Source organism: Lycium barbarum, chromosome 5 (genome assembly GCF_019175385.1).
Source record: "Lycium barbarum isolate Lr01 chromosome 5, ASM1917538v2, whole genome shotgun sequence".
Classification (NCBI taxonomy): domain Eukaryota; kingdom Viridiplantae; phylum Streptophyta; class Magnoliopsida; order Solanales; family Solanaceae; genus Lycium; species Lycium barbarum.
In genome coordinates, this window is record NC_083341.1 from 125,120,544 (window position 1) to 125,192,632 (window position 72,089).

General features: G+C 36.0%; 3 protein-coding genes across 11 annotated transcripts in view; 2 read left to right on the plus strand and 1 right to left on the minus strand.

The window, feature by feature from the left end:
* The first annotated feature begins 48,586 nt into the window (after positions 1–48,586).
* LOC132641404 (uncharacterized) lies at positions 48,587–52,506 on the plus strand. Its single transcript, XM_060358385.1, has 4 exons — positions 48,587–49,252; positions 51,137–51,335; positions 51,676–52,119; positions 52,212–52,506. Exons 1-4 carry the CDS (start codon positions 48,754–48,756, stop codon positions 52,279–52,281), a joined length of 1,212 nt encoding a protein of 403 aa, XP_060214368.1. The 5' UTR covers positions 48,587–48,753; the 3' UTR covers positions 52,282–52,506.
* Positions 52,507–56,473: 3,967 nt separating this feature from the next.
* Positions 56,474–57,288, minus strand: LOC132641405 (uncharacterized). The gene has a single exon (XM_060358387.1). The coding sequence runs from the start codon at positions 57,187–57,189 to the stop codon at positions 56,665–56,667; it is 525 nt and encodes a 174-aa protein (XP_060214370.1). The 5' UTR covers positions 57,190–57,288; the 3' UTR covers positions 56,474–56,664.
* Positions 57,289–64,705: 7,417 nt separating this feature from the next.
* The window catches only part of LOC132641406 (uncharacterized), an 8,749-nt gene continuing 1,365 nt past the window's right edge, over positions 64,706–72,089 (plus strand). Inside the window, exons 1-8 of one of the 9 annotated variants that reach the window (XM_060358392.1) lie at positions 64,719–64,854; positions 65,607–65,682; positions 66,013–66,400; positions 67,117–67,275; positions 69,543–69,623; positions 71,048–71,146; positions 71,378–71,473; positions 71,551–71,694. In XM_060358392.1, the coding sequence (XP_060214375.1) occupies positions 66,065–66,400; positions 67,117–67,275; positions 69,543–69,623; positions 71,048–71,146; positions 71,378–71,473; positions 71,551–71,694 (915 nt within the window). In that variant the 5' untranslated portion in view covers positions 64,719–64,854; positions 65,607–65,682; positions 66,013–66,064. Of the gene's footprint in view, positions 64,855–65,606; positions 65,683–66,012; positions 66,401–67,116; positions 67,276–69,542; positions 69,624–71,047; positions 71,147–71,377; positions 71,474–71,550; positions 71,695–72,089 lie in introns of all 9 variants that reach the window. The other 8 variants (XM_060358389.1, XM_060358391.1, XM_060358395.1 and 5 more) reach the window with 8 other exon arrangements.

The following is a 72,089-nucleotide window of genomic DNA, read 5'->3' on the forward strand; positions in this document are numbered from 1 at the left end:
AAACACTCCAGGGGGCTGCTGAGAAGGTGATTGATCTTGAGCAGATAGATGAAGAAGATGAGTTGCAGTCTGAAGCACCCATTATTGCTGATGAGAATCCTACTAACAAGAAGGTTGCTGATATTTCAGAGATGGTGACGGAAGTTGAAAACACAAGCAAGCAGGCTGTAAAAGGGGCTCTCCGCCCTTTGACACAGCTTTTCAAATCTAAACCTCCTTTTCCTCAGAGGTTGGTAAAGAAGAAGGAAGATGCTAAGTTCAAGAAGATTTATGATCAGCTGAAGCAGTTATCTCTGAATTTTCCCTTCTTGGAAGTTGTCGAGGAGATGCCCGGTTTTGTGAAATATTTGAAGGATCTGCTTACCAAAAAGAAAACGGTGCAGCATGAAACCATGAGTTTGACTCACACTGTGAGTTCCATCATTTCAACTACAACTGTGCAGAAAAGGGGAGATCCTAGGGCGTTCACCATTCCTTGTTCTATTGGGCACCATGATTTTTCTCGTGCTTTGTGTGATAATGGGGCGAGTATAAATTTGATTCCCCTTGCTATATATAAACAATCAGGTTTGGGGATGCCAAGGCCGACTATAATGAGATTGCAAATGGCTGATAGGTCTATCAAAAGACCTGTTGGGGTGGTTGATGATGTAATTGTGCGGATTGGTGATTTTATATTGCCCGCTGATTTTGTGATTCTTGACTGTGCTGTTGATCGGGACATTCCTATCGTTCTTGGGAGACCTTTCCTTGCTACAGGGAGGGCTCTATGGATTCGGAGAAAAATGAAATCAAGTTCCGAGTCAAAAATGAAGAAGTGACTTTTCAGGCTAGCAAAGGGATGAAGTTACCAAGTGCTTACGAGAGTATTTCGGTAATTGATTCATTCGATGTTGTTGATGAAGCAGTGGAGTTCAAGATGGAGAAGAGAGTTTGGGTGAGGCTTTAGCTGGTATTCTTATGAATTTCGATGCTGAAGACATGGAAGGATATGTGGAGACAGTTAATTCACTTGTTGGGTTGGGCTCATATACATACCACCCAAAGAAGCTGAATCTTGATCTGGAAAATAGAATAACTTCTCCAGCAAAGCCTTCGATCATTGAGCCACCTAAGTTGGAGCTTAAGCAGCTCCCATCACATCTGAAATATGAGTTACTTGGTCCGGACAATACATTACCGGTGATTGTTTCAGCCGTATTGACTGAGGAGCAGATTTTGCAGCTTTTGGAGGTGTTGAGGGAGTATAGGAGTGATATTGGTTGGACCATAGCAGACATTCGAGGTATTGCATCTGGGATTTGTGAGCACAAAATTCAGTTGGAGGAGGATAGCAAATCGAGTGTAGAGCGTCAGAGGCGACTGAACGAGAATATGCAAGAGGTCGTCAAGAAAGATATCATCAAATGGCTGGATGCGGGCGTGATTTACCCAATTGCTGATAGTAAATGGGTGAGCCCAGTCCAATGTGTTCCTAAGAAGGGCGGCATCACTGTTGTGCCGAATGCACAGAATGAGTTGATCCCGACCAGAATTGTCACTGAATGGAGAGTTTGCATGGATTATCGCAAGCTCAACACAGCCACTTGCAAGGACCACTTCCCTATGACCTTCATTGATCAGATGCTTGATAGGCTAGCGGGGCGTTCCTACTATTGCTTCCTTGATGGTTATTCGGGCTACAATCAGATCAACATTTCTCTAGAAGATCAGGAGAAGACCACTTTTACTTGTCCTTATGGGATGTTTGCATTCAGCCGGATGCCTTTTGGTTTGTGTAATGCACCAGCCACGTTTCAGAGGTGCATGATGTCAATCTTCTCTGACATGGTCGAGGATTTCTTGCAGGTGCTCATGGATGACTTTTCTGTGGTGGGTGATTCATTTGAAGATTGTCTTGGCAATTTGGGTCAAGTGCTAAAAAGGTGTAAGAAGACCAATCTGGTGCTAAATTGGGAGAAGTGCCATTTTATGGTGAAGGAAGGAATCGTCCTCGGTCACAAAATCTCTGAAAAGGGAATCGAGGTCGATCAAGCAAAAATTGATATGATTGCAAAACTTCCTCCACCTATCTCAGTCAAAGGTGTCCGAAGTTTCTTGGGACATGCTGGGTTCTACATGCGCTTCATCAAAGATTTCTCCGAGATTGCTAACCTAATGTGCAAGCTTCTTGAAAAAGAGGCTAAATTTGTGTTTGATGATAAGTGCCAGAAGGCATTTGAGGAGTTAAAAGAGCGTCTCACTATTGCTCCTATTATTGTTGCTCCTGACTGGTCCTTGCCATTTGAACTAATGTGTGATGCTAGTGGTTTTGCAATAGGTGTTGTGCTTGGGCAGAGGCACAATAAAATCATGCACCCGATCTATTATGCCAGCAGAACACTGAATGCTTCTCAGATGAATTACACAGTGACGAAGCAAGAGCTGCTTGCAATTGTGTTTGCTTTTGAGAAATTTCGGGCCTACTTGTTGGGGTCCAAAGTAGTGGTTTACACTGATCATGCAGCCTTGAGATACCTCATGGCAAAAAAGAAAGCAAAGCCGTGACTGATCAGATGGGTGCTATTGCTGCAAGAGTTTGATTTTGAGGTAAAGGACCGCAAGGGTACTGAAAACCAGGTTGCTGACCATCTCTCTCGGCTTGAAGAGGCTGGGAGACCTTCTGATGAGCTTGATATAGATGATGCTTTTCCAGATGAGAGGGTGTTGGCTGTGTCAAATGAGGTGGCCCCGTGGTATGCTGGCATTGCCAATTATTTGGTAACAGGCCTAGTTCCAGAAGATATCAAAGCCTACCAAAAGAAGAAATTCTTGCGGGATGCTCGGCAGTACTATTGGGACGAGCCTTATTTGTTTCGAACATGCGCTGATAACATCATTCGGCGTTGTGTTCCGAAAAGTGAAGTGATGGCGATTCTAAAGGCGTGCCATGACTCTCCTATTGGGGGTCATCATAGCAGAAACTGGACTGCGACTAAGGTACTTGAGTGCGGCTATTACTGGACGACTATTTTTCATGATGCTAATCTATTGGTGCGGTCCTATGATCAATGTCAGAGGCAAGGGAATATCGGCAGAAGGCAAGAGATGCCTATGAATTTTGTTATGGAGGTGGAAGTGTTCGATGTCTGGGGGATTGACTTTATGGGACCCTTTGTGAGTTCGGGTGGCATGAAATACATCTTGGTTGTTGTGGACTATATGTCAAAATGGGTAGAAGCGGTGGCTTTACCTAATAATGAGGCCAAGAGTGTTATGGGGTTCCACAAGAAGAACATATTTACTCGTTTTGGTACTCCGAGGGCTATAATCAGCGATGGTGGATCCCACTTTTGCAATAGAGCTTTCGCGGGACTGATGGAGAAATATGGTGTAAAACATAGGGTGGCAACGCCTTATCACCCTCAGACAAGTGGACAGGTTGAAGTGTCCAATAGGGAGATCAAGAGTATTCTAGCAAAAACAATGAATTCAAATAGAACTGATTGGGCCCGCAAGCTCAATGATGCTCTATGGGCATACCAGACTGCTTTCAAGACTCCGATTAGAACTTCACCCTTCAAGCTTGTATGCGAAAAATCTTATCACTTGCCAATTGAACTTGAGCACAAGGCTATGTGGGCGCTAAAGAAACTGAATATGGATTGGGGGGAAGCAACCAAGTTCAGGTTGTTTCAACTAAATGAGATGGATGAGTTTCGGTACCAGGCATATGAGAGTGCAGCACTTTATAAAGAAAGGATGAAGTAATACCATGACAAGAAGATCCTGAAGCGAGAGTTCTACAAGGGTGACCCTGTATTGATGTTTAACTCTTGGTTGAAGTTGCTGCCTGTAAGCTTAAATCAAGGTGGTTTGGTCCGTTTGAGGTGGTAGGTGTTTCACGCCATGGAGAAATCGAGTTAAAGTCTAGAGATGGAACTCGGACATTTAAAGTGAATGGGCAGAGATTGAAGCACTATCACGGAATGGTTTCGGAGGATAGGATTGTTGATCGCTACAGGTTGAAGCACCTCGGAACGAACAATGATCTGGTGTACCAAGATAAGGGGTGAATGGTCACCACCGTCGTGCCGCGACGTTAAATCAAGCGCTTCTTGGGAGGCAACCCAAGTGTAATGTTTATTTTTTAGTTTGTTTTTTATTACATATAGGGTAATGGTTGTTTTGGTGCAGGAATATATTGCAGAAAATATTGCTGAAAAGCAGGTAAGTTCAGTTGTAAGAAACGGTCTCGTAACATTGTAAAATACGCCTGCAGTTTACGGACCGTATTCCACAATACGGACCGTAAACCAGGGCGTATTTAACAATGTTACAAAACAGTAAGCACTGTAATGTAACATGCTATTTTACGACCATCATCGTAAACTATTATGAGACAATACAGTGTATTGCCCACATCAACATCTCTAAATACTGGTCGTAAATCATTTTACGGACCGTATTTAGAAATTAAAAAAAAAAAAGGCACGATCTAAATATAATAAAGGCCAGCGATTTAAATCAAAGGGTAGAGAAAACATCATCTTCCCTCCATTCCCACGATCCCCCCATCCAGTAACGTTCCATTCCCACAACTTCCCACCATAACCGATCATCTTCCTCCTCTCTAAACTCCATAAATACACAACTCACACCCAAAAATAAACCCCCATCAGCAAATTTTGTATCTCTTGGCCAAAATTCGTATCTCTCTGCCCTCGGTTTAAAGTTGGTTGTGATTGAAGTGTGTTCTCCAAGTCTTTGCTGATTGTAATCTGTTGGCTTATCATTGAAAGGAATGGGTCAGAAAAGGAATGCAAAGAAAGCGGGGGCCCAAAGCACGGGCAAAAGAAAGAAAGCGCGCTCGAATTCGAGGTTGATAGATGAACCTTCCAATTCGGAAGGGGAACAATCCGGATCCGAGTACGCCGAGGTTATACCACCACCAAAGGTCAGGGGGGGACCCCACGCAAGACACAGTGGCAACGCCATCACAGCCCCCACCTATGACCCCGTCCAAGTCTGCATCGGAAGCCTCCCAGTCTGAAAAGGGGGATTCTGACGCGGAAGCATTAACAGGGGGGCAGCCACCTAAACGGATCCAGAGAGTGACTCAGCAGGGCTTAGTGATGGTAATGATCCGGATGATGGTACGCCGCCTAAAGGTCGTAAACTGGCCGTAAGGACCAAACGGCTGGAGGAAGAAAAACTGCGGTTCTCGGTAAAAGGGTCAAAGAAATTGTATGACCAAAGGATGGCCGGGACAGAAACTGGGGGACAGCCGCCGCGGAAAAATATTTGAAGCACGGCGACTGATTTTCGATGGTATCTTGGCTCATCCACAGCTGGATGATACCATCAAAGGGTACAAGCTGGATGTGTTCACGCATGAGCCGGGAGAGTATGCTCTGCACATTGTGCGGGAGTTCTATGCATCATATGGGGCGGTATTGATATCGATGAAGAAGCCGAGTCGTGCTTGGCATGAGATACCCATGCTGGAGAATGTGACAGTCCGGAACTCACTGGTTGACATTTCCTCAAAAGCTATCAACAGAGTCCTGTTTGGTGATAATTTTGTGGCTCCTACTGATCTGAGCCTGTTCCTAGAAAAACGAGACAGGAAAGACAAGAAATCTGTGAGGGAATGGACTGCTACAATTATCACATCTGAGCCACATGAGCAAAAATGGACTAATGATGGGAAAATCAGGATTACTAAAAGCTATTTGTCCACAGAGGCTAAATTTTGGTGGACGTTACTTCGGTACAGAATCACTCCAACCCAGACAGATAATACCCTCTCCACCAGTCAGGCACTCACTATTGCCTCATTGATGTCCAGGTACCCAATGAATATTGGGGAGCTCATAGCTGAGAAGTTGCATGTGCGGGCACACAACCCCAACCAGAACATGGTATTTCCGTGTCTTATCACGGAATTGTGCAGACGGGCAAGGATATTTTAGCTTCCAGACTGGGACAGTACCATCACAGCTACTCATGTGGGGGATTGGAGAAAAAATAAGGTGAAAAGCAACAAGGACCAAGAGCCAGATCAGTCCGGTGATGACGACGACACTCACCTAGAGTTGAGTCTGAGCCATGCTTATGGGACTGATATCGTGGAGTCCGAGATTGGTGCTGCTACTACTAGGACTGATGCTCCCACGATAGGTGTCCCAGAGGTTGTCGATACATAGGCTGTTGCAGCCACATTGGGAGTTTCTGAGGCAAGACCCCCCCCCCCCCCCACCACCTCCGGCCACACAGGGCCCTCCTTCGGGGTCTGCCATTGCCGCTGCGACAGCCAAGCCTGCTGATCCAGAGCTGGAGCTGCTGCGCTTCAGCCATACTAACTACAACCACATTGCAGTCAAAGCGGTGAGGACTGAAAGGCAAGTAAAAAAAATCTTGCAACAATTTAGACCAAAGGTGGTGATAATAGTGCAGCAGTTGGTTACTGAGGCGACCACAGAAATCCGTGCGGAGTTTGAGAAAAAGCACAAAGTTTATCAGGCTAGACTAGACAGCTTTGAGGCGAAATTGTTGACTCGAGAGCAGACCACACCCGGTGGGGAGTCTAGTTCATTGAGGAGTGAGTTGGAGAAGCGGAAGAAGGAGCTTGAAGCACTCAAGGTGCAAGGGATGGTAGCCGCACAAGTGCCAGTACCACATGCCATTTTGCCTACTACGTTTAAGGTACTGGATCTGCTGGATTCGGAGGAGGAGACGGAGGATGCTGAACCTTTTGTTCGCGATTCGCGAAAGAGGGTCCGTGAGCCATCTGAGGACCCAGAGGAGTTGGCAGGCAATCCTTCAGTCGTTGGTTGAGCCGCAGCGCCAACCGGGAGAGTCCACGAGTCAGCCGCCGGATGCTGCGGACCAGTCATGAGTTTCGCACAGCACCAAGGGCACCAAGGTACCACTTCTTTTTCCTTCGTTATTATAAGTGAAGCACTGGGACAGTGCTTGATTCTTTAGTTGGGGGTGGGCCGATCTGAAAGTAGTGTAGTGTAAATATGTGTTTAGGAACCCCCTCGGCTTTTCTTTGCCAGAGTTCTTTTCCTGAGGGGGATTTATTTTGTTGAAACTGGCATGTTTAGGATGTTGCTTAGGTTGAGTAGAATAATTTTGACTTATTTGGTGATACTTTGTAACTGATGGTATATGTTGTGGTTTGTTGGAAATTTTGGACCCCTCGGAAATTTTGAAAAATGCATACTTAGAACAGTTATTGTTTGACATGATTGATTCTTTATATGACATTGTGATTATTGGGGTATTGTGTGTGATGAATGACTACTTAGGAGGTCACAAGTGTAAAAACGATTGTCCTTATGCCAATGTGTGTGCGAGTTGTTAGTTTAATTCTGTTAAGCATGTATAATCTAGAACTTGCCTGGTTGGTCTTGTTTGAAATCCAAAAGTTAGTTTGGTTGTGAAATGATCTTAGGCTTTCTTTGTGTAAATAGTCACTTTGCCTAAATGAGCCTTACCAAAAGCTGAAAATATCACTAGTTTCCCTTTTTGAGTTTTTTTTAATTCATCTTTTCTTCCAAAGTAAGCAATTATGAATTCTTCAATTTTTTATTTCTTGTTCTTTGTCATGAGTAGCTAAATTACCTAATGTAGTATTGGTAAGTACTTCCAGTATATTATTACAATGTGTACTTATTTCAGAAATCATACTAAGCGTTACTCAATCATCTAGTTTAGGATTCACTCGACAGATAGTTTATGTCGAGTGTCGATCACGTCTCACATCAGTTTAGGGGATGTCATTGTGATTCATATTGAATTTAGGATTTATTCGCTAGTACTAAAGTTGGAATCTTTTTTATCGTATTTTTACGATCATAAAGTGCAAGAATTGTGAATTGACGGTGTACGCAAATATAAATCCTATAAGGGTATGATTGAAGTACTTTTTGGAGAAAGTTAGTTGAATGAGATAGTTTGAATTGATGATTTGACTTGCTCAATTGATATTACAAGCGTGGAATATTCAGAATTAGTCAAGTTCGGATAATTACTTGAGATAGGTTGAGCCTTACTTTTTCCTAAGTTAAGAACTTAATTAACTAGAAAGTCCATGTTACATATCTGATAGATTGCCTAATATAAAATTGATCAAGCCTATACGTATGGACACTTGAGTAAGTATTTGAATTCAGCGATTCAATTACAAGTTTTTCACTTCAGAATGAATTACATAATGAACTCAGTCATGCATATACGCTTAACTATTATTTAATAATGTCAGAAAGTGATTAGATTGCATGATTTGATTTAATTACTTGTGATATACGCCATAGTATTTTTTGTTGTTGGTAAAACAAATATTATCATAAATTAACTAGCAATTACAGTAGCCGAAGAGTTTGTCAGAGGCATTCCCCCACTGTGTTCAAATCGATCAATAGGGTTGTTAATATTACACACATTAATTGTCTTATAAAAGTAGTTCCTTTCATGTCTGTCCAAAAACATCTATTTGCATACACCGAAGGAGCTAGGATTCGTTGTGCAGCACCAAAAATTCTTCTTCATGCTCCTTTCTTAGCTAGAGCATCCACCACTTGGTTCTGCCCCCTATAGACAAGCTTGATATGTGGGTTCCCCAGCTCCACCATCATAAATATTCATTAATGAATTAAATCATCATAAATCTCATGTCCATTAAAAATCAATTGAATTACCTCAGTTGAGTCATTTTCCACCATAACTGGTTTCAAGTTTTGTTGCACTACAAAGGTGCGTCCCTCCAATAGAGCAGCGATTTCAGTGAGGGTGTTTGTTGCAAGGGGTAAGCCTTTTGTGAAACCAATTATCGAATCCCCATAGCTATTCCTAGTCACTCCTCCTAAACCCCCAATATCCGGATTCTCAATGTAATCCCCATTAGTGTTGAGTTTATAGAAACCTTTGTCAAGTGGAATCCATGTCACATGGATGTTTGTGGTGGGTTTATGGTTTTATGGGTTGCCTATGAGGAGTCAGTATTCAATGTTTTTGGACAAAGTGTCTTTGTAATTGATGGGGTCCTTCTTATGATTGAACTAGTTGTTATTTCTAGACAACCAGATGTGCCAAAAACATAAGGGACTGATATCCTTCCAGAGAAGAGAGGTATCAAAGTTCTTATTTTTTATGTTGTCTAGAGTGTTGGCTCAATTCTGAGGGAAGATCTGAATCTTGTTGCCTTAATTGTCAGGCATCCTGAGGTTGCAGATGTTATGCCAAAAATCTAAGCCATTTAGTAATTAAAGAAAAGGTGATAAATGTCTTCATTTGTGGCATTGCAAACGTTGCACTGGTTTTGGACGTTAAGGCCTATGGAGAAATATACATATTTGTTGGGAGTCTCCCATGTTGGAAGATCCATATGAAAAGCTTGATCTTATTAGGATTTTTCAATTTCCAGATCCAACTAAAGTTTGCAGAATAGCTAGTGGGATTTCTTCTGTTATCCTTGTCAATGAGAATGTAAGCAGATTTAGTGGTGAGCTTCCCATTGATGTTAAGGCTCCAGGTGATGTTATCAAGTCTTCTTGAGTTGTGAGGGATGAAGTCACCTTTAATGGCATTGGAAATGGAAGGAGGCAAAACAAAGGGAAGTTGGTATGCAATAGTTAGTAGTGCTAAAACTCATCTCAGATTTAAATAATGTGATCACATATGACTTGGGTGAAGTAGTTAACCTCCCCAAGTGTGAGTGCTACAAAGGATAGGGGTAGCTACCCTGCACTTGCAGCTGTTAACGCGTCTTGTATTTCAACTTGATAAAAATGTCTAACCTCCCTAAGTCATGTGAACGCCGTTAGGGATGGGGGTAGGCAAGTCATCCGACACATATAGGCTTCATTGATTGTTAAAATTTTACAGGATTAAATATTTTTTAGTAAAATTTAGTTTTAGCGATATCTCATATTTTATGACTTAGTTTCAGCTTATATAAATTTCAGTGTTCGCTAAATGAATTGGTTAATTTACACTGCATTTCATTATAATTATTTAGCTAGGATATTCTTAGCTTGTTCTTCTGCTTAGGAAATTGTCCACGAGGCATACACGACTACGACGTGTGACAAGTGTTAAGGATGTAACTGACAAGGTTTGTTGTAAATCTTTGTCATTTATGCTAAAACTGTAAACCTACTCTTCTTGTCTAGAAGCTGCTTGTAGGTGTCTTAAAGTCTTAAGTTTGCTCCACAAGCTCTTGAGTGGTACACTAGGCTAGAGTTAGCTTAGTCGTATTAGTTGAATTCTCAAATGTGGCTTGTTGGAAGAGTGTCTTCACCAAAACTTTGAGTGGTACACTAGGCTAGAGTTAGTATAGGTGTGTTGACACCCAATTTTGTCCCGCCTCTCCTCCGAAATACCTATTTGCGCTTCTAATATTTTTTTTAGAAAATTAAAAATACATATATTTATTTTTGTACTAAATTATTAGCCTCTTATCAATACCGGCACTTCATTATTCTATTACAGTTACTATCATTATTATTATTATTACTATCATTATTATTATTATTATTATTATTATTATTACTATTATTATTATTATAGTTCACAACTTTTATCATTTCAGTATTTTACCAGCTTACGCACACGCATTTCATTTATCTTTGCATAATTGAATAAGAGTATTTATTTCACTGAGGATTTTCGGAATATTATTGCACGGCTATTACAACGCCATTTTTTTTATCTGAGCATTAATGATTGCATATTTCGTATTGAGCAATATTTTAATACAAGTTATTTAAACAGGTCCGTCGTTTAAATTTAGAAGCCAAACTATTTCGTGCACTCAATCCGTATTTTTTGACTTATCAGATCCCAAATCAAAGTCCAATCAATTCATAAATATTTTTAACCAGCCTAGATTTTTTACCTTAATTTTTAGACCAGTCCGTGTTTTAATTCGTTAGCCCATTCTTTTAATACCCGGTCTAAAAAATCAACCCAGTCCATAAATGGACTGGGTCCGACCCGTAGCAAACAAAATAAGGGAAACCCTTAGGTTTCCCCTCATTTTTTTTCCTCCACCGCCGCATCTCCTTCACTCTTTCCCCCTTTCCTCTTCCTCTCCGCCGTCTTCTCAACCTCCGCACCACCACCTCCACCTTCCACTCCGTCGCACCATCTTCCTCACCCCACTGCTTCATCGTCCACACCCATACCCCCACTTCACCACGTGATCCCCACTTCACCACCGACATCCCACTCGCCTCCGACACCTCTGTCACACCCATCACTCCACTACACCACGCGTCTGACGCCACTCCCACCACTCCTCTGACACCCTCCACTACACCACGACACCCACACCACTGTCATCCCCACTCAATTTTGTTCCCCACGCCGCTCTCTCTTTCCTTCAAGAAACCCTAGATCTCCCCTATAAATATTGATTTCTATGATCGTTGAGGGGAGAGTTTTGGATTTGAAAAACCCCTACAAGATAAACTCTTTCAATACCTGAAACCCCTTACTAAAACTCGGTCTTGGATCCCCAAAATCCCTTCAAGAAACAGGGGAAAATTCGAACCAAGGAGGAGAGGGGAAACCCCCAGAATCTTTTTTTTTTTGTGTTCAAGAAACCCCTTGCAAAATATTTTCTTTTGATTGTGACAGTATCACGAAACATCGAGTCAAAAAATATATTCAAATAATTTCTCGTCTGCTCTGCGTTCGTCGCGAATGCGAGTATCGCGACATCGAATTTGAAGTGTTCGAGCAGAGATTTGAAAACCCCATACCCACTTCGCTGCACCCGAACAAGGTCAGTAAACCTTCTTCCTTTAATTTATTTTAGTATTTTGCGTGTTTTGGTTTAATCTGTGTTTGTGTGTTAGTTCATATCTGTGTTAGTGTTTATTTAGTTTAGTTGAGCTTAGTCTTAGTTAACGTAGCATAGCATCAATTAATCTCGTAGTTAGTTTAAGAATCATACATGTTAGATTTGTTCATTTATTAACTTGTTCTATGTGTTAGTATAGCCTCAAATCTAGTCAGTAACTCCCTCTTTTTGTTTCTGGCATTGTGTTCTGTTTTAGCCGTCTGTGGTCGATTATATGTTAGCTTAGTTTATGCTATGGGTACGCATGTTTCATATATCACCTTAGTTAAACAAGTTGATTAGTGTAGTGTTTGCCGCAAGGTTAAAGTGTTGTGGGTTTTAAATTTTATTGTTAGTATGTGTTGGTCTATTTTTATGTGATTCACCCCTGTATCGTTTAGAGTTAGTCCTTAGTTTGTCTAAACAGAATAATGACACTAGATGTATGCCTAAATGTATCAGTATTAAATGTCCGAACCTGTGTGGAGTCATGTCATTTGCTTTGCCAAGTTATTCATGTTTTAAAAATGCATAATTTCTGCCTTATGGCACTACCTGCTTGATCTGAATCAATCTTATTAGAGTATGATAAAAACCAATTTCATACCCATTTTGTTTCTCTTATGTATTGTTCAAAAATGATGATATTTAATCCTGGCATCTTGATTAAAATTTCAATTCGTTTGACTCATTACTAGAGTGTGTCTAATCCATGTTTTGTTTAGTTTTGATCTGGGAACCTGATAAGCACGGTTAATGTAAATTAAGTTCCCTGTGGTGGGCTGTCTTGTTGGCTATTCATACTTAATCTTCATTAATATGTGGGGATTACAATCTGATTTAAACATGCTAGGCAGTATATAAATCCATATATTTGCTTAAACCTTTTCTTTGATTTAGATTAATGTGAATCGATATTGATACCTGAAGCACGCTTATACTTGTCTAAGTTAAGTTCAGGGTCATTCATGACCTACGTGGTGGATATACTAGAATTTTTTTTCTTCTGCAGTGTGTTGTTTGGATTTAACTTCAATATCTGCAAACCTGTACTGATGCCTTATTAAGTCCTATAATGTTGTTTAAAGTCCTTTGTTGATAAAATTGCTAGCTGTGTGCTATATAATCATTTCTATTCGAAATTTGAACCTAATTAGGCTCACTTAAGAAGACTGGGAATTAGAAGGGTATGCATTCTTGTATGATGTTGTTTAAACTTGTAAGAATGTTGAGATTGCCCTGTCCAGTTAACAGTTTTTTTTAAAGAAAGGGGAAATGCCAAAGAAGCTTGTTTGTATAGTTAAATCCTGTGATGCTGTCTGAATATTTATTTGAAGATCCAAGGGTGATATGAACCCCTTTTATGGATTGAATGTACTTCAGCTCTTTTTTTTTTTTTTGTTGAGAATCGGTTTTGGGAGGGGGTTGTCGGTCATCTCTTATGCATTCAAACACATGCAAAATCTCGAACCTGTTTGTAAAATAAAAGGGGGTTCCACGGTTTGATACTTTCTGTTTCAGGAGTTATCCAGATATGCATACATATATTTTTTAGATTTGTTTGTTTTGCTCAAGATGAAAATCTGGAAAACAGTCCTCATTTTATTCGTAAGTCAAAGAAATGGAACAACTTCTTATCCTATAAACAACACATGCTGAAATTGCTACTTATGAACTTGAGAGTGAGATCCAACAAAGTATCTCGTGCATATCAGCGTAGTTAGTTGAAAATATTTCATAACATGGGTTGATTCTGTGTTTTCTTATTGGCTGTTATACGATGATTATTTGGGAATATCCCCGACACATGTTCGTAAATGTTTTTCAATTCGGTCAGGGCAAGGAGGTATACTTAAAGTATACATAAAATATACACAATTCGTTGGTTTATTTGGGTTTATATTCTAAGTGTCCGATATAACGCATTGACCGTGTACTAATCCGTTCCTTTTTACTTTTTTTGCATGAGCCTCACATACGAGTCTGAGGGACTTGTTCATCTTCCACATTCGACGTCGGGTTAAAAGCCCAACGAAATCCGTTTGAATCATTCTCCATCAGCCCATCCACAGCAAATATAAAAAGGAGTTCTGGGCCGAGGCCCATAACAATAGACAGTAACAGCAGCAGCCTAACAAATGAATAAAAAACTGTCGGGCCGAAGCCCAACAACAGCCCAAATACGCAGCAAAATAAGGGCTGTTGGGCCGCAGCCCAACAGCAATACCCGCAGCAGCTCATTTTAAAATAGGGTTGAGCCCATTTGTTTTAATTATCTCCTCCTTTATTTATTTTTTTGTGAATTTAATTTGTTATGCCACTAACCCTTTTTTTTTTGTTTTGTTTCATTAGTTAGATAAATCCCAATTAATTCGTAGGTTTAATTTTGACAATGGGTAGTTAATTAAAAAAAATCTAATAACCGATCCCATAAGTCTTATTTTCTTTCTTTTACATTAAAGTTATTTATAATACCTATAATATTTACATTTAGAATAATTGATTTTTTTTTTCAATAGCTTAAATTCCTATTTTTGAGTTAAAGGAATCATGTTCTATTCTTGTCATCTTGAAAATTTTAAACGCCTCTAACACGCGAATAGGAATTAAAGAATATTTTTGTAAACACCTTTTTAGATCATCTAAATTATACATATTTCTAGCTGAATTAATAAAAACATAATTTTGTTTATACTTCTAAAAAACGCAAAGTCAATTAATACCTCATCGTTTAGTTTTATTTCAAATATTTATTAAAACATCGCACTAACTCGTATTTTCTTCCATTTATACGCAAACTATCATATTTCGTAAAAACTAATTTTGAATAGCATTATTCCACTTCCATTTAAACCATTAGCATTTTAGAATATCCTTTTATACAAATCGTTAGTCTCGTTTTAAGTAGCGTCATTATTTGAAGCCTTTTACAAGTCCTATTATAAATAGCATTTGAAACCCCTTTTTACGCAAAACATTATATTTCGTAAGTCTTATTTTCAGATAACATTACTATTCTCATGCAAAGTTTTAACAGTATTTATAAGTCTCATTTTTAAAGCATTTCCTTTATGCAAGTTATTATGTTTTCTTACCAGTCAGTTCAAATGGCACTACTATATTTTATAAATTATTTTCTTAAAATTCAAACACTATATTCAATCTGGATTAATTAACCTAAGTTTGGTCGGATAACCGTAAGTTAACGGATTCTAAAGGATGCCTAACCCCTTCCCTTTAGGATAATATAGAGCCCTCACCTAGAATCACACTGGTTAAGCAGACTATTAATTAAAGTTTAGTTTTAACTTTGCCTTAGTTAACATCCAGGTGTCCTAATTCACCGTTAAATTAATTAGGTGGCGACTCCTTAAATAAATCAAATAGGAATCACCAATACGTCATACTCCTAAATTCAACCCGGTTAAAATGGGGTGTGACAGCTTGGCGACTCCGCTGGGGATCTTTAGGCTCTAACCATAACAACTTAGGTTAATAAATAATTTGTTGGATGTTTTGTTTGTTTTGGTTTATTTTTCTTGTATTTTTTGCTTTATATGTTTTTAAATGTTTTATTATTGTTTTATTCTTTATATGCATTTTTCTATGTAATATGTATGTTATTGCTTTCCTTAAATTGGCATTCCGCTCATATTTTTTCCACTCCTGGAAAACTCACACATATTCACACACTTAAAGCGGCTTCGCAGTTTGCACCCGTGCACTACTAAATTACCCCTTTAGTTGGATTGGTCTTGTGGATTTAGTCGATCGGCGGTGCAGTCGACGGCCACGGACTTTCCACTTCCAAGTTGTCTGCTTGGGGGAGCCTTGTGTCATAGGAAAACCATTCTTAGTCTACCTAGGTAGAGCGAAAACCAAAACCTTGTAAGGACATGCATCATTTTTAAACCTAGGAGGCTTAATACCCTTGGAGTATTAAGTTCATTAGTCAACCTTACCAAATGTCCAAATGAGTCTATGACTCTAAGTGACACTATTCACTATTTATGTGCATTATTTGAAGGACAAATATGTGGATTATGTGGACCTAATACTCTATAGATAAATATTTCAAGGAAACTAACCTTTTGTTGCAGGTTGTTGTGGAGCATCCAAAATTAATGCCGGAGGTTTGAAGACAGCCAAAGGAAATTAGTGGAGTTGAAGTATTAGATATCTTAGATTAACTTTGAATTGTATTATTGACTGGCATGTAATAAATTTTTATTATTCTTGTAAATTAGTTTAGAAAGAGTTGTGGAATGATACATAAAAGACATGTTTGTCCTTCAAATATTCGTTAGGCCTACCTCTGGCATAAAGAGGTCCCTTGCATTATAGAACGCGATGTATTATGTGCAATAATGTGTTTATATGCAATAATATGTCCTTACCGTATACTGACTCATTTTATTTTTTTGTTTTATTTTTTTCTTTTAAACTTATTTTATAAATAAAAAAGGTTGACTTGTGCTAAAGGGGAACTGGCAGAGCATCCATATTTCACACGGTCTAGAGCCAAGAAATCAGACTCTGACTCATCACTAGTCACCTGGTTAACTAAAAAGACTCGTTCTAAAATGGAGCAAAGTTTGATCAATGCAACCACTTCATCTGAGCCATCACTTAGTTTACCAATCACGAGTGATCCCACATCTTCTAATCAACCAGAAACAAATTTGGAGATCATTGCTCGTTTGGAGCGACGAGTTGCTAAATTAAGTCACATGGTACTTCACAACCGGTCATTTTCTCAAAAGCCACCACATATGACTCCATCTCATGGGGTTCGTCAGACTTTGCCTATGCCACCTCCATTCCCAAATTTGGACGAATTTAACCAAGCAAATTATTTTACCACCTCTCAGCCGGTTCGTTCCAAACCCCTCACTCAAAATGCTCCCCTTTTATTTACAGCCACCTCTTCAAAAACTCAGTTCATACCGCCAGCACATGATGTTACCAATACACATCAAGTTCCGCTAGTATATACTTATACCACAGCTCCACCCATGACACAAATCCAGGGACAATGTCGCACAGATGTTAATCATTATGTCGAAGTTGAAAATGAGGCACGGTCAGTTAATGATGAAATGATAAATAGAAAGCTCAAACGTTTGGAGGATGCCATGAGAAGTTTGCGTGGACTTGGTAGTAACCAAAGCGTGAGATATGAAGAATTATGTGCATTTCCTGAGGTAGAATTGCCACCAGGTTACAAGATTCCAAAATTTGAGAAGTTTGATGGGTCGGGGAACCCTTTCTTCCATTTGACGGTCTATTGTGAAAAGTTGATTGGCGTAGGAAAGAATGAAGGGATAAGAGTCAAACTATTCAATCAAAGTTTGAGTGGGAAAGCCTTGGAGTGGTATTCCAAGCAAGATACAACCAAATGGCGTACTTGGGATGATTTGGCAAATGCTTTTGTGGATCACTACAAGTTTCATGTTGAGATCGCTCCTGACAGAATCTCAATTACAAAGTTGCAGAAAAAGTCGATCGAATCATTTCGAGAATATGCTATACGGTGGAGAGAAAAAGCATCTAGGGTACACCCACCCATGGAGGAGACAGAAATGGTTACTTTCTTCATTCAAGCACTAGAATCGGAATACTATGAACGTTTGGTAACAATGAGTGGAAAAACTTTTGCAGAAGTGATCAAAGCTGGGGACATGATCGAAGATGGCATTAAGACAGGGAGAATAACAAGTCTTGCGGCTTTGCAGTCTACTAGTAGGGCTATACAAACAGGTACTCTCGGAAACGGAAAGAAAAAAGAAAAGGAAGCAGCCTCGGTAATGGCTTTGGGAAACACCTCGTACCGCCATCAACAACCACCGCGATACGAGCCTAACGCTCACCACTCACAATATTTCCAATATTCTCCACATCCCTACGACCAAGCTTTGTCATCTTACCAACCTCAATCACCACAAATATCCTACCCTGTTTACAACACACAACCAGCATATCGAGCTCCACGACCACCAACATATCCAGCTCCACCATCACAAACTCATCATCCAAACAATGTATCCGCACCTCGCCCAAATAAACCGTTTCGCAATTTCACACCATTAGGAGAGCCACTGAGCGTTGTTTTTGAAAGGCTGCAAGCTTCAGGCTTAGTATATCCTGTGGAAGGTAGAATTCCAGATCCATTACCCAGAAGCTTTGATCCCACTAAAACATGTGCATATCATTCGGGGGTAAAAGGCCATTCCACTGATCGTTGTTACGCATTGAAGCATAAGGTTGAGGATCTTATTGAAGCAAAACAGATCACGGTCAAACCACCAACACCAAATGTGGTTAACAATCCACTCCCGACCCATGATGGGGCCACGATAAATATGATTGGAATAGATGGAAATGTTGACGACCCAGCCGAATTTATAGTGCCTGTGGATCGTGTGGAGGATCATGATTTTGTAGCCGTTGCTTCTACGGCTGTAGTGATAAGGGGTTGTGTGCCTGTCGAGATATTAGGAGCTTCATCAACGCCTGTGGAAGTAGTTCAAGCACCAAATCAGTTACCAGCGCTCAATACAAAAGTTGTACCATGGAATTATCAACAAACTGTGATGGAATGTCGAGGAAAGGACGCGATCACTGACAAGGTTAAGACATCAGGAATGACAAGGTCTGGAAGATGCTATTCTCCAGAAGAGCTAGTTAGATTGGGGCAAGTTAAGGAAACCAATGTACCTCCCAAAAGGGTCGTGACTGAATTCGAAGCAGAAGAATTTCTGAGGAAGATTAAGGCTAGTGAGTATTCAGTTGTGGATCAGTTGAAAAAGACCAATGCTCAAATTCCTATTCTCTCTTTGCTTTTGAGTTCGGATATGCACAGAAATGCACTGTTGAAGATCTTGAATGAAGCATATGTCCCAAGCGAAACAATTAGTGAGGCGTTAGCTAGGATGATTAAGCGCGTACTTGACAGCCATCGAATCAGCTTTGATAATGAAGAACTGCCGCCAGAAGGATGTATGCATAACAAAGCGCTCTATATAACTGTCAAGTGTCGTAACATGTTTGTGGCTAAAGTATTGATTGATGGGGGTTCTGGACTCAATATCTGTCCATTAGCAAGTCTGAAGAAGATCGGATATAATGTTAGTGAGCTCAAGACCAGTGATATGAATATTCGAGCATTTGATGGGGCTCAAAGGCGCCCTATTGGGGAAATAGAGTTGAAAGTGTTGATTGGCCCTGTTGAATTCATTATGGATTTTCAAGTACTCGATATTTCCACGACATACAACATGCTGTTAGGTAGACCGTGGATCCACCTGGCTGGGGCTGTACCATCCACTTTACACCAAACTGTCAAATTCGAATGGGATCAGCAACAAATATGTATACATGGAGAAGGGGACACGTCTTTCTATCTAGAGCAATCCACCCCGTTCATCGAGGCAGAAGGAGGGTTCGACGGAGCAGCTTACCACGCTTGGGAGGTTGTGAATGTCACTAAGGAGGGTGAAGTGTGTCAAACTCAAGAGTTCAAAAGATCATGCGCCGCAATTATGGTTGCAAAAGAAATGCTGAGAAATGGGTATCAACTTGGCTTTGGGCTAGGGAAAACACTAAATGGGCGGGTTGAGCCAGTCGTTCTCCCTACGCAACAGTTTACATTCGGTTTGGGATATTAGCCAACTGAGGAAGAAGTGAAGAAAGCACGAAAGAATAAAAGGAAAGAGATTGCATTGCCAAAACCCATTCCTACCATTGATCAAACTTTCTCAAAACCTTCAGATCTGATTGTTGAAGTTGCCTATGATGATATCGTGGAGGGAGTCAAGAACCTGTTCGTGGAAAATGAAGATGGTCATGCGGTGATAATCAAAGACTTTGCTGAAATATTGACTTTATAGGCTGTTGAGCCAGGACCGGAGTTGCAAAATTGGACTTCTATCTTAGCTCCGGTTCGCCGGGAGTTTCAGTATTTTAAGTTTAAATTTCCTTTTGTAGTAGGCCGGAGGCATCAACTAGAACATTTAGTTCCTTTTGTCATGTTGCCTCTATGTTTTGTTACGACCTTTTTAAATTAAGATTCTGCCATTTTGTTTGTAACGAACTACGTTTGGCCGGACTTCCTGTTGGATACGTAGGCAGCCCATATCGGGTTCGGCCACTCTTTTCAAATCATTTCAGTATCTTTGTTTGTGGTTGGAACTACGTTTGGCCTGACTTCCTGTTGGATACGTAGGCAGCCTACATCGGGTTCGGCCACTTTTTCAAAATATTTCAGTGTTTTTGTTGTATGAGTGGAACTACGTATGGCCTGATTTCCTTTTGGATACGTAGGCAACCCACATAGGGTTCGGCCCCTTTATTAAAAAACAAAACAAACTCAAAAATCTTTATGTTCATCACGAACTACGTCTGGCCTGATTCCTTTGGGGATACGTAGGCAACCCGAGGCGGGTTCGGCCCTTCTAGTTTTTAAAATTTTCAATGTTTTTGGTTTTGTCCAAACCATTTTAGTTCCTATAAGATACATAAGGACTTTTATATAAGATTTTGGTCTTCCACTGTTTAAATTCATATGTCTTAATATCTTGAAACTGGGACCAATTTTTTGAAATCGGTCAAATCACATTAAAAAAAAAAATTATTACAACTTTCTCACCTTTCGATTGTTTAGAACCAAGTGTCTCCAGGACTTGAAACTGGGACAAAATTTTGAAGTCGGTCAAATCACTTTAAAAAACTTTCATTATAAGTTCTTTCTTTTCAATTGTCCAGAATCAAGCATCTCTAAGACTGAAACTGGGACAAATTTTTAGAAGTAGCATAAAAGTGGTCTTAAACAAAAGTCCATCCATATTTCTAAAATGTGAATAAATTCAAAAATCGAGTCTTCTTAATCATGTTACATATTAGAGCCACTAAGTATTTCCTTTCAAAATCATCCAAATCTCATTACTTTTATTTTGTATAACTGAAACTCCCCGGCAAAGCAAAATGTGTGGTGAAGCATCGAAGAATGAAGGATGCGACCGAGACAAGATCAATTCAAGGGCCAAGTTCCTCGACACGCACAAGTCAACTAATTTTTCTTTTAAACTCACGATTTTTCTTTGATGAGGCAGGTCCAATTAACATGAACATGGTGCATATATTAAATTATGAGCGTGATCAAAGAGTTAACTTTCTTCAAAATGTAAATATTCTTCAACGTGGATGCAAAGGTAGCTTATGCCGAACGGCGGACGTCGTTCCACTCATCACGAAATTTCGATTGCAACAGTGGACACAAATTCATCTTCTCAACCAAGGGCTGTAAGTATAATTCTTTCATACCCAGCTATTTATTCTTATCACTAACAGTTGTTTTAGCTCGTGACATTCCTCGATGGATCGAATACATATAATCATGGACACTGACCTTGATCACCTGTTATTGGTTAGAATTCCTCAATTTCATCATCACTTCATACATGTTCAAATCATTATCAAATTCTTTTAGAATGAGGTATTTTAATAAGATAACCAGATCGAAATATGGCATCGTATATCAAATTGTGGGGTTAATTATAGATTTAACCCCCGTCACAATGGGACATGGAGTAAGATGTGGATATCTTTTTACAATATTATCTCTAAAGTGGACGTGGATTTACATTTATATTATGGATACGAGCATGGGAGTGGGAGTAGAATTATATTACAAAAATATACATATAATTGTAGAAAGTGGATACAGATTTATGTTTTCAAAAGTAAAAGTGAATTTATTTTTGCGCCGTATAATGCAGACGTGAAAGCAGATGTAAATTTACTGTTGTACCGTATAATACGGACGTCAAAGTCGACGTGGATTTATATTTTGTACCGTGAAATGCGGATGTAGATTTATATTTTGAACTGTGAAAGTGGACTTGGATTTATTTTTCTGCACCCTGAAAGTGGATGTAGATTTACATTTTTGCACCATGGGAAGTGGACATGATTAGGCACCCACCTTAAAATGCGGGTATTTCAAAATTCAAATTAGGCACCCACCTTAGAATGCGGGTATGTCAATTTTCAATTTAGGCACCCACCTTAGAATGCGGGTATTTCAAAATTTAATTTGGGCACCCACCTTAGAATGCGGGTATGTCAATTTTCAATTTTAGGCACCCACCTTAGAATGCGGGTATTTCAATGTTCAATTTAGGCACCCACCTTAGAATGCGGGTATGTCAATTTCAATTCAGGCACCCACCTTAGAATGCGGGTATTTCAATGTTCAATTCAGGCACCCACCTTAGAATGCGGGTATTTCAATGTTCAATTCAGGCACCCACCTTAGAATGCGGGTATTTCAATGTTCAAATTAGGCACCCACCTTAGAATGCGGGTATGTCAATTTTCAATTTAGGCACCCACCTTAGAATGCGGGTATTTCAATGTTCAGTTCAGGCACCCACCTCCGAATGCGGATATCTTATATTTCAAGTTCAGGCACCCACCTCCGAATGCGGGTATCTTATATTTCAGTTCAGGCACCCACCTCCGAATGCGGGTATCTTATATTTCAAGTTCAGGTACCCACCTCCGAATGCGGGTATCTTATATTTCAGTTCAGGCACCCACCTCCGAATGCGGGTATCTTATATTTCAAGTTCAGGCACCCACCTCCGAATGCGGGTATCTTATATTTCGGTTCAGGCGCCCACCTCCGAATGCGGGTATCTTATATTTCAGTTCAGGCACCCACCTCCGAATGCGGGTATCTTATATTTCAAGTTCAGGCACCCACCTCCGAATGCGGGTATCTTATATTTCAGTTCAGGCGCCACCTCCGAATGCGGGTATCTTATATTTCAAGTTCAGGCACCCACCTCCGAATGCGGGTATCTTATATTTCAAGTTCAGGCACCCACCTCCGAATGCGGGTATCTTATATTTCAGTTCAAGCATCCACCTCCGAATGCAGATATCTTACATTTCATTAAGGCACCCACCTCCGAATGTGGATTCAACTTTCGAAACAGGGGCTGCAAGTGTAACTTCTCCAACCCTGTCTTATTTACATATATTTCTTTATTGCTAACAATTGTTTTTATCTGGTGGCTTTTGACAACATCAAAGTTGGCATCACACATCAAATCGTGGAACTATTTCTTCGGCAGCGAACTGGGGCAATTTGTCGGGAAGGATAATCAGACTTCCCGACACGGGTCAAAGATCTACCTCGAACACTCATCTCTAATCACAAGTATTCTACCTGCATTCCAGCAATTCAATTTTCAGAATTCTCAAATTCTATCATAATACCCAATGTCATCATAATTCAACACTGGGACAATATTTTGCAAGATTCGCGCCAATCGTTAGTCATAAGGTGTCGTAATTGTCCCAGAACTACACTCGACCTGATTCTCGTACAGCCCGAGATATGTAGGCAACTCAGAGACCGGAGTTCGGTCATAATCCTCTCAAATTTCCTTTAGCCGGGACAAAATAGGCTACTTAGTCAACGTCTTTGCCCGACAACTCTTTCATCATTACCGGGCAAAGAGGGACAAGTTGTTGACACCCAATTTTGTCCCGCCTCTCCTCCGAAATACCTATTTGCGCTTCTAATATTTTTTTTAGAAAATTAAAAATACATATATTTATTTTTGTACTAAATTATTAGCCTCTTATCAATACCGGCACTTCATTATTCTATTACAGTTACTATCATTATTATTATTATTACTATCATTATTATTATTATTATTATTATTATTATTATTATTATTACTATTATTATTATTATAGTTCACAACTTTTATCATTTCAGTATTTTACCAGCTTACGCACATGCATTTCATTTATCTTTGCATAATTGAATAAGAGTATTTATTTCACTGAGGATTTTCGGAATATTATTGCACGGCTATTACAACGCCATTTTTTTTATCTGAGCATTAATGATTGCATATTTCGTATTGAGCAATATTTTAATACAAGTTATTTAAACAGGTCCGTCGTTTAAATTTAGAAGCCAAACTATTTCGTGCACTCAATCCGTATTTTTTGACTTATCAGATCCCAAATCAAAGTCCAATCAATTCATAAATATTTTTAACCAGCCTATATTTTTTACCTTAATTTTTAGACCAGTCCGTGTTTTAATTCGTTAGCCCATTCTTTTAATACCCGGTCTAAAAAATCAACCCAGTCCATAAATGGACTGGGTCCGACCCGTAGCAAACAAAATAAGGGAAACCCTTAGGTTTCCCCTCATTTTTTTTCCTTCACCGCCGCATCTCCTTCACTCTTTCCCCCTTTCCTCTTCCTCTCCGCCGTCTTCTCAACCTCCGCACCACCACCTCCACCTTCCACTCCGTCGCACCATCTTCCTCACCCCACTGCTTCATCGTCCACACCCATACCCCCACTTCACCACGTGATCCCCACTTCACCACCGACATCCCACTCGCCTCCGACACCTCTGTCACACCCATCACTCCACTACACCACGCGTCTGACGCCACTCCCACCACTCCTCTGACACCCTCCACTACACCACGACACCCACACCACTGTCATCCCCACTCAATTTTGTTCCCCACGCCGCTCTCTCTTTCCTTCAAGAAACCCTAGATCTCCCCTATAAATATTGATTTCTATGATCGTTGAGGGGAGAGTTTTGGATTTGAAAAACCCCTACAAGATAAACTTTTTCAATACCTGAAACCCCTTACTAAAACTCGATCTTGGATCCCCAAAATCCCTTCAAGAAACAGGGGAAAATTCGAACCAAGGAGGAGAGGGGAAACCCCCAGAATCTTTTTTTTTTTTGTGTTCAAGAAACCCCTTGCAAAATATTTTCTTTTGATTGTGACAGTATCACGAAACATCGAGTCAAAAAATATATTCAAATTATTTCTCGTCTGCTCTGCGTTCGTCGCGAATGCGAGTATCGCGACATCGAATTTGAAGTGTTCGAGCAGAGATTCGAAAACCCCGTACCCACTTCGCTGCACCCGAAGAAGGTCAGTAAACCTTCTTCCTTTAATTTATTTTAGTATTTTGCGTGTTTTGGTTTAATCTGTGTTTGTGTGTTAGTTCATATCTGTGTTAGTGTTTATTTAGTTTAGTTGAGCTTAGTCTTAGTAAACGTAGCATAGCATCAATTAATCTCGTAGTTAGTTTAAGAATCATACATGTTAGATTTGTTCATTTATTAACTTGTTCTATGTGTTAGTATAGCCTCAAATCTAGTCAGTAACTCCCTCTTTTTGTTTCTGGCATTGTGTTCTGTTTTAGCCGTCTGTGGTCGATTATATGTTAGCTTAGTTTATGCTATGGGTACGCATGTTTCATATATCACCTTAGTTAAACAAGTTGATTAGTGTAGTGTTTGCCGCAAGGTTAAAGTGTTGTGGGTTTTAAATTTTATTGTTAGTATGTGTTGGTCTATTTTTATGTGATTCACCCCTGTATCGTTTAGAGTTAGTCCTTAGTTTGTCTAAACAGAATAATGACACTAGATGTATGCCTAAATGTATCAGTATTAAATGTCCGAACCTGTGTGGAGTCATGTCATTTGCTTTGCCAAGTTATTCATGTTTTAAAAATGCATAATTTCTGCCTTATGGCACTACCTGCTTGATCTGAATCTATCTTATTAGAGTATGATAAAAACCAATTTCATACCCATTTTGTTTCTCTTATGTATTGTTCAAAAATGATGATATTTAATCCTGGCATCTTGATTAAAATTTCAATTCGTTTGACTCATTACTAGAGTGTGTCTAATCCATGTTTTGTTTAGTTTTGATCTGGGAACCTGATAAGCACGGTTAATGTAAATTAAGTTCCCTGTGGTGGGCTGTCTTGTTGGCTATTCATACTTAATCTTCATTAATATGTGTGGGGATTACAATCTGATTTAAACATGCTAGGCAGTACATAAATCCATATATTTGCTTAAACCTTTTCTTTGATTTAGATTAATGTGAATCGATATTGATACCTGAAGCACGCTTATACTTGTCTAAGTTAAGTTCAGGGTCATTCATGACCTACGTGGTGGATATACTAGAAATTTTTTTCTTCTGCAGTGTGTTGTTTGGATTTAACTTCAATATCTGCAAACATGTACTGATGCCTTATTAAGTCCTATAATGTTGTTTAAAGTCCTTTGTTGATAAAATTGCTAGCTGTGTGCTATATAATCATTTCTATTCGAAATTTGAACCTGATTAGGCTCACTTAAGAAGACTGGGAATTAGAAGGGTATGCATTCTTGTATGATGTTGTTTAAACTTGTAAGAATGTTGAGATTGCCCTGTCCAGTTAACAGTTTTTTTAAAGAAAGGGGAAATGCCAAAGAAGCTTGTTTGTATAGTTAAATCCTGTGATGCTGTCTGAATATTTATTTGAAGATCCAAGGGTGATATGAACCCCTTTTATGGATTGAATGTACTTCAGCTCTTTCTTTCTTTTTTTTTTGTTGAGAATCGGTTTTGGGAGGGGTTTGTCGGTCATCTCTTATGCATTCAAACACATGCAAAATCTCGAACCTGTTTGTAAAATAAAAGGGGGTTCCACGGTTTGATACTTTCTGTTTCAGGAGTTATCCAGATATGCATACATATATTTTTTAGATTTGTTTGTTTTGCTCAAGATGAAAATCTGGAAAACAGTCCTCATTTTATTCGTAAGTCAAAGAAATGGAACAACTTCTTATCCTATAAACAACACATGCTGAAATTGCTACTTATGAACTTGAGAGTGAGATCCAACAAAGTATCTCGTGCATATCAGCGTAGTTAGTTGAAAATATTTCATAACATGGGTTGATTCTGTGTTTTCTTATTGGCTGTTATACGATGATTATTTGGGAATATCCCCGACATATGTTCATAAATGTTTTTCAATTCGGTCAGGGCAAGGAGGTATACTTAAAGTATACATAAAATATACACAATTCGTTGGTTTATTTGGGTTTATATTCTAAGTGTCCGATATAACGCATTGACCGTGTACTAATCCGTTCCTTTTTACTTTTTTTGCATGAGCCTCACATACGAGTCTGAGGGACTTGTTCATCTTCCACATTCGACGTCGGGTTAAAAGCCCAACGAAATCCGTTTGAATCATTCTCCATCAGCCCATCCACAGCAAATATAAAAAAGAGTTCTGGGCCGAGGCCCATAACAATAGACAGTAACAGCAGCAGCCTAACAAATGAATAAAAAACTGTCGGGCGGAAGCCCAACAACAGCCCAAATACGCAGCAAAATAAGGGTTGTTGGGCCGCAGCCCAACAGCAATACCCGCAGCAGCTCATTTTAAAATAGGGCTGAGCCCATTTGTTTTAATTATCTCCTCCTTTATTTATTTTTTTGTGAATTTAATTTGTTATGCCACTAACCCTTTTTTTTTTTTGTTTTGTTTCATTAGTTAGATAAATCCCAATTAATTCGTAGGTTTAATTTTGACAATGGGTAGTTAATTAAAAAAAATCTAATAACCGATCCCATAAGTCTTATTTTCTTTCTTTTACATTAAAGTTATTTATAATACCTATAATATTTACATTTAGAATAATTGATTTTTTTTTTCAATAGCTTAAATTCCTATTTTTGAGTTAAAGGAATCATGTTCTATTCTTGTCATCTTGAAAATTTTAAACGCCTCTAACACGCGAATAGGAATTAAAGAATATTTTTGTAAACACCTTTTTAGATCATCTAAATTATACATATTTCTAGCTGAATTAATAAAAACATAATTTTGTTTATACTTCTAAAAAACGCAAAGTCAATTAATACCTCATCGTTTAGTTTTATTTCAAATATTTATTAAAACATCGCACTAACTCGTATTTTCTTCCATTTAAACGCAAACTATCATATTTCGTAAAAACTAATTTTGAATAGCATTATTCCACTTCCATTTAAACCATTAGCATTTTAGAATATCCTTTTATACAAATCGTTAGTCTCGTTTTAAGTAGCGTCATTATTTGAAGCCTTTTACAAGTCCTATTATAAATAGCATTTGAAACCCCTTTTTACGCAAAACATTATATTTCGTAAGTCTTATTTTCAGATAACATTACTATTCTCATGCAAAGTTTTAACAGTATTTATAAGTCTCATTTTTAAAGCATTTCCTTTATGCAAGTTATTATGTTTTCTTACCAGTCAGTTCAAATGGCACTACTATATTTTATAAATTATTTTCTTAAAATTCAAACACTATATTCAATCTGGATTAATTAACCTAAGTTTGGTCGGATAACCGTAAGTTAACGGATTCTAAAGGATGCCTAACCCCTTCCCTTTAGGATAATATAGAGCCCTTACCTAGAATCACACTGGTTAAGCAGACTATTAATTAAGGTTTAGTTTTAACTTTGCCTTAGTTAACATCCAGGTGTCCTAATTCACCGTTAAATTAATTAGGTGGCGACTCCTTAAATAAATCAAATAGGAATCACCAATACGTCATACTCCTAAATTCAACCCGGTTAAAATGGGGTGTGACAAGGTGTATTAGTTTCCTTAGCTAGAGTTAGTCAAGTAGAGATGCTTGCAATCGGAGTATTGTAAGGGTGGAGAAACTACGGGGGTTAGTTCCTAGGTTGCAATTATTGTAAGAGTGGGGGATTATGGGAGTTAATTCCTAGTTTGCAATAGGTTGTAATCGGCAATTGCTCGGTTAGTGGAGTTGAAATCCTACTGGGGTAGGTCATGGTTTTTAATCCCTTGAGCAAGAAGTTTTCCACGGTAAAATCTTGTCTTCTGTACTTACTTGCATAAGCAAACTGGTACTCAACCAGGTCCCTTCATGTACTGTTTGGTGAGCGCACAACCTACATCAATTACTATCAGAGCAAGATCTTTCTAAACAGTTAACACCTAGAAAGGATTGTTCAAATGGCTATCTCACCAAACAAAGAAGGAAGATAGAAGGATGTCTACATAAAGGAAATAATTAGCGAAACTCCATCTGAGAAGCCCACGATGAATCTTGATGCCGAGTATGAAAAGGATAAAGTACCTCAAAAGAACATAACTAAGGTGAACATCATTTTGAAAACTCCCTATAAGAGATTTGTTCTTAAACTATAGTCATGGAGATTTTGAATTAAAAAAAACACAGAAAAAATCATGGAGTTCAGAAGACTAGCATCTCAAACTATCTCCACAATGTGGACACTGCTAAACAGAAGTAAAAAAAATATTTGTATCAAAAATGAGTAAACTTTTCTAAATAGAAAGGGAAATCCAACTAACCCTGTTCATTACTATAAGGGACCCAATCTGGTGTGGGGTTCCAAACAAAGTCAGTGATCATGTTGGAAGACTTGACTGAAAATGACGGGATCAGGAGGAAAATGAAATCTACCTTTCACAAGAGCTTCCATGGAGAGGATGGATGTATGAAGAGAAAATCATGAGCAAAAACATCCTCTCATGTTTCAGACAATTAGGATGCAACAAGGTTTTTAACAGGTGTAGAGTCGAGTCTCAACCCCAAGATATGAAGAATAAGCCAACTTGAGGACATATGGTCTGTCCTATCCTTCTCGTTATCAGAAATTCGAATGTGGTGACCAACCACTTAAAGAATCGGGTTGCTGACACTATGCAGGAAGTTTTTTTTTTGGATACTTTCTCCCTTCTCTATGGTTATGATAAAGGATGAGTTAAAGTCAGGAAAAAAGTTTTTTTTTTTGGTGACATCTAACTCACTTTTACTGCTACAGGTTTACACACATGGATGTCTCAGAACAGTGTAAGCAAAGGTGACTTGGCACATTTTAGAGTTGTTGCTCGGATGAATTTTCTTTTTCAAACAGAATCAGCAAAGAACCTGGTCTCTGCAACTCAGGTTAGTAGTCTTTTCAGCACAAGTATAAAAGTGAAATTGTTATATAAGCACCAAGTCACCAAAACCTTTTGAAAATTCTCCCCCAGACTTTACACCTTCCTTAAGCTGACCCGACTCACTCGTCACCTGACTCTTTGATATACTCTTGATTACCTTTCCCTCGTTTCAATTGATGCCGAAAATCCAACATACCTCCTTACTTCTCCTCTCCCACATACAAACCAGATACATCTCTCACTCTCAGTCTCTATCCTCTCTCCTTGTTTTCTTTTAGAATCAAACTTCATTATCTAGTGAAAGACCTATTTCTCAAGTCCCTCTTGAAACCGACCCCTCTCTCTCTCTCACCTTCCAAGGCCCAAAATCCACCTGAATCAAGCCAACCATAAGTTGACACATAATTTTCACCTCATAAAACGTGTATTTTAATTTTTAAATTTTCCGAGTCCAAGACGGAGTAAGGATGCCCTTAAAAAATTAAAAATTTAAAAATCCTGAGAAAATTGTAAAAATTGACGTTTAATTATTATTTTTATAAAAATTAACAATTACAAGAAATTATGAGTTATTTAATTTCACAAACATGATTTGCAAAGAAGATACATATCCCGCTCCCGTCTAACTCGGGAAAATTGTTAATTAAAAATGACGTATGAATTACGGCTCATTTTGACCGCATTTTTTCACATTTTTAAATATTGCTCAGAAGTATATCAATATTGGGCCCGTTTTGAAGCTCGTATTTTAAAACAACGTATTATAATTTTTATTTGGGCAAAATATTATTTTACGAGGGGCGTATTAAACTAATTAACCTAAAACTATATAAAATCTATGCTACATTTTTATAAAAAATAAGAAGGGGATTTTATCCATTTGTACCTTTGTTGGTACTATTTGGATAAGATCTTTTTAGGGGAAAGAGTACGGCCAAGTGGCTAATTTTTGTCCATAGAATTCTAAATGCTTAGTTGGATGATTTTGAAAATTTGAATAAGGATTTTGGGAGGAAAAGTACGGCCTAGTGGCTTATTTTTGTCCATAGAATTCTAATTTCTTAGTTGGATATAAAAAAATAAAAGAAGGGGGGGGGGGGGGGGGGGCAGCCCCGTGCACAATTTGAATAAGGATTTTAGGGGGAAAGCGATGGCCACATGACCTATTTTTGTGCATGAAATTCTAAATTGGTTTGCCTACAAATAGAAGGGATGAACATTAACAAAAAGAGACTTTTTTTTGGGGGGGGGGGGGGGGGGGGGGCGTTTTTGAGAGAAAAAAATGAAAAAATGAAAAAAGAAAAAGAGAAAAACGAAAAAAAAAATATTTCACATTTGGCATCCTAAAAGCTAAAGTTTGATTTATATATTCAAAGCTTAGCAACAAAAGATACAAATATAAGATATACATATAGAAAAAGAGAAAAAAAATTAAAATAAAAAGTGGTTTAAAGATTTGTGAAGTGTTTGGTGCTTAACGTAGATTGAACTAATCCTCATTTTGATCTTTAGGTTGCCCCATCAAAAGGTAACCTCTCATTCTATCCTTTATTTCATTTCTAGTTATGATTATATATTTATTGTGATACTTGTGTTTGTTAAAAATTTCTTTGCTAGCTTAGTCTTGTTCGGTGATTAAGTGGATATTATGTGAATTTGATACCATTTGAAAAAATGAAAAATAAATTAGAAGTTTGATTTAGACAATGTTAAGTGATTTTAGGTTAGTTAAATTGATATCCTTTTTTTCATTTCTAGTTATGATTATATATTTATTATGTTACTTGTGTTAGTTAAAAAATAATTCTTTGCTAGCTTAGTCTTGCTTGATGATTAAGTGGATATTATGTTAATTTGATACCATTTGAAAAAATGAAAATAAATTAGAAGTTTGATTTAGACAATGTTAAGTGATTTTAGGTTAGTTAAATTGATTAAAAAAAATTCATCCTTTATTTCATTTTAAGTTATGATTATATATTGTTTATGATGCTTGTGTAGTTGAAAAGGATTAGCCGATTAGGTGCTAGCCTAACTTTGTTTACATGATTAAGTGAGTATCCTATGGATTTATTACTATTTGAAAAATAATGAAAATAAATTAGAAGTTTGATTTAGACAATGTTAAGTGATTTTAGGTTAGTTAAATCGATAAAAATAAGAAAAAGAGATTTCATTCCTTATTTCATTTTAAGTTATGATTATATGTTATTAATGATGCTTGTGTAGTTGAAAAGGACTATGTGCTAGCCTAACTTTGTTTACATGATTAAGTGAGTATCATATGGATTTATTACTATTTTTGACAATGTTAAGTGATTTTAGGTTAATTAAAATTGATAAAAATAAGAAAAATAGTAGCTTAAGTTAGAATTTTGACATTGTATTGATAGGTTTAGTGTGATTTATTCATTCTTGTTAGCTTTTGATATATATATATATATAAACCTTAGTTCTTGTGAGTTTGTTACTAATTCATTGCAACTATTGGGACTTTTGCATAAAGTGTCCTTGTATTTATAAGTATGATAACTATGGGTTTGGTTTAAAAGTATCATAATTCATTTTTTTGGCTTTGTAAATTAAATAATTGACCTCGCCTATTACTAATGTTTTGTACACCTATCTTTTATGACCTTCCCAATTTGTTGGTGGATCTTTCGAGGCCCACTAACGTTTCTAGATCGAGTCAACCCCTATCATGGAAGGACTAAGGCATTGGAGCATAATTTGGAGCGGAAATATTTATTTATGCATTTTCTATTGGGCTTGGTCGGCCCAATTCCCTACTCTTTATATTATTTACTTGATTATATATATGTATGCTTATATATAAATTAGAACCCTGAATGAGATTATCACGCCTAAGAGTTGCTAAAATTGATTTTCAAAATTTAAAAGAAAAAAACCGTTTAGACAAATTTAGGATTGCAGATGATTTTGAGGATTTTGGATACCTTTGATATGATTTTGAACTTATAGGCAAACTTAGGACTACTATGATTGATTTGAAACTTGAGTTGGAAAAGATGTTTTGTAAAGTTGGATTATCATTTAGGGTGAACTGTTTTGACTATTAAAAAGGCTAATGAGTTAACATTGAGACTTTTTATAAAGGTTAAAACCAAAAATTGGATAAAAGTTCTAAAAATATGGCTAACCTATGGAGTATATTAGTATGCTTATAAAAACTATTTTCTTTACTTAAAAACATTTTTTCTAAAAAACTTTTTTTCTAAACTTCGGTGGGCTTACGTAGTGTTCTACTTGGGTTAACGCCTTCGGGTTTTAACTTAGGTCTTCTAGTACGAAATCCAAAAAACACCCCATTTAGGCAAAACTCTACTATTTTTTCGTTTCTTGAAAAGGAGTGTTTTTGGCATGAATGACTAATTTCTATTTGCGGAAATCTGAAACAAAAACTGTTTTTATCACAAGAAATTTATATCTACAAAGGCATACTATTAGAATCCGCAGGTCAACCGTATTTTACGGATCCTTAATACCGAGGCGCCTAACATCTTCCCCGAGCGATCACCAAAACCCTTACCCATACTTTGGTTAGATTAGGTTTCTTTTAAAATTTATCCATTTTAAATGAACCCTATTTTAATTGGTTTTCCTAATTTCCTAAAAATTAGGTGGCGACTCTAAACAATATCCATTTAAAGCACCATCACGTAGAGGTATATTTTTCCTTTTTCCCGGTATGATTGACAACCGTACTTCCCCGGGACACTTTCCTTTTTAAATGAGGCAAGTGCAAAAACGAATCGGAAAAAAATATTGAACCGCTACAGCATATCCTCTCCAAAGCCCATCCCCCTATCGATCTAAAATGTGTCACCACTTCCTTAAAATCCTCTGCCTCCATCAAATCTCTTAGTAGAACTGTACCTTCTTTAGCCATACTTGTCCAGATTGAAAAACCTGACTCTGTAAGTAGTGGTCATACAGTATCTGTGTCCAGATATTTTCAAAACACAAACAAGCTGGAAGAACAAGACAATGGTGTAGAAGTTACCTGTCAATCTATTGAGAATACATGGGAGTCATATCAAGCCAAAGAAAACCTGGTGTCCCCAGATATGCATAAAGAAAAGGTTGTATGTGATGAAGAGGAACAGACTTTAGAAACAGGCAATGTACAAAAAAATAACTCTCCTCTCTCTAATCTCGATAAAGGAACAGAGGATTCAGCAGACGCGTCTCCCATAAAAGTGGATGGACCCATCTCTGGGATTGGTCAAGGACGTTTTGGTAGAATAGACAGTGATGCAGCCCTAATGGAAGAAATCGCACAAACCATGAGCATTATAGGTGATCTAGGAAGTCAAAGGAACTCAGAGAAAATGAAGGAGAGACCTGATCTCTCAGTACTAAGAACAATCGAAACTGAATCCAGGATATCTCCTGAGTGGGACAAGACACCAGGCTCGCCCAGAAGGAACTTAGATCTGATTCTAAGACCTAAACTTGCTCCTCATGATGTCGCACCTCTTGCTGAGTTTTCACCATAAAAGAGTCGTGGTCAAAATGTTTATGCTGATCAATCTGATGAAGATAAGATACCTCTTGCCCTTAAAATGTAGAAGAAGTCTGGAGATAAAAGAACCACAGGATCTAGTTACTGAGAAAATCACTTCTGGTCAAACGGCACCTCGAACCAGACAGAGTAAGAACGCTGTAAAGGCAGCCCTGGAATCAGCTCTCCAGGCCAACAAAGCCAAGTAAAAATGATCAAAATCTCTCAAGTAAATAACTGCTTGACTGATGAAAGTGAGACTAGTCGATGTGGAGACTACAGTCGTGAATTTTGATGAGGCAGTGGAAAGAGAAGGAATGAAAGATGTCTCAATGTGAAGAAAAATTCAAAGAAAAGAAAGAGAAAAAATGATGAAGAGTCAAGTTCCCAGAAGAAGCTAAGGGTGAGCAAAGCAGTTGCTATAAATGAAAATGAAAGAAGAGAAAATCTAGGAGACAAAAAGTGTTGCTGGGAAAGGTACTTGATTCGAAAATTGCTGAGAAATTTGGGATGAAATAATTAGATTTCAGAGTTGGAGCCATTTGTTGACTGCACCAGTGCCAAGTGCTTATGAGAAATAAGTGTCTGAGTTCTTTGCAAACCTCAATTACTCCGATGATCTAAGCACCCTCATTGCATCAGTTGGCCAGACTGAGTTTATATTAACTGAAGAGACACTGGGAAACATCGTGGGAGTTCCCACAGAAGGAATAAGAACCGTTAATGAATGCATAGAAGCTTCAACTGACTCAAAAACCATGATTTCTAAAAAGGGGGTAAAAGATGCGGGTATAAGGGCAAGACTTAACAAGAAGGAGCTCAAACCAGAATATCAACTCTCTTTTGAATTGGTCAATAAAGTGTTGCTTCCAAGGCCAGAGGGTCATACTGTTGCTTCCATTGCAGACCTGGTGCTTATGGAAGCCCTGATCAACTACCAATCCATAAATCTCCCTGTGATAATGATCAAGCATATCATCAAGGTAGTGGATACACCAGACGGGAAACATGGGCTTCTTTATGGGCTCTTTCTAACCAAAGCATTTGGGCATTTCAAGATCAAGACTGGTAAGGCTATCAAAGGATCTAAAAAGCAAATGTTCTCCTTGTCTACTTTAGAAGATTGTGAATGCTTACCAAAGAAAGGTAGAAGTACTTCCACAATCTCCAATCTTCTTGCGACACAAGAAAATGCTACTGCTGAATTGGAAAGGGTCAAAGTTGGGAATGCTGCTCTTCAAGCTCGGCTATCCATAAAGGAGAAAGAGGTTGGCTCTAAAAGTGCTCTACAGGCTACAAAAAATGAAATTGGGAAGTTTAAAGCTAAAAATGAGAGGCTGACACAGAAAGTGGATGAGCTTAAGGATCAGATGCTTCAAGATCAACGTACCAACACTGACCGAGTGGATAGATTACTCATAGCGCTGACTCAAAATCCCTAGAAGTCTCAAATTCCTTAAGTGTCCAAACCAAAATCCCTTCCTATGCCTTCCCCTTATTTTTTTTGTCTCTCTCTCCTGTTTGTGCGTGACAATGATCTGGTGCTGATGACAGTTTTTTATTTTATGCATTTTTTATCTGACTACTATGTTTTTGATTAAGTGTATTAATATTCTGCGCGATTACTCTGTCTCGTGCCAAACTATGTGCTTGCTTGTATCTCTCACACCCATGGTTGTATTGCTAGTGTGGCTATGTGTTAATATGTCTGAACTTCTTGTTGGCTATGCGTTAACCTTTTTTTATGATGCCAAAAGGGGAAAGATGTCCTAGTTTTCCATTGCATTGAGGAACGTGATGTCCTACGGTCAAGTCAAACGGAATCTTTGTATCTGTGTAGTGAACAAGTGAACTGAACATGCTCGAACAAGTGAACTGAACATGCGCCATGATTAAGGGGGAAGAACTTACCGGTGCATGATGTTGCTAACATGTTACAGGTGCCTTGACAATAACGGTCTGCTTCACAGAGGGAACAAGTGGGAAGCTGGTTCTTAGATGGAACATAGTCTATGAGTTTGTCATCATCAAAAGGGGAAAAATTGATAGTTACAAGTGCATTCGTGTTTGATGATTGTCAAACTGTTTGAGAACCAAATCAGAGACCTGGTCTGTAATCTGCTCTCTGTGCACCTTGCACTGTCAGCAGAGACAACTGTAAAGTCGAGCCACTTGCTGCACATAAGTACAGTTATGAGTTGGTCCATGCTTTAGGTCAAAATTGAAGAGTGGTCTCTTTTCACCACACATGCTCCCACTATATATACAACATGATGGCAATATACTTGGCGGACTTTAGAACCGAATCTAAATCGTGCAAAGCTGCCGACACTAGTTCTCAAGATCTCTCAAGAACAGAGTTACTTTCAAGTTAAAGACCAGATCCTCATATGAGTCTAGTCTATGTTCTTTAGGTTGTTGTAAATATTTGTCATTTGTACTAAAACTGTAAACCTACTCTTCCTGTCTAGAAACTGCTTGTACGTGTCTTAAAGTCTCAAGTTTGCTTCCACAAGCTCTTGAGTGGAACACTAGGCTAGAGTTAACTTAGTTGTATTAGTTGAATTCTCAAAGGTGGCTTGTTAGAAGAGTGTCTTCACAAGAACCTTGAGTGGTACACTAGACTAGAGTTAGTCTAGGTGTATTAGTTTCCTTGGCTAGAGTTAGTCAAGTGGAGATGCTTGCAATCGGAGTATTGCAAGGGTGGAGGGACTACGGGGGTTAGTTCATGGGTTGCAACTATTGTAAGGGTGAGGGATTATGGGAGTTAATTCCTAGTTTGCAATAGGTTGTAATCGGTAGTTGCTCGGTTAGTGGAGTTGAAATCCTACTGGGGTAGGTCATGATTTTTAATCCCTTGGAGTTTTCCACGGTGAAATCTTGCCTTCTGTACTTAATGCATTGCATAAGGAAATTGGTACTCAACCAGGTCCCTCCATATACTGTTTGGTGAGCGCACAACCTACATAGATTAGGTTGTGTGTCATACAAGGGTTGCATGGACACTAGATGCATATATTTTTATGCAGCAATATCAAATACTTATGAAAGAAGACAATGATTTAGCCCTTTCAAGAACGAAGGCCCGCGCGACATTCGGCATTACACTCCCAAATCTAAAAATTCTAACCACAGTTCTAATGATAACGGGCGGCGAAAGCATACAAAGTAACTAATGAAATACCATATTTAAATTCTCATTTACTCCGCAATTTAGATATAAATGGAATTGTGATGCTGGAATCTTGTGTAGCGGCCGTAACTATAACGGTCCTAAATAGCAAAATTTCATTTCGGGTAAGTTCCGACCTGCACAAAACACGTAACTGTCTGGGTACTATCTTAGTGAGAGGCTTGCTAAAATAGATATGTTTGTGAAGATGCGGACTTGGACCCCACTCACGGTAGACATAAGAATTTGATTATTCCTATTAGATATGAGATAGCTCTTTAGAGCGTCTATTTCAGCTTCTCTTAGAAGCCGATCGGGTTCATGAATTTAAGAAATGGTGAAAATTCTTGATCTCTCAATATCTCTTGCATTTAAAAATTCAAGATTTGAATTGATGTCCATGACAATGCTCAAGGAAGCATAGTTGATATGTCCCTCTTGCTTCAAACAAATAATCTATAGATGCAGAGTACAGCTTGGACTCTGTAATTAACACATCCTTACATTTATTCGAAAATTCAAGATCTGAATTGATGTCCATGACAATGCTCAAGGAAACATAGTTGATATGGCCCTCTTGCTTCAAACAAATAATATATAGATAGAGAGTACAGCTTGGACTCCATAATTAACACTTCCTTACATTTATACACACACTCATCTACTTAGCCATTTCTCCTTTCTGACAAGTCACAAGACTTATCATCCAGTTCTGAGTCCCAACCCCACCTACCTTCTCTTCTTGTTTTTATTTTTTGTTTTGATTTTTCAACTTTTTTTTTTTAATAACTGGATAGAGCTTTATTATATTAATATAAACAGAAAACATTGTTTGTGGGCATTTGAGCCCCAGGTATATAGTTCAGTATTATCAACCAAATTGTTATTAGAAGCCGGAATAGCCCTAGTGCAAGTAATTCCTAGAATGTCTGCCGGCAAAACAACAACATTGTAACGTCATATGCAAAATTTTGTACGAGCAGTGTTAGTTTATTGGTTCAGTTCGTCTTCTATTAACTAAGTTCCAATCTAGGACCGCGATAGTTTTATATATGGTTCTACATTTTGTCTCAAATTAATATTTGTTTTGTAGTAGTTTCAAACAGTATTACCCTTTTATATATACACATTACTTCTTAAAAATATATAATTTATACACACAAATAAAAAGAATTGCCAGAAGTGTTTTTTTTCTTTTTTTTTTTTTTTTTAATCGGCAGATATGGATCTATATGATATACTCCATATAACATTTTTCTCAAGAATTATAGAATAATTATCTAGTTGTGTATATCGAGTCGATAGTATTCAATTTCATCAATGTTTGACTAAAACCTAAAGTCAAAATTAAGTATTCTGGTAGACATGCAATATTTATGGAAGAGAGCATTGTCGCCCATTCTCAGGATTATATATCGGGATGTGTCTTTTTGATGGAGTACGTATCTGTGTTGATGTATAAGAAAATTACAAATAGTACATATAAACAATTTTTAAATTTATATATGTTACTGATTTTCTTATTGTATATAATTAGTATCTATATTTTATTTGATAATACATATAATATAATATGATTGGTTTTTCGTGCAGTAGCCAGAGTAGCAGCCTAGCAGGGACCATGCAAATGCTACGGTGTTTTATCACATAATGGCCACTAATTAATTGCTTTTAAAATGGAAGATGAAATATTAATGTTATATTTTCCTTTACTTTGATTTTTTCATTAGTATTAAAATAATTTCCATTATGTATAGCTGCTTTTCGAGATTATTCTTTCTGGTTTCAAGTTCTTTCGTATTGTATTTTATTTTGAAAAAAAAAACTTGAGATGGATGAGACTGATTGCGAAAGAAGAGCAATGTTAAATAACTCATGTTTTTGGAGTTAAAGATTCTGGTATATGTTGTTATCTATGCCTTTGATTTATGAATCTTCCAATAACAAAAAGGGACCCAATATATATTTAGTACTAACTTTTTTGAATTTGGTCGGTGGAGTGGATTGGGAGGGGCACACATGCAATTTTATTCAATTCCTCATTGCCATTGTACCAAACTCTAATCCCATAGCTTAGACTTATTATATATATTTTTTAAAATTATTGATATGCTCTAATTAATATCCTATAACGAGGCTTTCTCAATTCAAATTTTCAAGATTCTTTTTAGTTTATTCATTTTTTTGGTCAAATGCAAAGTTAGGTATTCAATTCATCCCTAGCTTTTCCAAATTCTAATAGTGATTAATTAACCTAGCTAGACTTCTTACTATAATACATATATAAAGATAAATAAATATCATATAATAATCCATAATTATTAGCTGAAGTTAGTTAATTTACAAGGTTTAAATTACAGGATTTGACCTGAATTTGTTTTGTTTATTCACGGGTTTGGAATACGAAAATGAAGGGCGTGTTAAAAATTATTACCAATTTAACATCTGAAACTTCAAAAGGAAGAAAAAAAAATTAAAAGAATTTTGGTGCTTTTGATCTGCCAATAAGTCTAATGGAGCTACAACCCGAGACATATATAATAATAATAATAATAATAATAATAATAATATATGCATGTAGGAGTAATAATTTTGGCCTACCATTTTTGGAAGTAATGACTATCCTAGGGAAAAGAAATCAAAACAAGTAATAAATAAATGAGAACTAATCTATTTGTGTCAATATTCTATTGATGCGCCAGATCACTCCCCTCAATCATACCCTAAAGATAGAAATTTCTCACAAGTAATAATTACACACTGACTCTCAAACAAAATGGAGTGAAATTATTGAACTCATAGGACAAAAAGATGTAGTTTCCTACGGGCTTAATGCATATGGGGTCCTTAAATTTGTCTTTTTTTTTTATTTTGGTATTTTAACTAACTGTTGTTTCTATTAAATTTTTAAATTTGGTCTCAAGTGTGTCTATCAAACACAATCCGACTTACATAACATATATGATGAGTTTCTTTTTTTTTAGCCCTGCACATGAATGTCAATCGCATCTTACGTGAAAAATTCAACCAATTAAAACACCATATCCATGTTAATTATACAGATTGGATACTAAGTTTTGGTTTTGATTTTTTAGTTTTCAATTTTGGTTTTTGTTTCTTATTTTTCAATTTTTTATTTTCCAATTTTAGTTTCTAGTTTTTTATTTTCCAGTTTTGGGTTTTTATTAAAATGGGTGGGGTGTTTTAATTGGTTAAATTTTCTACGTAAGACGTGATTGACATTCACGCGCAAGGCTAAAAAAATGAAACTCATATGTAAGTCAGATTGTGTTTGATAGATACACTTGAAATTAAATTTAAGAGTTCAATAGAAACAATACTTAACTGAGATGTTAAAACACAAAAAAGACAAATTTAGGTGGCTGCGTATGCATAAGCCTTTCCTATCCTATACGTTCTTTACAAAGTGGAGGGTAATCGAACCAATAATCTCTAAGACTCTAAACCTAGAGCTATACATGACAATTGACAAATCATAATTGCTTTAGAAATCATTGCATAATAAGGATAATCTTTGTCCCACTTCATATGAGGGAAGCAAGGTACAAAGGATCACATGCCATCCAAATTTATTTTTCCATCGGATATACGGTACTATTCGTTTTGGACACTGAACTAATTTGGATCTGCACTGTATATGGCTTATCAAAGAGAAAACGTTCCCTAAATATAAATTTTTTTCATTCTCAAATCACGAATTCAAATTCTCTAATTTAATGAAAGATCATATTTATCCTACCACGACACCAAATTTATGTTGTTTTATTATTTCAATAATCTTTCAAGTGGGGGATATTCAGAAAGAAAAAATGACGTAAGTAATGTGTCTCTCTTACGAATCTAGTGCGCTCAAAGTACTAGTGAGAGTACTATTACTAGTTTAAAGTCCTTCATCTTACGTCCTTTTATTTTTATTGAACCTTTAATTTAGAAGAGCCATAGTGTGAGATTTAAGGAGAATTAATTTTTTTATGTGCGAAGACTGAATTTTATTAGGATAGTATAAAGTGAGAAGCATATTTTTTCATATTAAATAATTAAAATTGACCTATTAAAATAATATATAGTTATATAGGGGTAATTATTTTCTTGTCACTTTAAGGTAATTAAATTTTACTTCTATAATAGTGAAGTCGTAGAACGTCGCTCCGTATAACAGTAAAGTCACCTTTGATAGGAAATGTTGTGTGAATCCGAATTAGTTGAGGGCTGAAGAAACTTCCGGCACCAAGAGAAACCCAAAAAAAAAAAAAAAAACTACCATTACTGTCAACTCAAATTTCCATGTATGTTATTAACGATTGCATGATATGTTTATACCCCATTTTCTTAGTTTCTTTCGTCCTTTTATTCCATTTTCATTTCTTTTTCACTTTTAAAAAATACTATATATATATATATATATCTTCCAATTTTTTTTATTTATTTTTTTTATTTCGCAGGTAGGTTTTGCTGAGTTATATGCTGACCTTAAAAAAAGAATAGAATTTTGGAGCATCACAAAATTAAAGCAAATATAATATACAATTAGGGATTGAAGAGATCATTGCTAATTACAAAAAAAAAAAAAAAAAAAAAAAAAAAAAAAACAAGATTTGATCAAAATGTATTGTAGCTACACTTGCATACGAGGACAATAAGAAAATCCAAAAAGAATCTCAAACCTTAAATCCTGATGTCTTAATTCTCGCAAATTTTGCGTATAATGTCCAATTATACCTTTTATTCTTGTTAAGTAATAAATTTGGTGTGAGTTTTGTCATGTTCATTTTCGTAATTGAGGTGATGTATGCTTCGGCATAATTGCACCTTAGAAAATTAGCAGTCTGAGATGACAAACATTTGCAAATTTGGAAGAGTGTAGTATTTGGACAAGAATGACACATTATGTGACAAAGCCGCTTTAGCTGTTTTCCATTTTTTTTTTTTTGTAATACTTTAGCTCTTTTCCATAAGTATTCTGTTAACATATTTCGAAGTACAGTAGGAATTTAAGTTTTATATATATTAACATTCACATTATCAGAGCGATTCAATTGATTATAGCAAGTTATTATTATTTATTATCTTTGTTGCAACTTACCGGTTCGCCCTTGCCATGAATAATTATTTGTTGTGACATGTCAATTTTACCTGATCATGTTAAAAAAAAAAATTACACTCCTAGTACATAGAAGTTAATAAACTAATTTCCTAGATATTGTGATATTGTTTCTTTTTCTTTTTACTTATTTAATTTATGTACTCCAATGTTAATATTAAAAAAAAATGACTATAATAGTTCAACAGAAAATAATTAGACTTTTTCCTATCACACTATATATAGTTCACAACTTGGATTAAGCTTATAACGTTACAGTTCGAATTATAATTGTGTCTTAACCACTAAGTTTTCCTCTTGGAAACAGACAAATACAAAAGTTTAAGGAATTAAAGGGAAGACACTTTCACGAGTTGAATGTAATTTGTCTCCTGCAAAATATTTTGTTTACCCATTTTTTAATTATCTTTTAGTTTGTTTGCCTACTAATGATCCAGGGACCTTTATACTTTGTTCTAACAATGTCAGTACACAGTCCACTTGCATTTTATTTCACCGCCTTCATTTGTATATGATCATTATGTTAACAATTTTTGAAATCAGGTACTAAGAAGAGGGGTCACATCTTGTAACGACTAGTTAATTTATAGTAAGAAATATGTCTTCTTAAGCAGTAAAAAAGGACCTTTAACTCTATTTTCTCTATAACTTCTGATATTATGGGGCACATTGAAAGGACAACCATTTTAAAGACGGGTTAAACTGAAGAAAATCATCAAGAATAAAAAGTCTCCCTACTATACTAGTGGGTATTTTGTCAAGAGAACAGGAAATTATGTATGAAAACAAAGAAAAAGATGAACTATCGAAGTCAAAAGAAACAGGTTCCCCCTGGCTAGTCTTGTCTCTGCAAATATATGATGCGGGCCAAACATTGAATGCTGCTACTATTACAATTCAGAAATCTCTATACCCTGGCCCTAAGTAATAACTATTCAATCAACTGATATATACATTAATGATTATGACATAAGCCTAATGCCTGTGAGTTTTGGAAACTTTAGTCCATTCTTTCAAATCAATAATATTGCTACAAAAAAGTTCATAGTAAAACCATTCAAATGGATTTGGAGCTTATGACAGAAAGAGGGATGATGAAAGCAGGCCAAACAGATGACTGATTGATTTTGAGACTTGCAAACTTTTGAAGAAAGAAGACAACGTATAACATCTTACAGAAATATAAAAAATGAGCACAAGTGATCTAGTACTGAAACTGCAGGGCTTGGTGTGACGTAGTTCAAAGGGCAAATTTGTGAGGTTTATTATGTCAAAGCGGATAATATGTACTATGATTTTGGACTATAAAACATATGGTATGTATTAGAGCTGGACTCCCGACTAACACGAAAATGAAGTAAATCTTAGCGAGGACGCTAAATCTCTAAGGAAGGTGTATATAGGACACACATGACGAAGGGGGACTGTTGAAGGCAAGTCAATAAGAGGACTAATAGCTTCTATGTTAGCAAGCTTGAAGAAAAAGTATGTATCATGAGCTTAGACAGTGACAATAACATCCAACGAACTAGGCTTTAAGTGTGTATCATGAGCTTAGACGGTGACAATAGCATCCAACGACTTACTTCGGCCTCTATCTTTTCTTTTCAGAAGTCAAGGAAACACAGTAGATTAAAACATTGCACTTAATTATCACAATGTTAACATCTACTTAGAAAAAGAAAAGAGAGCGTTTATGATAGTTATGTTGCCATTTTTGTTGAGGAAAGAGGAAGTTTTTGGTTCAATCATGTCAAAGATGAAAAGGTTGTGCAGGTATGGTACTCTCAAGTCTCAAGAAATAAAGTTGATCAAGCAAATCAAATCTTCATCATTAGGCCGATAATATAGAGGAGCGCCTGCATCCCACATCTTGATTAGAGGTCTCTAATGACACAAGGCAAGCTAAGGGTCAAAGATAGTAATTAGTAAGTAGGGATTTGGATAATATTCCCTCCGTCCCAGTTTTAAGTGTCTTAATTTGACTAGACACAGAGTTTTAGAAATTCAAAAGTCTCTCTTTATTAAATTTATGTTTAATTTTCCTCCCGTCCCAGTTTAAGTGTCTTAAGTTGACAATTTAAATATCCTACGTGACAAGTTTCTATATTTAAATTGTCAAATAATTTTTAGACAACCAAAATATTCTCTTCATCCCTGTCATACTTTTCTTTTTGATCCGTCCCAAAAGAGTATCTCTTTCTATATCTAGTAAGTTGACAATTTAAATATCTTACGTGACAAGTTTATAACCACAAGATTCAAAGGATATTTAAATTGTCAACTTACTAGATATAGAAATTTCTATATCTAGTAAGTTGACAATTTAAATTTCTATTCTCTTTATTAAGTTTATGTTTAATATTCCCTCTGTCCCAGTTTAAGTGTCTTAAGTTGACAATTTAAATATCCTACGTGAAGTTTATAACCACAAGATTCAAATAATATTTAAATTATCAACTTACTAGATATAGAAAGAAATACTCTTTTTGGGACGGATCAAAAAGAGAAGTATGACAGGGATGAAGAGAATATTTTGGTTGTCTAAAAAATTATTTGAAATTAAAGTTCAAGAAAAAATTTGGAAGTTAAGAAGTTATGTTTAGGTATGGATATCATTTGACAAAAAAGTTAAAAATGTATGAGAAGAAACCATTATCTTACTTGAAATATTCATCAAAAATATATTTTAATCTTTCACCCGTATCTCAAACACTGAAGTCTAGCATTCACAAATAATGATGTGTTAACCAGTAAAAATCGAGTGTTTTCAAATTTTAAAGTATTTAGGTCTCGTTTGGCCGTAGATTTTGGTTCCAAATTTAATATTTGGAGATTATTTTAAATAAGTGTTTGTTTATCAAATTGACGTATTATTTTAATTTCAATCTTGAAGTTTTGAAACATAGGCTTAGAGAGTTTTTTAAATTCTCACTCACATAAGTTCAACTTTATTTTTATGTCCTAATAAAACTTCAGCTTTCAAATACTTTTTTTTTTTTTACTTCAAGGTCAAATACTACTTGGGCAATTCCCAATAATGCCCTTATTTTGGGGTGGTCTTTAATTTTTGCCCATCAAAATGAAAGTATTTAACTTTTGCCCTTCACTTAAAACCTTAGGGTTCCGGGTTCGAATCCCTGCTCAGGCAAAAATTAAAAAAAAAAATTAGCTAGGCAGAGGTTGCCTACAAACTCTTCCCCATCGGGCATAGTTTGCCTGCAAACTATGCCTTAAGGTAGAGTTTTGGGAAGGCAAAATTCTGTCTTGCGAATCCAAACCTCTGCCTTGCGAAATTCTTTTTTTTTTTTTAACTGAGCTGGGGTTCGAACCCAGAACTTCGGGGTATTAAGCGAAGGACAAAAATGAAAGACCACCAATTTGAGGGACAAAAATTAAAGACCACCCCAAAAGAAGAACAATCCGCGCAAAAAAATGATACTACTTTTTCAAATCTCAATCAAATCATATTCCAATGCCCTAAATATAACCTAAATAGCCCACACCCAACCGCTTATAATCTATATATATATTAACTAGAAAAATAAGCAGTAATTCCGTCCAGCTATTTGTGTAAAGATCCCCACTAAATACAAGATATTGCACGGTCGGCTCTTCAAATGGACTTGTCTTTAATTTTTGTCCTTCAAATGGGCTGATCTTTAATTTTTGGGCAAACTACATAAATGACAAACATTTGGGCTTTAATCAAGCCACATAGCAAATGTTTCAATATTTACATTTTGTAACAACAACCCAGCTACCAACGGTTGTATACGTTTTTTTCACTGTATTCATTTTTTACTTTCGCTGTATTCATGAATACAACAATTTTTTTTTCCTATTTTTTCACTGTATTCATGAAAATGACTATCTGTATTCATAAATTGGCTTGTTGTATTCATAAATACAGCGAGTAAAAAATGAATACATAAAAATACATATACACCAAAAATTAACAAACACCATATTTTTCGGTATGTATACAACAAATACAGGCGTATACAACATAGATACACCAAAAATATTAACAAAAACAGACGAAAAACACTGTATACAACATATGTACACCAAAAAAAAAATAACAAATACATTTAAATATTGAATACAAGAAATAAAATTGATTGTATTCATTTGTATACAGGCGTAAATTCACTCTAGTCATTTGTATACAAAAACATCTTCGAAAAACACAAAAAATATTGTATGCAGTGTATGTATACACAAATCTGGAAAAAAAACTTCCAAAAAATATGCATACGGTGTATGTATACACAGATCTGGAAAAAAACTTTCGGTCAAAAATTCCGATCAGATCTGTGTACACCTTCTTCTCTTTCACCTTCTTTTCTCCGTCATCATCACCGTCACCTTTAGATCTGAAAAATTCCGATCAGATCTGAGAAATTCGACGAGTTTCTGGGCATCGGCGAGGGTTAAATTGGAGATTTCATCAGCGAGGGTAACGACTTTCTCCGGGGATTCGACGGCAGCGAGAAGGCGGATGAAGGTGGCGCGGCGGTGGAGTTTGGGAGTGCGGAGAGGGATGTCTAGAGCTTTAGCGAGAAAAGGAATTGAGGTGCAGGTAGCAGTTGAGGGAAGATGTGGGAATGAGAACGGAGGGTAATGGTGGATAAGGTGCATGTAGCAGTTGAGGAAACAAGTGAAAATGGGATAGGAGGATTGAAAGTTGTGTATTTTACTTTATTAGTTACTAAATGATATTAATATACAAATGTTTGCTATGGGAAGTAATTAAGTTAAACTATAGCTACTAAATGTCATTACCACTAGAAGTTTGTCAAGCCATGTAGTTTTCCCTTAATTTTTGTTCTTCAAAATCGAATTTATGTCTATAGTGGTATAAGTTCTTTAATACCCTTTAAAAGACTAGCCCATTTGAAGGACAAAAATTAACGGCTAGCACAAAATAAGAACAATAGTGCAAATGACCCAACTAGATTATCTCACGGATAGTACGGTTAACATCCACTTCATGGATAGCCCAATTACCAAGTCTCATTTGAACTGTCGACCAACTTCCTACGCAATTTTCACAACTACTTCATACCCACATCATATTTTGGACAAATTACTTAAGAAAATATAACGTTCATGAATTAGGATAAAAAAGTTGTTATTCATTATAGGTAGTGAAAAAAAGGTCAAGGATTTTCCCTTTTCCCCTTAGGGAAGAAGTATTAACGCTTGTTTTGGACTAAGTTGTTGTCAGAAGCATTGAAGGTGTAGCTATTCACAAATTGGAATAAGTGTGATCCTAGTTTGAAATCCAATCAAGTAGATCAAAATTAAAATATTCTCACATTTGGGGAAAATTCTTATGTCACAATATACATCACACACACAAAACAAAAGAGAGCCATGTTTAGTATTTCCAATGCTATTGCTTGCAAACATCGTGGCATAATAATTCCCATAAATATGAATGAGTTTTGTAAAACAACATTCTTTTGAAGATCCTATCGATAAATTTCCTGGGATGTCCCTGGAGGACATATCTCATTTGAATCTAATAATCTCCAAATCCAAATACAATCTTTTAATTAGCAAACTTCTTTTTTATTTTAACCAGGTTATGGATCTCAAATCCAGAACAAACATAAAGCATCAAATGGGTAGAAATACTATCCATTTTCACTTTTCGACCTTATCTTTCAAAAATAGTCATTATCACGAGTTCCACATTTCACAAGTACAATTCTAAGATATTGCCAGGAAATTTCACCTATGTAATCTGAAACTCCATAATTATTGTTATTCTTCAATCAAAATGCTAAAAATGGTTATTTGTGGATTTTTCCCCCAAAATGGACGATATCATGGTTTTGGTAGAAAAATATAAATAGTCGATCACTCAAACGCTTCAACAAAAAAAAGCCTGCGAATGTATAATCCATGTATACCAGCTAAAAACACAGTATATTCGGTTGGCTATTTGCATAAAGATCACTAGTACATATCTGGCCCATGCCAAAAATCCACATTTTAATTTGGGCTCCTAATCCAATCCAAATGGGAATTCACTTAAGTCCACAAAATCTTGTAACTTCATTTTCTCACAAAACCTCAGCTAAATCCCCACATCTTGAAAGAAAAGCTTATACTTACTGATAATTGATATATATGGTGTAGTAACTGATAAACCCAACTAGATAACAAAGAACAAGACAGGCATATAGCTACTATATAGTATAACAATTACATTACACTACCTGTTCTTGAGTTTCTGTTTTAGAAATGCTTAGCCTAGGAAGTTATCCAAGGCAACCCCAATCTTGTCCCATTAACAATACTCCAATTTCACAATCCCTTCCTTTTTTTTCCAAGATTCCTCAAACCCAATTCTTTTTTACCTCAAACAAAGTGACCCATCAAAGCATTCATCATCTTGTATGGAAAAAACAAACTGGGGTGTGCATTTTTGCACTCAAAGATGAAGAAAAAAGTGGCAATAGTGTTGTAGAAATGGAGAATCTTGATGATGATGTGGATGATTTTCTTGAAGATGATGGTGATGTGGATGATGATGAGGTGATTATTCCATTAAGAAATATGAAGAAGTGGTTAGAAAACAAGCCTAGTGGATTTGGAGTAGATAAAGAGTATGATACTTCAGTTGAAGATAAGTTAATGGAAGAAATTGAGCAGAGTAAAAAAGCTCAGCTTGCTAATATCAATAAGCTCAAGAATAATCCTGTTAAAGCAAATACTACAAAAAATGTTCAGATGGATAAAGGTAAGTTCTTTTGAAAGTTTGGGTTTTGTAAATTGCTTTTACTAGGTGTTGTGAGCTTCTGCTAGACATAGGATCTGTAGGATTGTGTTTATTGGCGAAAAGATTAAATCATCTAAGAATGCAACTGAATTGATGGGAAATGGTGAACTAGTTATGTATTTGTTCATAGTTAGTTACCCTTGAGAATGAATCTTTTATCACATTAAGGGGTCATCTAGTTTCTGGTTAGGAAGTGAATTATTCATGTATTAAAACCAGTATAACTTGTACCATGTTTGGTAGCATTCTGGTTGCATGTATAAAATTCAGCATACCAACTACTGTGTTTGGTTACGAGTTTACAATTCTGCATAACTAATTGTACATGTATAAGTTATGGGGGAATCTCTGCATAAGTAAACCCTAAATAATTAATCCCTACATTACTAATACCTTCCTAACTCTAACCAGGAACCAAACGACCCCCAAGTACTTAATAAGAGCTGAGCATTATGATACCTAGAAGAATAGTCAGAATACCTATGATTTCTAATTGTTCTGACAAACTTGTAGTATTATACTTAGGAATGTAGATTCTTTTATACTAAAAATCTTATAGGAGTGTTAGAGAAAATATATAAAAGATAATTACTTTTCTCCCATTTTATTAGAGAAATCTGTCAAATTATTCAATCTCCCACCACCAAACCATCTGTGTGAGTATCTAATATAGCTTCTTACTAGAACAAGCTTTCAAGCAGTTACCCACTGAATTTATCCTTTTTACTTGTCCTCACAAACACCTAAGATATATAATTTGGAGTTATGACTATTGACTATTGAGCAATAGAATCAACTTGATGGCAGGTACAAACCCATTCTTGATGCAGAGATGTATTTTGCCATCATGTTATTCATATTGTATTTGTTATATTGGCCTTGAACAATACAGTTTGACAACTTCTCTAAAAGGTTTTGTTTAGTCAAAAATTGGCCAAGTCCATTCTACTTTAGACTCTCGGCAATTAATCCTTAAGTCAAGTTGTAAAGAAGTATCTCACGTATTCAAGTTTTTAAACCACCTAAAGTGCACAAAAGGAGAATATCCGACATAATAGTAAACAGGTAAGGAGGGTCACTAGCCAGTTGTGAAACATGCTTTCGGTAATACTTGGCATAGTTGGACCATGCCAAAATCCATTATTGAGTTCTCGCATAGCTGGAACAGACAGGGGTTAGTAGTAGATCTCTAAAGACTTGGAATACTATACCTCAGGCCATTTGGTGGATAGTCTGGGCTTGAAAAAAGTAGCAGAATTTTTTAAGGCAAAAGAGAAACATACACAGCCTTAAACAGAGATGTATTTTTTTGTTAGCTTTTTTGTGCAATCTGGTTATTGTATATGATGTAGATATGATGCCTAGAAACAGTAAAGGGATCGCATAACCTGTAATTATGCCTGTTGCATTGGCTTAGTCTAAACATTTATAGAATTTTTTATTACTTTGTCAAAAAATAGTAAAAAGACAAAGGATATCTAACATTATTCCCTTTTCAATTTCCTCCTATTTCTCTTTTAGTGTTCACTCTTAACTCTAAGCAACATCTAAATAGAACTAAAACTCTATCAGGGGTGAAATTCGGTCTATCCCTACCCTAGCAGACATTTGAGCTAGCGTTTGGAATTAAAATTATGAATGTTATGGTATCAACAGCTTTAGCTAGTTCACTGATAGGTTGTATTATTTGTAAATGCTTAGTGTAGAACAAAAGAGTTTGGAGGACAACGTAGAGACCTGCATCTGCTACTATTTTAAATCGTACTTGATATTTTGCAAATAGTGTGCTTCCTATCATGTTACTGGTGTAAGCAGTATCTCACTTAAGTTCTACAATTTCTAAAGATGCTCAGGATGGACTCCGTGTGCGCTTGGTCAATCTACCAAAGAAAATGAACGTTGATAAGGATCTACGATTGGCTTTCAAAGGAGTTCCCGGAATAGTTAACATAGTCCCAGTTGTGTCTGGGAACAAGAAGACCAGAAATCCTATTTGCAAAGGCCTGGCCTATATTGACTTCAAGTCTAAGGATGAAGCACAAAGGTAATGCTTTAGAATTGGAATTTATACCTCTTCTCTCTTGATCTTGCTCTGCCATTGCGTTGTTTGCAGCTATACGTAAGAAATAAAAGGGTGAAGCTTGTAACATGACCACTTATTTAGTATCACAACACCATGCACACTGATGGTTTTAAGAACTATTTTATTTTTGGATATGATTAAAATCACAGGTTAGTCAAATCTTGTGCGACTTTATACATGTAATAGGTAATTTACCTTGCAATAGCAGTTTGGTATTTGTTTGAAAAATTAGATCAGGTGCCTATTTAATCTTTACCTTTGCATTCTTTCCCTAAAACCAATGAAATGTTTGTCATTATAGATTTGTGAAAATGTTCTCTGGACAAAGTATAAGTTTTGGTAAGATTCAGAAGCCAATAAAGTGTGAGATGATAAATCCCGGATCACCCAAGTCCACAACTATACAATCAGTTGATGAAATTAAGTACGCTCCTGAACAAGAAATACCTGATCTATACGGAGACCTGGGTGATGATTTTGATACAGATTTCCTTTCGGATTCAAAGGAAAACAGCTCCACTAACCACGATATTGTAGAGGTGGAGGACTTATCAGTACATACAAATGATTATGTAGAAAATTCAGAAATTTTATCTGTAGAGTCCACTTCGGGTGATAAACAGGATGTTGGAGAAGAGTCTGATTTCTCAGAACAAAAGAAAGTCCAAGCTAAGGAGAAGAAGAAAAAGCCTAAGCGAAAGAAAGATAATGTCGCAAAATTGAATATTCCAGGATCAGCGCGCAAGTAAGCTATAAGTTCATGATATAACATACTTTTGCACATATTTTTAACCTCATTTCTTTAGTTTACTTACCAACTGCTGCAATGTCATGCAGGTTGAAAATTAAGGAGAAAGCTTTACTTACTGGTGTTTTATCCAAATATGCACAAAAAACTCCATCTTGACGAAAGAACAGAGCTAACAATGACCAGCATTTACATTTCTGTAGTTTCTCTAGCAGGGGTTATTGTTGTTTAATACACTTAATCTTCTACCAGTCATAGTCTTTGCAGTTGTTCATTTTTGAAGTTTATTTACTTCAATGTTAAGCTCAGGTTTGTTGATCTGTTGTATGTAAATGTCAGTATCTGAATCAATTTAAGGAAACAAATTGCGTGTTGATGCATAAAGTTGGCTTTTCGTTGGCTTAGAGAAGCAGGTATTACAATGCTTGATGGTTATTGCACTGTTCTTTTGGAATCGTTTGACTTGATCATATTGTGTCCCAATTTCTTCTTTCCATGAGACATTGCACCTCAGAAGTCAAAACTGAGACGTGGAATTAGTTCGTACACTTAAAATATCAATGGATGCACCATTGTTAATTTAAAGAAAATGTTGCAAGCTAGTGAACTCTTCTTACAATGCCAAAAGATTTCTTAAACTCAGTTATGTACATCTGCTGAACAAGGGGCGTAATGGATCTGCAACTTTAAAAATGCAATAGCAAAGTTTTTAAGATCAATTCATATTTCATGCATTCAACCCCAACTTTTAACAGCGTCTTAACTTTTCTGTTAAACCAACAAAACTTCTACGTTCCATTAGGGGTTCAATCTATGTGAGGCCAGAATGCTGATTACTCTAGAACAATCGAAAGTTGCAGCATCAGCTGGAATTTAATTTGCCGTAGAGCAGATTCAGCCCCAAGGTGCTATATAGCATGTCATTTTTTTTAATCAAAAATCTGACCAAAATTGTATGAAGGCAGAGGAAAGACTAAGGGCCCGTTTGACTTAGCTTAAAAAAAGCAGTTTATAAGCTGAAAACAGCTTATAAGCAAAACAAAAAATAAGTTGGGCTAACCCCAACTTATTTTTTTGGGCTTATTTTAAGCATAAAATGGCTTATAAGTTGGTCAGCCAAACACTCAAAAAAATTGAAAACAACTTATTCTGTTTTCAGCAACTTATAAGCTAAGCCAAACGGGCTCTAAGACATTCAACAGGCAATCAGATTCAGTTAACACACCTCAATAACATTTCAGAAAAAGGGATCTTCCTCCCTTAACCATGTTACTGTTCTTTTTCATTCTAAACAATTAGAGAGATCCGAAAATGTTGATTCAGAGGAGTGAGATCACAGGTCAGCATTAAGTGGTGAAAGCAAAGATGCATCGGCCATTCATGAAGTAGGAATTCATAGAAGGTATTATGAACAAGTTTGAGTGAAATAACAAGTAGTACTAAGAAGTAAAAGATCCAGATGATGCAGGACGATTTCCAGTAAAAGGGGATGACTACACAAGGTAGAAAATCTGGGACCTTAGCAAGATCAAGAATGTTAAGTCTGGGACTGAGTGAACGAGGGTTGAGAACTTTAGTACACAAGCTATTATAAAGGCTAAACCAATGATCCGATGATTAACATGATGCCTCCCACAATTATTCACCAACTAGGCCCCAACTTTTGTAAGAAAAAACAAGAATTCTGACACAGGAGAATAGAGCTCATGATAGACCCTTCGAAAGCATTCTGCATTTTAGTTAGCAGCTTATTTAACGCTTCTGAATTCACCAAACTTTGACTTTTGAAGGGAAAACAAGCAACCAACTAGTATCTATCACCGTGATACAGTTTGGCTGAAGACCTAATGCATCTAAACCATGCCAGACTATCCATGGATTCAGAAAGTCATTCACTTTAAGTTATTCATACAAGCAAATCAGAAGAGTTTGGAATTGAAAGAGCTGAAAGCATTACGGGAACTCCAGGCTATACCGTTATACAAAAGAAGGAAACTGATAGTTAATATTGAGCTTGAAAACTACAAGATCAAGAAAGGTGTGACACCGAAGTTACAGGTGCACCGTGAATTGATGAAATGACATAACAAGGAATCCAAGTTTAACTTGAAGAAATTTCCTAAAAAGAGTTGATATAGGACTTAAGAAGGAAGCCAAATCAAATGAAAGAATCATTGAAACAAATAGAGAAAGAGACATTCGGGAAAAAGATTGACTCTGCTGTTAAAAGGCACATCAACTAAAGAAACATGTAGGCACATCAACTAAAGAAACATGTAGGCACATCAACTAAAGAAACGAACATGCCGTCTGCCCATTCTTTCTCATTGGGAATGTGTTACCACTTACCATAATTTCATCAGATGATTGGTCGAATAAATAGCTCCAGAGTTCTCACATTTTAGAAACCCCTCCACTGAAAGAAGGATGGACATTTCATAGAGTTGACCCAACTAATTGAGATTAATAACCAGTTAGCGATAGCCAGAATTGGACAATACAGAATGGGTTCGAAATTGATACAAGCGACTAGCCTTGATTGATGAGAAAAGGATGATTGCCGTATGCCACGGCCAATTATACCAACAAAGAATGGCTCGTGTCTTCAACAAAAGGGTCAGAGCTTGGAGAAAAGTTCCTCAAATGAATACTTTTTCTTATAAAGTGCCATGATTGAACATGAATACAAATGCCTCAGCAATTCATCCTTAAAACCTAACAGCTTTTATTACTCACGTAATCCTAGGAAATTGCCACTAAAAAAAAAACGCATAATGCAGCTCCCACTAGTAACAGTTTTCTACCATCCATTCAAGGAACCAAATTGCATAGAGTTCATACGCTCCAAATCTATCAAAAGCCAAAGATGCCCAAATCAACTTCCCTTACTTCTACTCTAGCAAGAATATCACATATCAGTCTCATTAAAAGATTGATAAACTAAACCCATTAAGAAAATTCCAATAACCGACATCTACCAAAGCCAAGAATACCCAAATCAACTCCACTTACTTCTCTTCTACCAAACTTTAAAGAGTGATAATCTAAGTTCATTCACAGAAATCCTAAAATAACATTGCTGTTTATCCGGCTAGTAATAGTTCAATGTACTTATAGCTTACACCTTTCTTGATCTTGTAGTTTTCAAGCTCATATTAACTATCAGTTTCCATGTATCTATCACTATGGTACAGTTTCCCAGAAGACCCAATGCATCTAATATTGTTGGACTATATGCGGATTCAGAAGGTCATCTGCTGGAAGTTATTGATACAAGCAAATCAGAAGAGCATGAAATTGAAACAGTTGAAAGCATTATGGAAAGTCCAGGCATAACCCTCATTCAAAATAAGGAAACTGATAGTTAATATGAGCTTGAAAACTACAAGATCGAGAAAGGTGTAAGCTATAAGTACATTGTGAATTGATACAATGACATAATAAGGAAGCCATGTATAGCTTGTGCAAGATTCCTAAGAAGAATTAATATGGGACTTAAAAAGGACGCCAAATCAAATGAAGGAATCATTGAAACAAATAGAGGAAGAGATATTTAGAAAAAAGACTTTGACACTGCATTATAAAGGCCTATCAACTAAAGAAACTAACATGCCATTTTCCCATTCTTTCTCACTGGGAATGTGTTTCCATCCTTTCATCAGATGATTAGTCAAAATAGCTCAGCAGTTCTGACATTTTAAAAACACCTTCTCTGAAAAGTGTATCCATTAATATGGAATTAAATAGACCTCGGCAAAGCGGGCCGGACATTCATATAGTTACAACAACAACAACATACCCTATGTAATCCCACAAGTGGGGTCTGGGAAGGGTGGTGTGTACACAGCCTTTTACCTTGTGAAGGTAGAGAGGCTATTTCCGATAGACCCTCGGACATTCATATAGTTGACCCAACTAATTTGAGATTAACAATCGGTTAAGCGATAAGTTTATCAAATGAATATTTTTTCTTATAAAGTGCCATGACTGAACGTTGAACACAAATGCCTCAGCCATTCATCCCTAAAACCTAACAGATTTTTATTACTCATCTGATTCTAGGAAATTGCAACTACAACATAGCTTAAACGCAGCTCCCTCTAGCAACAGTTTTCTACCATCCATTCAAAGAACCAAATTGCATACAGTTCATATGCTTCACATCTATCAAAATCCAAAAATACCCAATCAACTTCTCTTACTTCTACTCCAGCAGATTATCACATATCAGTCTCACTAAAAGAGTGACAAAACAAACCATTCAGAAAATTCCCTAAAAGAACAAACTGATTAGAAAAACAAAGAGAACAGCAAGAAAGTACGCTTTTTTCAGCAAAGATAAGCTGGGATCTTATGCAGATAAACAACTTACTCATAACATAAGCAATGACAACAGCCAAGTTTCAATAACCGAAAACTACCAAAAGCCAAAAATACCCAAATCATATCATATGTCAAGCTCTTTAAAGAGTGACAAACTAAATCTAAAAATAACACAGTACTGCTTATCAAAAACAAAGGAAAAAAGGCTAAAACTTTCTTTCAGCGAAGATAAGCGGGGATCTTGATACGGATAAACAACATACTCATAACATAAGCCATAACAACAAACACAACACCAGCTGATGCAAAAGAAACCTTAACACTTTTCTCTCTATTCTTATCAAGTGCCAAATCCAACATCACAATGCCAACACCACCAAGTACAAACATGAAACCAGATGACAATCCTTCAATAATATACTGACCATTAACCCGACCAGTCATAAAAACCACAGGTTTAACAGCACCAGTAAACCTGTCTTGTGTTGATCCAATACCAGGTGGTTCATTAATGACATCATAAACAATACCGGATACAACCATGAAGTAAGTAAGAAGGATAAGGGAGTAAACTGTCATGGATGAAGGGAGGGTTATTGTTGGGATTTTTAAGCGAAGTTTTGGAGGGTTGAGGAATGAGAATGGGATGATACGGAGAGTGTGGAAAATTGGGTCGATTGAGTAGTCATCTGATGGATCGGAAAATTGAGTTGATGAGGATTTGGTTTCGGATTTTGGTGCCATTTTCTTGATTTTCCGGTGGTGGAAGAGAGTGGCTGTGGGGTAAAAGGATGGTTCAGTAGATTTGCTGCTCTTTTTTTTTTACGTTGGTGAATTTATGGGTGGAAAAGACAAAAAAAAAAAAAAAAAAATAGGCTTAAGATGTAGACATATCTTTAAAACGATAAGATATTGTATTTAGACACTCGATCTAATTCTTGAACAATTCAATTCTTAATAAAAAAATTCAATTAGTCACTTTCTATTCAAAACATGCAAATTTTGTTGTTTGTGTTCTCGTTTGTCAAATAGCTAAGTTGATCACATAAAATATATCATATTTGAAGACGAATGAATACAGGAGTAAAAGTTTTTTTAAAATATGAATCGAAAATATTTAATTGAAACATTTTATTAGAAGTTGAGGTGTACAATTAAAATAACGCTTATGTCGAGTGTGTAATAGGATATCCTAACAAGTTTAAAAAGGTTGAATATGTATTAATCCAAAAAAAAAATATTTAATTTATGGTGGATTTGTAATTAGAAGACTATTTGACTCTTGATTTGCATAGTGCGAGTGTAATTTGGGGGGAAATGGGCAACCAACAACCTTTACTTTACTAATAATTTTTTTTTTTTCAAAGATATATGGTCTAACACAAAATACGTATTGTATTTGTGTAGCTATATTTTTTTAATTTAGAGATGAAATGAGATCTTTTGTTCTTTTAATATTTTGAATAGAGAAAAATGGGATTTTCATATGTGTAAAAATGAAGACCCCTTGTAAAAAATAAAAAAGAAACAAAAAAAAACATCAAACTAAAATCATTTTGTAAGTGGCCTACAAAACCATTTCTCTCCAATTTACACCTATATAGCCAATATTACAGTATATTTAATATATTTAATCGGAAGATAAAATATGTCTATGACTTCATTAGTTTCTTTCTTGGAAAATTCATAGATGAATTTATGGGTTCCCCAGTTAAAGAGCTCTTGGTTGATTTATTACAATTATAGATTTGCAATGGTGCTAAATCTAGGTCTTATAATCTTCAAGTTATGTAGTAAAATTATCGGGCTTAATTTCTTTCATGGTTCCGGAGATTGCTTTTAGATTTTGATTGCATGAGTTCTAGAGATTGCTTCACTGCTTTTCTTTTAGGGGAGATATCATAAGTTTTATTTATGAGCTTGGAAGTTGAGTTTAGGAGAATGGTCTAAAAAGTTCCTGCATCATGATTTTGAAAGATCAGCCAAATTTAAGTACACCGTTTGATTCGGGGGCGGATCCGCCCTTTGGGGTGGGGTGACATGGCACCCCCTCGATTAATAATTTTTTTATATATTTATATTGTAATTTGCTTAAATTAGGTTAAATATTTGATTCTGTCACCCCCAATCGTAAATTAGACAAAGGTGTCACGGCTGGTAGATACAAGTTTGAATATATCTTTAATATTTTCCGATTCCCGTTTTTCTTTGCGCTTTTTACTTCCTTTGTACCAGTAATTCCCTTTTCGGCTCTCCCAATTTTCTATTTATCTTTTATTATTTATATGGCTTTTCCTCTTTTCTATTATTTTATCTGTGATCTTTAGCGAGAACACACAAATAGAAACTTCAAAATCCCTTAAATTAAGCATTTCTCTTAATCTCAAATCTGTGAGTATTTAAATCGAAAAATTTGGGTTTCAATGGGAATTTTGGATTGAGATCAAAATTCATTTTTTTTTATAATTTCTTTTGTTTATTACTCTCTCCGTCCATGTTTACTTGTCTATATTTGACTTGGGACACTCTTAATTAGCAATAAATAAAATGAGAAATGAATTGGAGTACTTACTAATAAAGGTAAAATAGGTATAAAATGGTAAATTATGTCTTGGTTTTTCAAACTATATAAGTTACAAGTAAAAGTGGACATATAATTTTATTATAATGGACAAAGAAAAATGGACGGAGGGAGTGTATTATAAAAATTTATGTTATTCTATAATTGTTAAATTCAATTTAAATCACTCTCTACTTAAATTGTGATGAAAACTTCGTAAGCACTGCTTAGAAAAAACATGAAATTTATGATTTATTGTTGAGAACTTGTAGTTTATCTAATTCTACATTTACTTATGGGGTGTATTTACATATTGAAGAATTTTTCTATTATTTTTCTTATTTTGATTGGTGTAATTCCCTTATTGAAGATGTTATTTTACTTGTACAAATTCATTTTTTAATATACATAAGAGATGCAAGTTCCTCGGTGAAAATGTTGATTTTACTTCTGTTGTTAATGGGTGTTAATGAGTGTGATTCCTTGTTTAAAATGCTAATTATGTTCGTTTCTTGATTTTTGAGATGTAATTTTCATATTTGCAAATTAAAAAAAAAACCTATTAAGTTGACCCGAATAAACTAAAAAGAGATGGACTCGACTCAAATACACGTTCTTAACAAGATGTACATTGAAAAAAATTGTGGCACCAGCCACCTTCTAATCCTAGATCCGCTTCTGATTTGATTGGAAAGTTTATCTTGAAACCAATTGAAGAAAGTTGAAGCTCTTCCACAAGATTAAGTTTTTCAAAACTAGTAGGAACTTAACAAGACATCTAATTGTTGTTGAGGTTCAAAATATAGAATGAATTCGATCAATCCAACTGTAAATCAATTTTTCCATTCTCATTATTATCAAGACACGTCCAAGGACTCCAACTTTCCAAAATCAGTAAAAGTAGGCAAAGAACTGTCCAATCAATTCCTACTGAAGTTCAGAAATTCAAAGCTGCTAATTTCCCACAATCAGTGATGAACTCATCTCAGCTGGGATTGAGCTCAAATGGTTCCCCTAAACCTCAAGAGACTCTTGAAAGTGAATTTGTAGCTTAATTGTCTGTCATATTTGCACATAGCTGTGGACACTGTTAGTAAGAATATGCACACATATTTGTACGTATTTAAATTAATCTTGTCAAATTTATATTTCTCTTCGATTAAAATTATTCTTATTACACAATGATTTTCATTATGTACTTTTTTATGCAAGTATTTTGTTTTGTGATGTTAAACAAACTGTAATTGGCATTGCAGGTGTCAGCAGCTTTTGGTACTTCCTTGTGTTAAACATACTGTTCTCAAGGAATTATGAAAGATCGTGGATTTCTTTGTTAGATGATATAGTATAAATGAGTTACAAATGTGAACTTGATTCTATCTCAGCGTGTACTATATGCTCATTCAATCAGTTGCATAAATTTCAATGTAGTGAAAAACCTCTTCCAAACGCATTATTGTAATTAGTTTCTTATAACTACTAGCATGTTGGGCCCGTGCATAGCAGTGTTTAAGAGGCGGAGGCGCGAGGTGAGGCGTTTACGCAGAACGGGGCGAGGCTTAAGCCACGAGACACAGGGCGTAAGTCCCATGGATTTACAGGCGTATGTCTCATGTATCTTTAATTTTATAATTTTATTACTAAAAAATAAGCAAAAGTAAATTTTTCATTAAAAATATGCAAAAAAATAAAAAATAAATTCAAGGAAATCATCAATAATATAAAAAGAATTATTATAAATATTATTTGAGAAAGGTAACAACACAAAAAATGAGCCTAGATAATCTTTAAAATGAAATCTTCATTCACTTCATCATCAATCTCCAAATCTATTAGTCCTTCCCGACCTCAACTAATATTTGCACTAACTTTTATTTGTATATCCAAAGAAGGAGAAGGGCAAAAAGTGTAAGAGCAATGACAACAAATGGATAATGTTGCTTCACAAACATAGTGCTATGAAATCTCTATCATATCAATTTCAGTCATAATCATTTAAAAAAACTATTTATGGTAGTGTTATTTTCTATGCGAGTTGATTTACTGTTTATATATTTTAGGAAAAATCAGTACAACATGAAAACATGATAATATAAAATATAAATATCATTATACCAATGATAAAAATCATAATTGATAGCAAAAATGTTTTTAAAACAACAAAAATCAAATTTAACGCTCGGGGCGTACGCCTTTACGCTTGGGGCTTATGCTTTTGCGCCCGGGACTTACGCCTCAAATTCTAAGGCGTATACCCTATGGATATACGTCTTTCATTTACGTTCCAGAGCGTTTTCGGTACGTCCCGCCCCGAAAACGCCTCTAAAAACACTGGTGCATAGCACGGGCATCCACTACTAGTAAAAGTATAAGTATAAGTGGCTATTCAGATTTCCACTAATTGACTTCGAATTTTGTGTACAACCTTTTTAGGCTATTTTCAACCCACTACGAATTTTTCACAAAATAAGTTTCAAAAGTCAAACTCACTTCTTTAAATTTGTTCAACAATGATGAGTTACCGTTAAAATATTACAGTTCACCCAAATTTTACAAAATTAGTTCTATAATTATGATTTGAGCTCCAAACACAACAACTAATAGAGTTTGTTAACGAGTTTTGGGTTAAAATTGTCCCTTATCTATGGGAGTAGGTTCATTTTGATCCCTCAAATATTACCCTGAGCATATTTAATCCTTTATCTATGGAAGTAGGTTCATTTTGGTCCCTTAAATATAACGCTAAGCATATTTAATCCCTTAACTATGCTACAGTGGGACACTTTTGGTTCCCCTAATAGAACCCGTTTAAAAAGTAACGGTGTTAAACCCATGTGACACTCACGTGACTCGTAAAAGGCTAAACTCATCGAACAAAATGCAAAGCATAGTAATGACATTTCTCTAAAAAATGCAAGTCATATCAGGTATTAGCAAAGCAACTCACAATATTTGGTTGGTAACCAACTCTTAAACGGTAATCTGACAGCACACATGGAACCATTCCACTTATTTTGAAGCATGTGAATGTAAAGTTATTTTTGTTAAATATTAAAAAAATCAAAATTCTTTTTAACAACTGTTATAAATTATCTTAATTGGTGGAACCGCTCCAATTTTTTTCGGAAGCATGTGAATGCAAATTTTAATACATTAGATAAAGTTTCTGCCTGTTTTAAAAAATCAACTTCTTCTTCTTCCAGTCAATTGAAGCTTTCTACAGAGAGGCTAGGGCTTTTTTCCGGTGAAGTGTTTCTTCATATGAAGTTGGGGAGAAAGGCGAATGAGTTTAGTATTTTTGTCCGATGGGTTTAGCCTCTTACAAGTCACGTGAGTGTCACATGGGTTTAGCACCGTTACTTTTTAAACGAGTTCTATTAGGGGAACCAAACGTGTCCTACTGTAGCATAGTTAAGGGATTAAATATGTTTAGCGTTATATTTAAGGGACCAAAGTGAACCTACTCTCATAGATAAGGGATCAAATATGCTCAGGGTAATATTTGATGGATCAAAATGAACCTACTCCCATAGATAAGGGACAATTTTAACCCAAAACTCATTTGTTAACTAACAAAATAGTTTATTTTTCCTTTAGTTACAAATAATTTTTAAAAGGCGGGGGCGTAAGGCATGACGTTTTACATATGGCTCGGCGAGGCGTAAGCCCCATGGGTATTTAATTTCTAATATTTCATAAAATAATATAATTACAATAAACATTTTTAAATAGGTAAAATTACATAAAAAAATAAAAAGAAAACTATATATATGTGTGTGAGCGCACGTGCACCCTTGTTGTCACAAAAGACTAATCAAAACAATCCATTATAAACCACTTACAACTTATAATTATATATAACATAATTTTACAATAAACAATATAATGAAATAAAAGTTATTATAAAATGTAAATCAACTCTAACATCTTAACTTTCAAACAATGAAAAAAATCACAATTTCCTAAAATAATATTACTATTATACTATTCATTTTATCTACCTATAAGCAAATAATCAATAAACTTTATTAGTATTATAATTAAAACGTAACTCCTTCATGAATAAAAATAAAATTACTTTCAAATAACGAAATAATAAAATATGATAATTTTGATACATATGACAAAAGACCAATGACAAATGAAAATGTACAATTCGGCTATGTATTTTAAAAAAATAATATTAAGTGATATTCACCCTCACGATAGCTTCAAATAATAAACATGCAATACTATGACTTGTTATTTGAGTTACCCTCAATCTTTTTATTTTTATAGATGAAAAACTATTAAATATCATTCAATTTTTAAAAGAATCATGAGGGTCAACGACTTTAATTAAAACATTTAACATATAATTTGTATAAGAACTGTTAGGCGAGCCCTGAGCGTTAGGCGTGTTTATGGCTTACAGTCGAGCGCTTAGGGCATAAGCCTCACAGGAACTAAGCCTCGCACGTGGACCCCGGGTCGTTTTGCCAGTGGTCCACCCTGAAGCGAGTCCTGAAACTGCCTTTTAAAACACTGATTACGAATATAATTTCAAACATAGATTAGCTCGATCACATAAGGGAAATGTGATTTTCTTACTTTGTCAAACTCATTTTTACTTCTACTGGTCGAAAAATGTTAACCCCAAAAGTAAATTCGCGCAGAAATTAAGTAGGTGTTTGGCCATAAGAATTATTCACTTTATTCCTGAAATTGTTTTCCCTTTTCACCGTTTGGCCATAAGAATTCCGAATACAACTTGAAGTTGTATTCCGGAATACCAAAACCTCAAAAAACTTATTTTTCAAAACTTTTCACTTTTTACACTTTTTTACAACTACATTTCACCAAAAACTATAATTGTAAAAATTATGACCAAATACAACTCCAACTTCAAAAAAAGTTACTTTTTTTTTTTTTGTATCTATGGACAAACGAGGCCTAAGAATGGACGGTTTCATAAATGTTTTGTCCCCTCTTCAATTGCTGGATAAAAAGTCAAAAGGATAAAAAGGTGAAAAATTGAGAAGATAACTGAACCGGAACCAGACCGGATCTAAACAAAATAAACACAACCGGGTTAACCAGCCAACTCCCCACCTAAACCTTACTACACTGCTGCTGAACAGTTACACAGAACATGACAAAAATGGTACCTTATGTTTGAGGGTAGGTTCAATATAGTCCCTTAAGTATGCATTGGACACTTTTGGTCCTTTAAATTTGTACAAAAGTTAACACTTCTAGAAATAACTTTGGCTGTTAAATTTGACAGAACTACAAAAATAAAGAAAATGAAAGGGAACTTACATTTAGAGGTATAATTTTATAGTTTCTATTGTTTTTGATTTATTTATAGAGTCAGGTGCATATTTTTGAAGTACAGTTTTGCTAATTTTTAGTATTTCTTTTTAGTGTCTAGTGTAGTTTTTTATATTGCATATTTTAGGATTTGATAAACTTTTTTGGTGTTATTATTAAATATTTTCTTCCACTATTTTCATCAAATTTGTCGAACATAAATTGTTAAATATTCGACAAAGACTACAAGTATTAATTTTTAATAAACTTAAAGGTCGAAACTGTTCAGTACAAACTTAAAGGTCGAAACTGTTCAGTACAAACTTAAAGGATTATTTTGTACCTACCCTCAAACATAAGAGATATTTTTGTCATTTTCTCAAAAGTTACACCTACCCCACCCCATTACCCCAACCCCAAGCACCAACTACCCCACTCCCTCATCTCACCCCATACTCTAAACCCCACCCACCCACTCCCACCCACCCCCATCTCTCACTCATACGCTTTCTCTATGCTTTCTTGTTCATGCTTCAAGTGCTTAATCAAGAAAACAGGTCTGTTTCATCTGGTAATTGATGGTTATGTTTTTATCTGTTTGTTATAACCTTAGATTTGATGACCCATTATATTTTTTCCCCAAAATTAGGGTTCTGATTTCATTACAAGTATATTCTTTTTAGATTTTGTGAATACCCTTTACAGTTTTTCTCTTAAAGTTTCCACCTTTATGGAGTTTGATCAAAGTTCTAATCTTGGAACTGTTTAACCCCTTTTTCAGCTGAGTCTTGTGTTTCTTTTGGTAATATGAATGTGGAGACATGAAAAAGCAATTATTTTTTTAAAGCATATTGTCTCAAAGTTTGGATTTTTGGGGCAGTGGAAAGAAAATTCCTCCATATTATTCTTGTAAATTCAACCTTTAAGCTGTCTGTGGTATAAGAAAATAGAATATTAGCTTTTTCTTTTAATGATGCAAATGGGGAAAATAACTAGTACTCTTTTAATTCTTTTATTATTTGTATTTGGACTATAAAAGAAACAGAAAATGAGCAATTAAGTTCCTATAATCAATCAGTGAACTTGGTTGAATTATTGGATTTATTAGGTACAAATATTTTTGCTTGGTGATTACACACACACACATAACAGGCATTTTGAATGTTTTAGGGAAATCACACAGACATATAACATGTATTTTGATAAGCGAAATTAATTCTTTCTTTCGTTTATAGTTTTGGACTTTTGGATTTGCTGTGAGTTACCTTTACAGGTTTTTCTTCTCTTGATTTCCTTTTTGGAATTGCAGCTTCTAATATTGGAACTGTTCAATCTCTTCGCAGCTGAGTCTGATTATGTCTGGAAGAATCCTCCCTAATTTGCCTGTAAATTAAACTTTAAACTCTGCTTTGCTTTGTTTTCCAGTTAATGTCATAAAATAGAAGAAAAGTTAAGTTTACATTAAAAGAAAAGCTTCTCATTTTGTCTTTCAACAAACAAAAGATGCAGAAAATGAGCATAAAAAAGTTCTTATAAAATATTAGTCTCTGATCTTAATGGAGTTTACTTTAGAATTCCACAAATTATTAATTGCACACTTTTTTCACTTGGTCATGTTGTGTATGTAGAAGTGGAAGAAAGAAAATTAGATGAAGAATAAGTTTATTTTCGTCTCTTCGTATGGATTCATATTAGTTGAATGAGCAAAGATACAGTTTTTCCATTTTGTTTTCTAGAAGCTGGTGGATCTGAGTGAAGTCCTGTGGAATGAACAGCTTGTTTCATACATGTTCTACTGCAATATTAACAAGGACTAGCCGTCTTATTGTGAAGAATTCAATCTGTGAATTTCCAGCTCGTTCATGGAAGACAAGCTTTGGTCATGCTACAATTAGAAAACTTAATTCCAACTCGTATTTGAAAAGAGTTTGTGCTCTTCGCTGCTATTCGTCCAAAAAGCATAGTGGAGATAGTTCTCAACCACAGAATTCTGATCCCACCCCAGCAATGAAGGAAGAGAATGGTTTCTTTGTTGTTAGGAAAGGAGATCTGGTTGGAGTCTACAGAAACTTGAGTGATTGCCAGACCCAAGTCGGATCGTCGGTAACTACTGTTGTTGAATCGTTCTATTTTTTGTAATGACTTTTAATCCCGAGGGAAGATATAAAGACACAAAACTATTCATCAGAAATTATTGAGACATTATGTACAAAATTACTTGTTTATATTCTTGATGGTTAATTGACATAGGTAATTCACCCAAAAAGCCACAACCTTGTGTGATGATAAGATTGACGACCTTATTTATTAACTGCAACTTCAGGTAAGCGCATTGAGTGAGTGACAATTGTTTAGGAATGCCCTAATTAAAAGAGGAGGGTAGTGTAAGCAATTATGTCTTCTATGTCTTATTCTTTTGTCCTTGATCAAAAAGAAAAAAATAAATAAATCTTATTCTTCTGTCTCATTGTATTTGTAAAACAATATCTGTGAAGATTCAGAGGGATAAAAGAAAGAGATATGCACATAAAATATAGTGCTGATGGATAGGACTTATGCAGTAATAGGGTGATGCTTGTGAGATGACTTCCCAGTGGATTCTTAGACTTCTTACACATATTATCAGGGGTCAAATTCAGTGAAACTTTAGTAGATAGTTCATTCTTGGTGCTGCAGGTTTATTTTAGTGAAATCAATAACAAATAAAATGTAAATAATTATTAATATAAAAATAAAAAGAGAAAGATGTCATCACAATGAGGTTTCCAGACTTGCAATTGATAATGATTTGTTTTTTCTTCCTCTTCTGTTTCTGGCAGATATGTGATCCTCCTGTTAGCGTGTACAAAGGTTACGCCATGCCTAAGGACACAGAAGAATATCTACTTTCTTGTGGGCTTAAAAATGCTCTATATTCTATCAGAGCTGCAGATCTTACCGAAGATCTCTTTGGTACTCTAGTCCCATGCCCTTTTCAGGTATAGTTCCTGTGCAGTTCTCTTGGATTAATCTATTCCTTTTTTTAAGGTGAAATATTTGATTTCATACTTGTTACAGTGATGTTCATATTCAGATTTCCTGTCTCTGAGAAAGAGGCTTTGAGGCTTGATCATTAGAATGTATATTTTGCAACTTAATATCAGTTTATACTTTATATCACCTTCAAACGAATCCCAAGATAATGTTAAAAGCAACGAGCTAAAGAAAAACTGGAATTGTCACGTATTAACCCCCTGTTTGGATGGTGGTTTCCCGTGGTTCATTAATGTATGGTTTTCTATGAAACCATGTTTGTTTCCATTGTTCTTAAAATCATGTGGTATGGTGTTGTAAACCCATGGTTCATTCCACGGTTATATAATCATGAAAAGTCCCAATTTTTGTAACCACGGATTTAGTAGTTTTTCCGTGGTTACGTATTTTATTACTCCATTATACCCCACCCCATCCCCCATCCTACCACTCAACCCCACCCCACCCCTGCCCCACCCTCCACCATGGTCCATCCCACGGTCCCACCCCACCCTCCACCATCCATCCCACACCACCCCACCCTACTACTCACCCCCACCCCACCCCTGCCCTACCATCCACCCCCACCCCCACGCCCAACTACCCCACTCCTCTGCCACCCACCGCAACCACCACCCACTACCCCTCACCACAGCCCAACTCCACCCCACAACAACTCACCCCCACCTTACCACCCACTACCCCCACCCTCATCCTACAACCACCCACCCCTCCACCACCCCCACCCACTACCCCCTACCACCACCCAACCCCACCCTACCACTCACCCCACCCTCATCCCACAACCACCCACCCCTCCACCACCCCCACCCAATACCTACTTATTTTTTAAAGTTCCTACTGTATTCTTTACCTGAGTTTTATTAATATATATAAACTAATTTCTAATTAAGAGTTAAGGGTATTTTAGTAAACTTACAAGTTATTATACAATACCCTACAGTCAAACCAAACAATACAAATGTTATTAAACCAAAACCTATGTTGCTCGGACCCTTCACTTTTGCCACCCTACCCGTGTCCGACACGACACGACACGGGTTTGGGTACGGAATTCGTGTCGGATCCGGTCAATAGAGATCGGATACTTTGACCCAAATTCATGACCAAATTAAAGAAAAATTTTGAGATTATGATTTCTCAAGATAACAAAAAGTAGAGATTTGAAGACATGAGATGGCATACCTTCAATATTATGTAGAAAAATTTAACTAGTTTCTCGGAGCACGCAATCTAGCGAATGGAAGATTGAATCACATGTCTGGTACAAACTACATGTAGGTGCTTCCACAAAAAGCTCTCATAATCTAGGCATATTCTTGTAGCTATATTATTAGAATTTTGAATTATTTTTGCCGAATCCCCACACCCGTATCCGTACCCGGATCCGTACCCACGAATCTTAAAATTTAAATCATGCCGAGTCCGACCTCTAGATCCATACCAGTATCCGACACCCGCACCCGAGTCCGAGCAACATAGACCAAAACAAACGACACAGTCTATCCAAACATGGTGTTCATTAATAAAGTACAATACAATACAACACCATACTGTACCATACCATACTGTACATTAATGAACAATGGGAAACAACCATCCAAACAGAGGGTAAGTGCAGCTGAACTCTGGAAACAAAACCATGAGGTGCCTGTCTGAATTGTGTCTTGTGCCTAGAGAGTCATGCTGAAAACTTCACCTGTTAAATATCAGAATTTTCATAATCCTACCATGATGACTAGATTGAAAGAATTCTTTGCAACTTTAAAACTTGACTTGTGCCCTGTGTTATAGAAGGAATGAAAAGCTTTCTGACACACTTATTCCTCAAGCAAAGAAAAAGTTAAGGATTTTTGTACAACCCCTTACCATTTCAATAATGGTACAAGAAAAAACTGTGAGTCTCTGATTCTTCTCTGTGTTTGTCTACTGCGTATTTCATGTCCGCAATATAGTTAACTAAAGATCGACCAAAACAATTATTGCCTCTCTATTCTTTATGTCTCTGATTCTTCTCCCCGTTTGTCTCTCTGAAAGTTCTTTGATTTTGCTCTCTCCCTGCACTCTTTGCTTTAGATGAAATTGCTGGTCAGTTGTATGCTCGGATAGTTATCATAAAGTTGCAACGCCCAGAAAATAATACATGTTTCTTCTTCCCTCATTTTCTTTTATAATTGTTCATACAGCTTTATTAGCATTTCATATTTTGTAGCAACCTTCTTCTTCAAAAAGTGGAATATCTGATCATTTGCCAAAGAAGAGGTCACAGGAAGCAATGTGGTCAGAATATGCGGTAAGATGGTTGTATATCGTTTTGCTGTGGAAAAGTCTACCAGGATTTGCAGCAATTGCTTCTGAAGTTGTTTTCACTTTACAATCCAAGTTTTATTACTTTTGTCAATCATTTTCCTAACATTGTTTGGTTCCTAAGGAACTAAATGTACTTGTTTTATATGCTTGCATGCACTTCAAGTTTATAGATTCCTTTCTAGAATTTTCCTTGAGATGCCATAACTAATGTTTTCACAGCTTACAGGAGAACAATGTCAATTATTCAATTGAAAGGCTTTTTTCTCACAAGTTGGTCTGCTTTTCAAGTTAATTTTTTTTTCTCATTCATCATGGGCGAATCCTAGGGATCTTTCTTTTATTCCTGAGAACCTATTCCCACAGCTTAGCTTAGTGATGCAGGAATAGATCTGAAAATACTAATTCGGGTAAATGGTACATTCACCAGATATGTACAAGAAATTTTCTCATGATAAGACTTCAAAAGCAAAGAAAAAAAAAAGCATTGATTACTTGTACGTCCATCTTACTGGAAGTACTCCATAAAAGGGTGATAAAGACAACATAATAGTCTTCTTCCTCGTAAGAAGTTTCTTAGTCACATAAAATTAATCAACTTCTCTGTGTCTCTCTTTTTGTCACCATTACATTGACCTAATCACTATATTGAGGAACGGATTAACCTGATATGTTTTGATGGCCTGAGATAATACTTTACCATGTTTATGCCTTGATAGAGCTTAATGGTTGATGTCTGTCGCTCTTTCCTTTATTTCTCTTAAACTGGAACTTTTCTCCATAAAATTTTGTTGATGAAAATTTTCATATAATAAGGTCAATGTTATTTAAGAAGATATTAAGAGTAATAATGCCTTGAATTTTCGGATGCAGTGTAGCTATATAACTAGACAGAGATCTTTTATTTAAAAATAAAATAAAATTGGAGCTGAAGTCAGCGGAATTGGCTAATTATTGTAATGTGCTTGCGTAGAGCCTTGGTAGTGTTTGACAATGTATGGTTGAAATTGAAAAAAGAGTATTTTGAAGTTGAAGTTGAAAGAGTATTTGGAAATTGTTAGTAACTTTATTTGTCAACAAAATGGAAGGACTTAATATTTTCGAGAAGTCTGCATCAAGTATTTTAATAGAAAATGTTTCTGCCTATTGGAAATAGAACACCTTGTGGGTGTTTATTCTATAACTGGATGAATTGCAACATCTTACTGCACATGGAGCACATAGAGTTGCAATCAGTGGATTGTATTCTTCGCAGTATTGTGGTCTATTACCTGTCTTTTTGCAAAAATGGTTCTGTATATTGGTTTACAATAGTTGTAACGCTGCAGTTACATTTTTTGCCTGGATAAAATGTGTTAGGCTCCACACTGTTATGGAAATTATTTTGTTTATTGTCATCTCCCTTTGCAGGAGGCTGTTGGATCAGCAGTTATTTCAAATGATTCCGTAAGAAAGCATGTCAAGTTAGAACAACATAAGGGTGACCAAGTTCTAGCTCTACCATCTAGTGTGAGTGGCTGTTAAGATGATGGCTAATCTTTAAGCATAAATAAATTCTATATATGTAGTTTACCAAGCAAAATGACTTTATACTTAATGGTAGGTTGTCAGGAGCAAAATCCTAATTTTTACAAATTAATGGTGAAAACTGAACTCTTTATCAGGCTGGGATCTTATTATTTTTCTTGATGGTTTGTGTTGTCCTGGTACAAAGAAACTGATAGTTGTTATTATCCTTAGCAACGTTCTTGTACTCTTGAATTTGATGGTGCTTCAAAAGGAAATCCTGGACAAGCTGGCGCGGGAGCTGTTATACGGGCTGATGATGGAAGTTTTGTAAGGATCACTAATTTTGGAATTGTACTTTTGCTTTTGATTCTTTCTACTTGTACTTACAACCTTCCTTCTAATAGACCCTCAGGCTACGTGAGGGTTTAGGAGTGGCAACAAGCAATCATGCTGAATACAGGGGCTTTATTTTGGGTTTGAAACATGCACTTAGAGAAGGGTTTACAAGTATTCGTGTTCAGGGTGACTCCAAGCTTGTTTGTATGCAGGTTTGTTTTCTATATCATGTGCTCGGTCGTGTATTTCTCCTTTCCCTAGCGTGAGATTGTTCATTTGTGATACTCTGAAGTTGTGGTGTCAAATGAGCGGGTTGGGCTGAATTTGGGCGGGTTTATGACCTGCCCATTCTTTAATCTTTTAGTTGGTTCGGTGGAGTGTTTTGCTTATCTAGAAGTTCCAGGAAGTTGGTAGTGAGCTATCTAACAATTTTCTGACTGTTTGTTCATTACTTCTTGAAGTTATTAATTTCATGCCATAGTGCCATTTCCTCAAGTCTCTTCTGCCTTATATTTTTCGTCTGTATGGGATGAGATTGTTTTGACCTCTCTGGCATATTGTAGTCATAATTTCCTTGTGAACTAACTGAACCACTGGTTAGAGGAGA

What these genes read in the sequence shown, in the direction of transcription:
- LOC132641404 (XM_060358385.1), top strand. Translation starts at nt 48,754, where the DNA reads ATGCTTAGCCTAGGAAGTTATCCAAGGCAACCCCAATCTTGTCCCATT. An exon ending in AAATGTTCAGATGGATAAAG is followed by an intron (nt 49,253 to 51,136) that starts GTAAGTTCTTTT and finishes CAATTTCTAAAG; the next exon opens with ATGCTCAGGATGGACTCCGT. An exon ending in ATTCCAGGATCAGCGCGCAA is followed by an intron (nt 52,120 to 52,211) that starts GTAAGCTATAAG and finishes AATGTCATGCAG; the next exon opens with GTTGAAAATTAAGGAGAAAG.
- LOC132641405 (XM_060358387.1), bottom strand. Translation starts at nt 57,189, where the DNA reads ATGGCACCAAAATCCGAAACCAAATCCTCATCAACTCAATTTTCCGAT.